Raw genomic sequence first — 66,621 nt, 5'->3', positions numbered from 1 at the left:
CGGCACCCCACTCCAGTACTCTTGCCTGGAGAGTCCTGTGGACGGAGGAGCCTGGTGGGCTGCAGGCAATGGGGTCGCTAAGAGTCAGCCCCGACTGAGCGACTTCACTTTCACTTTTCATTTTCATGCACTGGAGAAGGAAATGGCAACCCACTCCAGTGTTCTTGCCTGGAGAATCCCAGGGACAGGGGAGCCTGGTGGGCTGCCGTCTATGGGGTCGCACAGAGTCGGACACGACTGAAGCGACTTAGCAGCAGCAGCAGCAGCATGCTCTACAGTAGGCTCTTTTTATTTGTTTTATATATACTAGTGTGGATCTGTTAATCCCAAACTCCTAGTTTATCCCTCCCTACCAAGGACTCTTTATTTTTTTAAGGGTGTCTTATTCTAGTTTTATGGATAAAATGTTTTCTCAAAAGTCTTTGAGAGTATTAATGATAGTTCATTTATGAAGCATTCTTCTCACTGCTTTGTAATGAATTCAGAGTTAATTGAAATATATAACAGTGGTTGAGTTAATGTCATTAATCTATAGAATATGATATTATAATGATTATATCTAAGATGTCATGAGACATCTTAGAGCAAAAAGAGCAAGTTAAACAGTACCACAGTATTATATAGTCTTTTCCCCATACTTTATATATTATTATAAAAATTTTTATTGTGAAAAATACCAAAAGTTGAAAGAATTTTATGATGAACACTACTTCAATTCTAACACTAACATTTTAGTATACTTGCTTCATTGTTTTTCTATCCATCTATGCCACCCTCTATCCATCCATCAGTCTACCTCATTTTTCGATGCATTTCAAAGTAAATTACACACGCCAGTATTGTTGTCGTTGTTCGGTCACTAAATCAGGTCCATCTCTGTGCAGCCCCATGGACTGCAGCATGCCAGGCTCCTCCGTCCTTCACCGTCTCCCGGAGTTTGCTCAGATTCATGTCCATTGAGTCAGTGATGCCATCTGACCATCTCATCCTCTGCTGCCCCCTTCTCCATACCGGTATACTCTCCCCTAAATACTTTAGCATGAACATCATTAACCATATTTCAATATTTGCTTCCAGTGCTTATTCATCTAAAATAAAATTTACATATAATGAAATACATAGACCTTAAAAATGTAAAATTTTCAGACTTTAGACAAACTAACATATCTGTGTCAAGTCAAATACCTACCAAGGTGTAAACATTATTCATTACACCAGAAAGTACCCTCATACCCTTCTTAATCAATGTCTGTCCCCAGGGGGAATCACTGCTTTGATTTTTTTTTCTACCTTAGGTTGTTTTGCCTGTTATTTCAGTTTTAAAAAGAGAAGAGAAAAAGAAAATTATGCAATAGTCATGTTGTTTTACCATACGGCTGGCATGTGCCAGCGCTTAGTCTAAGTGCTTTAGAAATAGGAACTCACCTACCCATGTCAGCACTTGGAGCAAGGTAGTATTCTTTTCTCCATTTTACAGCTAAAGAAACCGAGATGTAAAGTAGCCAGATAGCTTAATCAATGCCTCGTTACGGAGGAGCAGGGCTTGGACCCCACAGTTGCACTGTTAACCACACATCAGCCTCTGTGTGAACATCTTTCAGACCTACAGCAACTTCAAAATGCCGACAGCGGTTCTCTTGGGTGGCAGGGTTGCGGGTGGCTTTTGTTTCCTTCCTTTTGCTCACCTGTATTTTCTGAGCCCTGAATAATCTTTGGAGGGACTCATGCTGAAGTGGAAGCTCCAATATTTTGGTCAACTGATGCGAACTCACTGGAAAAGACCCTAATACTGGGAAAGATTGAGGGCAGGAGAAGAGGGTATCAGAGGATGAGATGGCTAGATGGCATCATTGATGCAACGGACATGAACTTGGGCAAACTTCAGGACAGAGTGAGGGTCAGGGAGGTTTGGCGTGCTACAGTCCATGGCGTTACTGAATCAGAATCAGTGTCGCTGAATAAGAATCAGAAATGACTGGGCAACTGAACAACAACATTTTCTAAGATTTCTTCAATGAACGTATATTACATCAAACAGACTGGTGAAGAAATTACTGAGAAGTTACTGTAATTCCAAGACACAGATGCCTTTGAAGAGAACAAAAGCTTTTACATCATTTAAATAGGAAAGAAAAAAACTATGAATTTATAGTTTAAAATTGTATACCTGTTTACACTGAATTTCAAATAAAGGGACTTTGTTATTTTTCCTTGAGGGCTGCAACATATACATACATATAAATATTTGTTTTTAAATAAAAGTAATCCTTGATGTGTTAAAAAAATAAAATATTCTCGACATGTCCCAACACTACTCTTTTCTAAGTCATGACACCCCCTCACCTGATCTCTCTTCACACTCACAGCCAAACCCTTGAATATCGACAGGCTAAAGTATGGTTACTTTCTGCACCAGTGTGTCTTCCCAACGTTCACTTATTTGATCATTTCAACCAAAGAACAAGCAGACACCTGGTGTCACATAAGAACTACGTCTATTAGTTGACATGTGAACGAGAGACAGGAAGTGACTCATTCAGCAAGGTTTCGGAGTTTGCTCTTCTTGAAATTAAGCGCAGAGTTTCAATAGATGTGCTCAGCATCTTGGAATCAGTAGAGTCCGCTTATATTTCTGAAATCTCCATTTAATCGTCAGCATCTATTTGCTGTCCTCCCAGCAGTACAAGCGCTACATCTGAGAGGAGAGAGCCTGCTGTTCACTGTGCGACGAGATGCCATTCAGACTGACGAAGCAGGAGGTGCATTCCATACAGCTCCTCTTTAATGGTTAATGATTATTCTCTTAATGATTATAATCATTCTATTAATGATTCTCCCCCTTCTCAGGGCATTCCTGGCTGATTGGAAACAAGGCAGCAAATTGTGACTTTCCCACCACGTTCAGCAGCATCAGCAACGTACAAGTCCACACAGGCTTTGACTGCACAGCAAGCTTCGAAAAATGTTTGTCACCAGAGCAAGCTAACTCTTCCAGCTCGTGACAACAAGAGGTTAGTTCGATGAAAACATTGCAGCTGTTGAAAAAATTGATTTTTTTGAAATTTCTGGTTGAGAAAAAATGTTTTTTACTGCATCATGATTATTTTTCCTTGGCTTCCTTGATGTACCACCCATAGCCCAAACCAAGTATTTTATTTAAGATCCAAATGTTTATTTAGACACCTCCCTGGTTTCAGTGATTAAGACTCCTTGCTTCCAATGCAGGAGGCCTGGGCTCAATCCCTGGTCAGGGAGCTATGCCCCACAAGCCATATCTAAGATCCAGCGCAGCCAAATAAATTAGTAAATAAATTAAAAAATAAATGTTTATTTGCTTATCTAATTCTTAGCCATAGACTCAATTTCTACATCATCCTGGTCAGGATTCTGTGTGGATCCTAGGCATGTTTCCTGTAAATTATCCCCAACTTCCAAAAAGCCTATAAAAACACAAAGATACCTATCCAAACAATCTCCTATTCTTCATAGCTGGAACACCCGGGATAATGAATAAATGTGTCATTCATTTATTCCATTCATTCATTCCAAGACACAGCTGTTGCAAAACCAGCATAGAACTAAGCTTAATTTTAGTCTTTGCCCTCAAGAGTCCCAGAATTTCATTAGTGACACCAACAACTTAGTGGGTCTTCTCTAGGTATCCACCTGCCAATGCAGGAGACGCAAGAGACTCAGGTCTGATCCGTGGGTCAGGAAGATCCCCTGGAGAAGGAAATAGCAACCCACTCAAGTATTATTGTCTGGAAAATTCCATGCACAGAGGAGCCTGGTGGACTGCCGTCCGTGGAGTCACAGAGTCTGACACGACTGAGCACACAGACACACTGCTGCTGCTGCTGCTGCTGAGTCGCTTCAGTCGTGTCCGACTCTGTGTGACCCCAGAGACAGCAGCCCACCAGGCTCCCCCCAGAGACAGCAGCCCACCAGGCTCCCCATCCCTGGGATTCTCCAGGCAAGAACACTGGCGTGAGTTGCCATTTCCTTTTCCAATGCATGAAAGTGAAAAGTGAAAGTGAAGTTGCTCAATCGTGTCCGACTCTTAGTGACGCCATGGACTGCAGCCCACCAGGCTCCTCCGTCCACGGGATTTTCCTGGCAAGAGTACTGGAGTGGGGTGCCATTGCCTTCTCCAATGCGTGAAAGTGAAGTCTCTCAGTCTATCCGACTCCTAGCGACCCCATGGACTGCAGCCCACCAGGCTCCTCCGTCCACGGGATTTTCTTGGCAAGAGTACTGGAGTGGGGTGCCATTCACACACACGCACACGACTAAGCAAGGTGCAGCTTTCTGTGGTAAGTACCATGTTTTGCAATGTGAATATGGATGACAGATACCAACACCCAGGAGGGGTGGGTGGCTACTCCCTGAGCAAGGCGCTCTACATAATATGGGGTTATTTAATCCTCAGGTTGTAGCCACGCGTTCCAGGAAACAAACTCACTCAGAAGGACAGTGCAGATAGTGGAGTGCAGTCTGTTATGCCAGCGCGCCCAAGGCAGTCTCCTCTTAGCCCAGGACCCCGACCAGTTTTTGTGAAAACCTTATATACCCTAAGCGTACGTGCCCAAACCCACCTCCCCAAATTCCCTGAAACTAGTCTGAGCAAAGGAAAAAGAAAGATACAATCAAAGTTAACCCGTGATTCATATGCCTTAAGCCTAGGTAGTTAACAGTGGACAATTATCAATAGGCTTGTGGTCATACCCCAATAAGCATAATAGGATGTATGATTCTATTTGGTTACACAGATAATTAGGGTATTCTTTGAGGCAATAGAGAGTCCTGGGGCTCTTCCTTGCGGGGGCCTGGTTTTCCAGTTGGTATGTTGTTTCCATAGTTACTGGGCATATAGCTCAAAGTCCACAGTCCGGCCCAAGATGGAGTCCTGCTTCCAAGATAGAGCCTGTTCTGTTTCCTCCTTAGCTCACACTAATCTCAAGAGAAAGGGAGTTTTATCATCGTGTTTATCAGATGAGGAAGCTGGGGCTCTGGGAGGGTCGGAACTTTTCAGGCCTCAGACGACAGGCAGCAAGACAGGGCTCCGAGTCTTGGTGCTGTTCCTTTTCTCCTGCCACGCCAATCTGCGTCCATGGGGGAAGAAGGGATCATGCCCAGTGTCAGGCACTCGGTCCTGTCTGACTTTTTGAGACCCTTTAGGCTGTAGCCCACCAGGCTCCTCCGTCCACAGAATTCTCCAGGCAAGAATACTGGGCTGGGGGTGATGGGTGGGCTGGGGCTGGGGTGGGCTGGAGTTCCAGGAAAGTGCCAACATTCCCCTCGCAACAGTACTCTGCTCATAAGTGCAACTCTGGGAAGTTCCGTCTCCGACGTTCATTTACAGGCTCACACCTCGGGGCGGGGAGGATGGGGGGTGGGGTTGCGAGCTTCTCTCAACCACGCGCCCCAGGCACTGTGTGCCCCTATACTCTCCCGAGGTGACCTCAGCGTGCTGACGAGCAGACTCCGCGGAGAGAGTGTAGAGGTGGGGGGATGGCTCCTGGGAGAGTGCAGGAGCCACTGGGGGCACAGTTGGCAGTGAAGGGCTGAAGGGAGAGTGCTCGTGGAGCCCCAACACTGACCCAGAGGAGGAAGCCCCTTCCTGAGTCTCCGGAACCAAGCAGACAAATCAAGCCCAGGGTTACACGGGCCAATGTGGGTGCACCTGTTTCTTTCAGTTCAGTTCAGTCCCTCAGTCATGTCCGACGCTTTGTGACCCCATGGACTGCAGCACACCAGGCCTCCCAGTCCATCACCAACTCCCGGAGCTTACTCAAACTCAAGTCCATCTAGTCGGTGATGCCATCTAACCATCTCATCCTCTGTCGCCCCCTTCTGCTCCAGCCTTCAGTCTTTCCCAGCATCAGGGTCTTTTCCAATGAGTCAGTTCTTCTCACGAGGTGGCCAAAGTATTGGAGTTTCAGCTTCAGCATCACTCCTTCCAATGAACATCCAGGACTAATCTCCTTTAGGATGGACTGGTTGGAACTCCTTGCAGTCCAAGGGACTCTCAAGAGTCTTCTCCAACACCACAGTTCAAAAGCATCAATTCTTTGGCGCTCAGCTTTCTTTACAGTCCAACTATCACATCCATACACAACTACTGGAAAAACCATAGCTTTGACTAGACAGACCTTTGTTGGTAAAGTATTGTCTCTCCGCTTTTTAATATGTTGTCTAGGTTGGTCATAACTTTTCTTCCAAGGAGCAAGCATCTTTTAATTTCATGGCTGCAGTCACCACCTGCAGTAATTTTGGAGCCCCCCAAAATAAAGGCTGTCACTGTTTCCACTGTTTTCCCATCTAGAAAATTCATTTTGAGCTCCATCCAACCAAGACACACCACCCCATTTTTTATGATTTTTTTTCCATGTTAATATAGATTTACATTCTATTTTTCATATATGCAGTATTTTTCTATGTTTTTAATAGGCATATTGTGTGATGATCAAAGCATAAGATTTATGTAGTGAATTAATTTTGGTAAACAATATTTCAGATACATGGGTTCATGACAAGACCTTTTTACAAAAACTTTATCATTTAAAAAAATCTTCACAGATCTGTGGCTGAGCTTATCCCAGTGATCACAATTATCTTTTCATGCATAATCTGCCGTTCACTCTAGCTGTGGGAGTCTTTGCGTGGCCTCTTGGCACTTTCTCTAACGTTATCTGAGACAGTCTACTGACGGCTCCCTCACTTTTAAAGATCAGCAAGATGTTCAGGGCTTGCCCCACCTTTTTGGATACCCTGACAAACTGTGCTGTTGCCCTCCAAAGAATTCTGACTCTTTTTAGAGAAGAACAGCAGCACACTGGGCTTCCCTGGTGGCTCAGCGGTGAAGAATCTGCCTGCAATGCACGAGACCCAGGTTCGATCCCTGGGTCAGGAAGATCCCCTGGAGGAGTGCATGGCAACCCACTCCAGTATTCTTGCCTAGAGAATCCTACGGACAGAGGACCCTGGCAGTCTGCAGACCGTAGCACACGACTGAAGTGACTGAGCAGCAGCAGCAGGACGGTGAACCCAAACCTGGTCTTAAACATATGGATTCAGGGACTTCCTTGGTGGTCCAGTAGTTAAGTCTCTGTGTTTCCGATCTAGGGGCTGTGGGTTCAATTCCTGGTCAGGGAACTAAAATCCCACATACTGCATAGCACAGCGAAAAAAAAAAAAAAATCGTGGATTCAAACGTGTTTGTGTAACAGAGTAAGTGGGCTTGTTGCCCACTGCACATGAAAGCCCAAATATCATATTGGGCAATTTTTCTTTTTTGCTGAAAGAAAAAGGCTTTATTGCAGGGCAGCCCAGGATGGGAAATCAGTCCATCCTAAAGGAAATCAACCTTGAATATTCATTGGAAGGACTGATGCTGAAGCTGAAGCTCCAGTACTTTGGACACCTGATGGGAAGAGCCAACTCACTGGGAAAGCCTTTAATGCTGGGAAATATCGAAAGCAAAAGAAGAGGGCGACAGAGGATGAGACAGTTAGATAGCATCATCAACTCAATGGACATGAGTTTCAGCAAACTCTGGGAAGTAGTGAAGGACAGGGAAGCGTGGCATTCTGTAGTCCACGGGGTTGCAAAGTGTTGAACACGCTTAGTGACTGAACAACAACAAGCAGGGAGACAGGAGGCAAAGTCCAGGTCTGTCTCTCCCATGCCTTGTGACTGGGATGTTTATTCTGAAAGTGGCAACTTATAAAGGGAGGGGGCTGGGAAACGACTGGTGGAAAGTACGTTTAACTTTCTACGTAAATTTCAAGAGTTCTCTACGGGGACATCCCTGGTGGTCCAGTGGTTAAGACTTCACCTTCCAATGCAGGGGGTACGGCTGGATCCCTGGTCAGGGAGCTCAGATCCCACGTGCCTCATAGCCAAAAAGCCAAAACATAAAAAACAGAAACAATATTGTAATAAATTCAATACAGACTTTTAAAATGGTCCATATAAAAAAATCTTTAAAGAACAGTTCTCTATGCAGGTCCTTTAAGCCTCTTCACAGATTGCATGTGCAGCTTGCGGGGAGCACTTCCTGCGTAACACGCGGTGGATTTTTGGCCTGTGACCCCCCACGTTCACTAGCAGTCATTCTAGGCCCTCAGCTCATCCGCGCGGTGCTCAGTCAGGAGGAGCTGTCAGCAAGCTGTTTGCTTAGCTTTCTCTGTGTGCTGTCACTTCAGTCGTGTCCAGCTCTTTGTGACCCTACGGACCGTAGCCCACCGGGCAACTCTGTCCATGGGATTGTCGAGGCAAGGATACTGGAGTGGGTGGCCATGCCCTTCTCCAGGGGATCTTCCCAACCCAGGTATCGAACCCAGGTCTCTTACACTACCTGAGTTGGCAGGTGGGTCCTTTGCCACTGGCGCCACCTGGGAAGCTGGTACTCTGCAAAACAAGCTTGGTGCTCCTGGGGCATCATCTTGTTTCTATCTTGTTGCCACCTTAAGCTACAGGGTGTAGGGTGTGGTTTCATTCGCCTGTATGTGGCTGAGGTGGCGGGTTGCTGTGTGAATTCACAGACTGGCGCTTGTTTGGGACAAACTTGGGTGCCTTTGGCAGTGACGTGCGTCTTCTCTGTCTGCCCCTGCCCACCCTCTCTCACCTTTCTCTCCCAGCTCTGTGCCCTGGGGAGCTGGCCCTGAAGGATTAAATCAGAGACTCGCCTGTCCACTGGCTTCCAACTGGTTTTGGCCAGTAGGAAGCATCAGTCAGAAATCAGTCTTGAGAGAACTCAGCTCTTTTCCTATGGGGTCCCAGAGGTACAGTTTCATCCTCTCAACTGAAGGCCACATTTATTTTTTTTTAAATCAGATTTTCTCCAAGTAACTACTCTTCTCAAGTTCTAGTAACAAATCACTGCACCCTCCTAACCCTTACCCAGAGCTGGGCTGGCTCCAGGAACAATAGCCATCCCTTGCACGCATGCATGCTAAGTCACTTTAGTCATCCATGACTGTGTTCAACCCTATGGACTGTGGCCTGCCAGGCTCTTCTGTTCATGGGATTCTCCAGGCAAGAATACTTGAGTGTGTTGCCATGCCCTCCTCCAGGGGATCTTCCCGACCCAGGCATCAACTCCAAGTCTCTTAGGTTTCCTGTATTGGCAGGCAGGTTCTTTACCACTAGCACCACCTGGGAAGCCTGTTATCCCGTGCAGCTTTCCCCAAATCCCCACCCTTTTTGTTCCTTTCTTAAATTCTTCTCAATTACCCAGCATGAGGATACCATCAAATCCCGCTGGGAACCCTGACACCACAGCTTCAGGACTTACTTTTTAAAAAAACAACTGATGTTTTAAAACTTTTCTATATTTCCCAAGCTTTTCAAAATTATCATGGTTTGCACTTATGAGTTGTTAAAATATTATCCAGAAACATCATACACATTCTCTTTTGAGGGTCATCTTGAGCAACTGGAGTTCCAAAGGGCACAGTTTTGGAAATATTAGCACAAATCACTTCTAGAAGGTACTTCCAAAATCTCTAACACTTATCTCTGGGTCAGAGGGTGTGAGAGTAGCTTCTTTATTCTATTCTTCCTGTATATATTTACAACGAGCATGTGTTATTTTTACAAAAAGATAAAAACTTGAAAAATTTCTAGGGAAATGTGTATATTTTGATGCTTAAAAGCGAAAGTGAGTTAACTTTTTCTGTAAATGACCAGGTGGTAAATGTTTTAGTGTTGCTAGCCAAGAGGCAAAATGGAGAATATTATCTAAGTGCTTACATAATCAGAGAGAAAATAAATTTCTACGAAATTTTCTATAAAGTTCATAATAAAAAATAATCAAGTGCATTGTTTTTGGTAATATGGGCCTACTAATGGAAGAATTATGCCATAATTATACAGTGGAAGTGACAACTAGATTCAAGGGGTTAGATCCGATAGATACCTGAAGAACTATGGATGGAGGTTCGTAACATTGTACAGGAAGCAGTGATCAAGACCATCCCCAAGAAAAAGAAATGCAAAAAGGCAAAATGGTTGTCTGAGGAGGCCTTACAAATAGCTGAGAAAAGAAGAAAAGCTAAAGGCAAAGGAGAAAAGGAAAGATATGACCATTTGAATGCAGAGTTCCAAAGAATAGCAAGGAGAGATGAGAAAGCCTTCCTCAGTGATCAGTGCAAAGAAATAAAGGAAAACAATAGAATGGAAAAGACTAGAGATCCCTTCAAGAAAATTAGAGATACCAAGGGAACATTTCATACAAAGATGGGCTCGATAAAGGACAGAAATGGTATGGACCTAACAGAAGCAGAAGATATTAAGAAAAGGTGGCAAGAATACACAGAAGAACTATACAAAAAAGATCTTCACGACCCAGATAACCATGATGGTGTAATCACTCACCTAGAGCCAGACATCCTGGAATGTGAAGTCAAGTGGGCCTTAGGAAGCATCACCATGAACAAAGCTAGTGGAGGTGATGGAATTCCAGTTGAGCTATTTCAAATCCTAAAAGATGATGCTGTGAAAGTGCTGCACTCAATATGCCAGCAAATTTCGAAAACTTAGCAGTGACCACAGGACTGGAAAGTCAGTTTTCATTTCAATCCCAAAGAAGGGCAATGCCAAAGAATGTTCAAATTACCACTCAATTGCACTCATCTCACATGCTAGCAAAGTAATGCTCAAAGTTCTCCGAGAGGACTCAACAGTACATGAACTGTGAACTTCCAGATGTTCAAGCTGGATTTAGAAAAAGGCAGAGGAATCGGAGATCAAATTGCCAACATCTGTTGGACCACAGAAAAAGCAAGAGAGTTCCAGAAAAACTCTACTTCTGTTGTGTTGATTACACCAAAGCCTTTGACTGTTTGGATCACAACAAACTGTGGAAAATTCTTCAAGAGATGGGAATTCCAGACCACTTTATCTGCTTCCTGAGAAACCTGTATACAGGTCAAGAAGCAACAGTTAGAACTGGACAGGAAACAATAGACTGGTTCCAAATCAGGAAAGGAGTACGTCAAGGCTGTATCTTGTCACCCTGCTTATTTAACTTGTATGCAGAGTACATCATGCGAGATGCCAAGCTGAATGAAGCATAAGTTGGAATCAAGATTCCCAGGAGAAATAATAACTTTAGATATGCAGATAATATCATCCTTATGGCAGAAAGTAAAGAGGAACTAAAGAGCCTCTTGATGAAAGTGAAAGAGGAATGTGAAAAGGCTGGCTTAAAACTCAACATTTATAAAACTAAGATCATGGCATCTTGTCCCACCACTTCATGGGAAATAGATGGGGAAACAATGGAAACAGTGACAGATTTTATTTTCTTGGCTTCCAAAATCACTGCAGATGGGGACTGCAGCCATGAAATTAAAAGATACTTGCTCCTTGGAAGAAAAGCTATGACCAACCTAGACAGCATACTAAAAAGCAGAGACATTACTTTGCCGACAAAGGTCCATCTAGTTAAAGCTACGGTTTTTCCAGTAGTCGTGTATGGATCTGAGAGTTGGACTATAAAGAAAGCTGAGCATTGAAGAATTTATGTTTTTGAACTGTGGTGTTGGAGAAGACTCTTGAGAGTCCCTTGGACTGGAAGGAGATCCAACCAGTCCATCCTAAAGGAAATCAGTCCTGAATATTCATTGGAAGGACTGATGCTGAAGCTGAAACTCCAATACTTTGGCCACCTGATGCGAAGAACTGACTCATTGGAAAAGACCCTGATGCTGGGAAAGACTGAAGGCAGGAGGAGAAGGGGACAACAGAGGATGAAACAGATAGCATCACTGACTCGATGGACATGAGTGAGCAAGCTCCAGGAGTTGGTGATGGACAGGGAAGACTTGTGTGCTGCAGTCCATGAGGTCGCAAAGAGTCAGACTCGACTGAGCAACTGAACTGAATGGAATAATGGAATTTAAAATAAAAAACATGTCAATGAGCTGGGGCTCAAAGTTAGTGTTCCCTATCATCCAAATTGATTGCAAATTTCATCTGTAAGTGCTAATCTGTAATGAAATATTACATATTGCTTCTTTTTCTGTTGAGGTGTGGTTGATGTACAATATTATATGTTTCAGGTGTATGATACAGTGATTCAGTTCTAAAGGTAACATTTCATTTACAGTTATTATAAAATATTAGCTATATTCCCTGTGTTGTACATAGTAATTCTTTGAAAATATTTTTCAATACAGATAAAGATTGCTAATTGATATTAATCCACAATTTATTATTTTAATTAAGCATATTTATTTTTATATGGAGAAGGAAATGGCAACCCACTCCAGTATTCTTGCCTAGAGAATTCCGTGGACAGAGGAGCCTGGTGGGCTGCTGTCCATGGGGTCACACAGAGTCAGACACGACTGAAGTGACTCAGCAGCAGCAGCAGCAGCATTCTTATATAATTAGATTTATCTCGATATTTGACTTTTAGTATGTCATTACACTGCAGATTAATCACTCGTTAGAGATTACCTGGAAGATCCTCAAGTAAAAGTTAACAACAAAGTTAAATGGATTTTGAACTATGGAACTGTTCTTTCCACTTGCACCAGTATCTGGCAAACTGCTGGAACTGCAGTTCAGAAATAACTCAGAAGATACATCTACTGCAGATTTGTGTGGGAATGGACATCCTGCTTCTTGCTTTATCTTTTGACAGTATGGGAAGTGTATTGAGCGGCTTGCTATTACTTGTGATTCAGTTTGTTGAAATGACTTTACCACAGAATAAATTTCACATGTGCCATTCTGCCTTGTAATTTTAGGTTGACCTCACTATGAAACAATATCAAGTCTGCAACAAAAACTAATTTCCAAAGCCACTCAGTGTTTGAACCACCCAAATTATGTCTCATTGTTCCATTCCTTACATTTGCCCTGCACTCAGCTGAATTCCTCAGTGGCTTAGCAGGTAAAGAATCTGCCTGCAATGCAGGAGACGCAATAGATGCAGGTTTGACCCCTGGGTCAGAAAGATCCCCTGGAGGAGGAAATGGCAACCCACTCCAGTATTCTTGCCTGGGAAATCCCATGGACAAAGCCTGCCGAGCTACAGTTCACAGGGTCACAAAGAATCGCACATAACTGAGCAGGCGCCCACGCAGCTGAATCGAGCTCTTAACACTTGGGACTTGCCTCCGTCTTTCTGCCTTTGTGCTGTTGCTTTCTCTGTGTCTCCCTGAAATCTTTCCCACTCCCTGTCTCTACTGAAATCCTGGTGGGCATTTTTACATCACAACTGCAAAGCCTCTGCTGCTGCTGCTGCTAAGTCGCTTCAGTCGTGTCCGACTCTGTGCGACCCCATAGACGGCAGCCCACCAGACTCCCTGGTCCCTGGGATACAAAGCCTCACTGACTCCTAAATCAGAAGTGAGCGCTGACTGTCCAGCGCCCCCTTGTGGCACTGACTGCATTCTGCTTTTTATTTGCAGTTCCTCAGGTTTTATTTTTCCTGTAAGACTGGTTCTCAAGGTTTCTAGTTGTATCTCATTTTTCTCTGTGTACCCACAAATGCTCATGAAGTTTAGTGCACATATACATATTTCAGAGGTAACTAAATGAGGTGACAGGTCTTACGGTGCAGAAATACAGGGCCTAGGAGCCTGAGTAACCCTATGTCTGGTTTCGGACTTAAGAAGTAGTGAATCCTGAAGGTCATCTTTGGAGAGAGGTCACACAATGGGGCCCACACAAACTGAAATGAGGCTAGAGCTGAGCCAACTTGCTAACTAATGTCCCCTCAACGGTGTGTGCCTTTCAGAGTGCTTCCAGGTCCTTCAGCTTCCTGGGAATAATTCTGTTTTTAAATTTTTTCAAAAAAATCTTTATTTTTCAAATAAATTTAAAATTTATTTTAAATTTTTCAAAACAACTTTCATTCCCTGGTCAGGGAACTAAGATCACACATGGCACATGGTGTGGCCAAAAAAATAAAAGTGCACTAATCATCACAGTTGCATTTTAGAATATTTTTATCACAACAAGAAACTGTTTTCCCATTAGCAGTTACCCACCATGCATCCTCTCCTACACCGCACCTATCTCCCTCACTCTATTCCCACCTTATCGACAACCATTCATTTATTGGGTTGGCCAAAAAGTTCGCTCAGGAGCCACTCCATGATCCAATATGCGAGTTTCCAAATGGCTGTCTTAGTTGCGGCATGTGGGATATTTTTTTTTTTAGTTATGGCATTCAAACTCTTAGTGATCCAGTTCCCTGTCCAGGGATCGAACCTGGGCCCACTGCATCAGGAGGGCAGAGTCTTAGCCATTGGACCACCAGGGAAGGCCCTTGCCTGAATTTTAAGGATGACAAAATGACACTCACCTAAAGAGACAAGGGAGCTACAAGTCACACAGCTGCTGAGGAGCAGAGCTGTCACAGGATCTGACTGTCCCTTGGAAGGCCTAGTTAGATATACCAAAACACAGTCAGGGCTGCAAATTCCTTGCCTCCGGGGGCCAGGCAGCTAACAGCAAGGAGTGAGGGATTCAGGAGAAAGAAAACAGGTTCTGTGAGTGACGCATGTGCACCTACTAAGGGTGGCAGCTGCTGGATGTGGGTCTCATGTGGCTGGTATTCTGACTCTTTTCTGGATCCCATCCACATGGTGTGAACTATCGCAATTTTTAAATAAGGCACCAATATTGAAGTCAAAATATCTCCATAGGTCCAATTTTGGCCCAGCAGATGGCCATTCAGGATGAATTCCTTAAGACTCCTTTAATTCATTTTTCAAAAGCAAACAGGCAATTCCTGTCTGGGTACAAGCTCCGCACTGCCCTGCACACAGTGGGATGGCATCAGGCCCCGGGGCAAGCTGAGCAGGTCTACGAAACTAAACGTGATAGCAGCACACTTGAGGCAAGAATTGGAAGGAGCAGGAGACAGTGAGGATAGGCCCAGAAAAATAACCAAGGGGAAAAAAAATCTCATCATGGCAAATATCCACCAGGGAAACGGAGAAATGGAGCAGCCTGTGCGGAACGGAAAGGAAGGCCACCCTTTGGGAGAGGGTGAAGGCCACGAACCAGAAAGAAATCACACATGGGGACAGGCTTGCAGACTTGCCTCTAATTCCCAATGTGCGAGCATGCTAAGTCATGTCCGACTCTTTGCAACCCTGTGGACCATAGCCTGCCAGGCTCCTCTGTCCATGGGATTCTCCAGGCAAGAACACTGCAGTGGCTTGCCATGCTCTCCTCCAGGGGATCTTCCTGACCCAAGGATCGAACTCATGTCCCTTATGTCTCCTGAATTGGCAGGAGGGTTCTTTACCACTAGTGCCACCTGGGCAGCCTGATGGGCCGTACCCAACACGCAGGTCAACAATGGGATGGGTGGAGATGGAGATGATATGGAAGTGTTCATGGAAGAGATGAGAGAAATCAGGAGAAAACTTTGGGAGCTGCAATTCAGGAATAGTCTGCATATGCTCCTGGGGGTGCTCTCTAATCGCCGTGACCATCATGATGAATTTTGCCTTCTGCCCTGGCTCCTGCCATTTCCATGAGATTATTACTGTGATTCCCACTGTTGTTCTCTTTCCTTGCATTATCCTGATAATGCCTTTACTGATCTGTTTTCTGTGACCCTTATGTAATTTCCATGTGTCAGGTGGGTTTTGTGTTACCGGCTTCTAACTGGAGATTGCCTTGGCACACAATCTAAGTATCTGTCAACAGTGAAGTTTCACCCATTTGCATGGAAAAATGTAGTTAATAAAGCAATTAAAAAGAAAGCAAACAGGCTATAAGTAACCATTCAGCTCTTCATCACCATTCCACGTAAGTGTTATTGTTCAGTCTTTAATTGTTCTTATTCAGTCTTCTTCGTGTCTGACTCTTTGTGATCCCATGGACAGCAGCGTGCCAGGCTTCCCTATCCTTCATGTTAGGTAAAAGACGACCAGGACCCTGAAAAGAGTGTCTAACAGGCTTTTTAATGGCGAAGCGCTCCTGGGCAGGGTTCCCGGACCGGAAGGAGGCAGGTCGAGGAAGCCCGCGCCCGACCGTGTTGCGGGTGGCTTCTGTACGCTAGTTGCGAGGGATGGTCAGGCTAGATGGATGGGGGTATGGATAGGTCGCCAGGGCGAGGCGTCGCGGGCTGACAGGTCCTTCTACGTGGCTGGGGTGGGGCGGCTTTAGCCGGCGAAGTGTGCTGTCATTGGTCCCCGGGATCCGGGAGGCGCCCTCCCTTCGGGACTTCCCCCCCGGCGGGGGAGAGGAGGGGCGGCTCATCACGGCAACCAGCGAGGTGTGCTGTCATTGGTCCCCGGGGTCTGGGAGGATCCTCCGTTAGGGACCTCGCTGGCGGGAGGGAGAGGAGGGGCGGCCCATCATGGCCCCCGGGGTCCGACCTTACACTTCAGTGTGTCCCTGAGTTTGCGCAAACTCATGTCCGTTGAGTTGGTGATGCCCGTCGAACCATCTCATCCTGTGTAGCTAACCCTTCTCCTCCTGCCCTCAATCCTTCCCAGCATCAGGGGCTTTTTTACAGAGTAGAACTGGTTGACTAGCGGTAGGAGGGCAGAGGTGCCTCTTGCCCCTCTCCATGGCGGGGGATGGAGCTGGGGGGCGCTTCACTGTTGGAGAAGAAATTAAGTCACTGTCTTCAACGAGCTGGCCCCGGCGGGAGGGCAGCTGCTTCCTTCACTGATGTTCCTGGGGCCTTGGAAAGGGCCCTCTTGCAGAACGTGACAAGCGTTTGGGGGCAAAGGGGAGTCGCCTGGGTGCCCAGAACGAAGGTCGCGGAAGCATGGGTTCTAGGTGGGGGTAGGTGAGGAACAGAGCTTTGTTATCAATTGTTTAATACAGAGGAAAAACCGAAAGGAAGATAACACACATACGCGCGCACACGCACACACACACACACACACGGTTCAGTCTCTTGCAAGGTGCGAGTTTCCTCAGCCAGAAATCCGGCTCATTAGCCTGCATAGCTCGTAGGACTGTTACCAGAGGAAGAAGGGGTTAGAAAAGCACTTGGGACAGGATAGGGTGCTAAGCAGGCATACGTTTCGCTTGATGTGGGAAGTCTTTGGGAGCCGAAGGCCAGAGCCCAGGAGAGTACGGGCCGTGGTTCCGGAACCATGGTTCGAGGGTACCAGGATTCGCCGGTCCCAAACCGGAGCGCAGGCGCCCGGTCTATTTCCCGCCTGCACTTCCGGCGTCCGACCCGAAAGCGGAAAGGAAACCATCTTGCTCTCTGTCTTTCGGCCGAAGTCCGTCCCTCCTGCTTCGTTCCGGCCCCGTTCGTTAGCGTGTGGTCCGGGGAGCCGAGCTCTGAGACTCTTGAGCAGCCGAGGCCATGGCGGATGTAACCGCCCGTAGCCTGCAGTACGAGTACAAAGCGGTGCGTATGGGCTCGGCAGAGGGCTCCGGGCGGGGGAGTCTGATAGGGAGCGGGAGGCTGAGGAAGGGGGTTTTCAGTCTAAAGGTATACGCGAGAACCGCGAAAGCAGAGGAGAAATCAGAACCTGGCGAAGGTGGGGGTACACGGCGATGTGAATGACCCCACTGGTGATTGGGGCTCAGCTCTTACCGGCATGGGCCAAGAGCTCTGCGAGGAGTGTTTCTTCCCGCCCCCTTCCGTGTATCATCCCCGACGTGCCCGACACTTTTCCCACGTGGGAGTTATTACGAGCAGTATTAGAAGCAGTGATTGTTATATTGATTTGTTTGCCCTTTGCTCATGCGCGATCATACGATGCGCTTCTCAAGGAAGACATCTTTTTATTTAGACTAGCGATTATCGACACTTAGTCGCTCAGATTCTTCCTTTGCTGTCAGCTGGCATCCCTGTGATATAGTTGAGTCCTGCTTACCTCAGAGCTTCAATAATACTGTGGTCTTTTCAGAACTCGAATCTTGTCCTCCAAGCTGATCGCTCTCTCATTGACCGGACCCGCCGGGATGAACCCACAGGAGAAGTGCTGTCCCTGGTGGGGAAGCTGGAGGGCACCCGGATGGGAGATAAGGCTCAACGAACCAAACCACAGATGCAAGAGGAAAGAAGAGCTAAGTGAGTATCAAAGGGAAAAAATGATTTTCTTCAGATGGAGAATCCATTTTCCCTTGGTATTTGAGCAGTGGTTTTGCTGAATTGCTTGGTGCAGGGTGAGACATCAGTGGCATTAAGACAACTCGGTGAAGGTAACAACATAAGACTTGAAAGATTCTTTGGCCTTAACAAGTGTACCTGAAGTGGAAAACAGCTTTTAGACCCTTTTCCAGCATGTGTTTCTCATCCATCAGTCGCTCAGTCGTGTCCGACTCTTTGCGACCCCATGAATTGCAGCACGCCAGGCCTCCCTGTCCATCACCATCTCCTGGAGTTCACTCAGACTCACGTCCATCGAGTCAGTGATGCCATCCAGCCATCTCATCCTGGGTCGTCCCCTTCTCCTCCTGCCCCCAATCCCTCCCAGCATTAGAGTCTTTTCCAATGAGTCAACTCTTCATGAGGTCCCAAAGTACTGGAGTTTCAGCTTGAGCATCATTCCTTCCAAAGAAATCCCAGGGTTGATCTCCTGCAGAATGGACTGGTTGGATCTCCTTGCGGTCCAAGGGACTCTCAAGAGTCTTCTCCAACACCACAGTTCAAAAGCATCAGTTCTTCGGCGCTCAGCCTTCACAGTCCAACTCTCAGATCCATACATGACCACAGGAAAAACCATAGCCTTGACTAGACGGACCTTGGTCGGCAAAGTAATGTCTCTGCTTTTGAATATGCTATCTAGGTTGGTCATAACATCCATAGAGAGATCTTAATTTTCTTCATGGTATTTTCAAGACTCTTGGTAAACTCTTGTCAGAGTAACTCTTTCTTTCTATTAGACTTTCCGCTACTTCTTTGGCTTGCTGTTGCCTGCTTTTTCTTTTGTTGTTATAAACTACCATTTGAGCGTGAAAGGCCGGTGTTTTGTTTTGCTTTTTAGTTGGTTTTTTACCTTGGGGAAGGGGGATATTTTTCCAGACTTTAAAGAATCATTGAACTTTCTCTCATGATTATCCTTTGAACCTGATCATCATCTGTCCCATGATGAAGTCTCAAAAATTCATAGGTCCAGTTTTGATTAAAGCAGTTACATTTGCGATGAGTTACATAGCATTGGTCCTCCATTTTGCAGAGTATGAGTTCTTTTCCAGGAATCAATGGCAGTAGATTCCTTTGGAGCTTCAGTTCTCTGGCAGGGAAAGGGAGATGTGTCTGAGGGATGAAAACTAGTCAAATCCGATCATATAATGTTGTGATACAAAGTAGAAAGGGTTGTCTTTTTAAATGAACGGGGAGGATGTCTCATAGCACGCAGTGCATCTAGTGAGAGGATGACGGGATTCCCTTGCTCTTACTGTGTTCCCGTAGAGATACTGCTGCAAGTGACTGAGGCCCGATGGGCATCATTTGCTGAGGCCCACATTTGTGGTTTTAAATACTACCTGTGAATCATGAAGCTGAGAAGAGGAGGGTGGGCTTGCCTTAGTCTTACCATTAACAGGGAAGGTTCTACCTGTTGAGTGTCATACTGTGTGTTTGTTAGGCGAAGAAAGCGTGATGAGGACCGGCACGACATCAACAAGATGAAGGGTTACACTCTGCTCTCAGAGGGCATCGATGAGATGGTGGGCATCATCTATAAGCCCAAGACCAAGGAGACCCGGGAGACCTATGAAGTGCTGCTGAGTTTCATCCAGGCTGCCCTTGGGGACCAGGTGAGGCAGCCAGAGGGTGAAGCACACGTTTTTGGAGAGGGAGGAAGTCATAGCTAGGAGGCCCCAGAGGAACCTTGTTTGTGGATTTTTCCTGTGTGGGCCATACCAATATGCAGAAGTGGCTGGTGTTCACTTTACATGACGTAGCACTTTATGTGTGTTCTCTCTTTCAGTCTTGTTAACTCTGTGACCAGGTGCTATTAATATTCGTTTTTTTATTTTGCAGGAGAGATGTGAGGCAAAGGATGCTTAAGTAACTTTCCCAAGTCATGGAAGTAGTGTTTGGCAGAGCTAGGGTATGAGCCCAGGTAGTCTGTATTCGGAATCTGTGCTCTTAAGATTGTCCGTGATTAGATTAAGGCCCTCTGTGAGTCTCTGAGAGACTCTGGTGAGGTGGTTGCTAGAGGAGGTGAGGAGAAAGGATTACCAAAAGCTCGGTGGGCCAGGGCGGGACTGCCAAGTGCCTCTGTCATCTAGAGGAATGTGGCAGATGGCTGTGCAAGCTCTGTCTTTTTTAAAAAAAAAATTATTTATTTTTTTTGCTACATTGTACGGCTTGTGGGATCTTAGTTCCCCAGGGGTTGAACCCTTTCTTCTTGCTGTGGAAGTGTGGAGTCCCAACCACTCGACCACCAGGAAGTCCCCCTTCTTTTTTTGAATGTAATCTTTTTTTGAAGCAGAGGGGTCTCCCTTCAATTGTGTGACCCTTGGTGGCATTTTTACATTAACTTCAGTGAAAATCAGAACCTGGTATGCAGGCTTTAAGAGACATATGGCTCTCCACATCCTGTTGTTGTGTAAAGCCCATCAGTGATGTTCCTCGTCTTGGTCTCGGCTAAGTTGTTTTTTTTGCCTCCAGCCACGTGATATTCTTTGTGGGGCAGCAGATGAAGTTCTCGCTGTTTTAAAGAATGAAAAGCTTCGGGACAAGGAAAGGAGAAAGGAGATTGATCTGCTGCTCGGTCAGACAGATGATACCAGATACCATGTGCTAGTAAATTTGGGCAAAAAGATCACAGACTATGGTGGAGACAAGGAGATCCAGAATATGGGTAAGGAGCTCTTGGTGTCCAGACCGTGTTACCTGGCTGCTTGTTGACCCCTCAACATGATCTTCTAGCCTCAGTCTTTAAAGCAGCTGAAAGATGCCTTAAAAGGGTCCCATATCCTATTCGGTGTTTTTGGAGGAGTTATGATTGGTGGAGACCAGAATCCCTAGATTCCAGCCCCCATTTCTTACTCTGAAACCCTTTTATTGTATGGGATGTGGGAGAAAACTTGGGTAGCGCCTGGATGGGGGTGGGCTGCACGTGGCTGAGGAGGCAGAGCTGTGTCTAAAGCTGGCAGGTTGGAGCAAGCCTCAGGGTGGCAGCGCAGAAGACCCTCTGTTGTTGATCATTTGTGAGTCTTTAGACCTTAGGTCTGTCCTGAGGGGAGGCACGTCAGGCAGTTAGGGGGGAAATTAGCTCCCAAGTGCGTCATTTCACTAACTGTTCCTTGTCGTCTTTTTCTAATCCCTCACTATTTCAGATGACAACATTGATGAGACATATGGTGTGAATGTACAGTTTGAGTCTGATGAGGAGGTAAGTGATCAACAAACTCAGACTAGTCTTTTTTAAATTGTTATGGTGAGGGGACCACTTCTAGTGTGAAGAAGCTACCTAACTTAAGCCAGATAAGTTTTATGGTGGTGTATGGATGTCAGACTTGGGCATCAGTAGTATTTTACTGAGAAATTGTTGTGGTTATCTTTTGATACTGTAAAGCAATTTGAACTTATATTAATTGTATGATAATTGATGACAAACCAAGTGGATCAGCAAAAAGAAAAAAGTACCGTGTATATTTCATTGCGGAATATGCTGTCACGTTTTAGTGCTTTTTCACCGTATTGTGCTAATTTTCTTCTTTTTAGCACTACTGCCCGTTTCAAAAGAATGCACGTTGCCCAAAAACGTGCCTGTATTTTGTGCGTGGTTGTTTCAGTAACAGTTGTGGCAGCGACTGAGGTTTACCATCTAATTAGGATTTCTTGCTATAAGTAAAAATAGGAACCAGTGGAACACTTGACAAAAATGTGCGGAGTTGCATTTGAATTCTCAGCAGTGCGTTTGGCTCCTGATCATTAATGCTGACTTTGCAGTATCATAAACCAGGACAGGTTGAAGGGATTGCACAGGAGAGTCAGGAAAGAGCATTGACCTGGGAGCCAAGAGGGCTGAGTTTTGATCTTGTATCTCAGGGAGGTCATTTTGCTTCAGTGTCTCCATCTATCAGATGAGATGATTGAAACAAGACTGCTAAGCCCCCTCCTGCAGTAGTTAGTAGGATTTTATGATTTCAAGTAGCAACAAATTGAAAGAATGCTTTGCTGAGAGCATTTATTCATAGAGTAAATGCTTCTTATCAAGGACTTGCTTTGAACATGACCCTGTGCTCAGTACACAGTACAGCGTGAGTAAAGCCATAGTGAGCACGTGAAGTGTGGTCTCCACACTCCTGGTCACTGTGTGGTTTCCCGTGCGGTGCGTGCTTCTGTGTTATCCTTCCATTAAATGTGCTCTGAGGTGAGGCTGACCCTGCTTCCGGTAAGCTTGGTTTCACCGCAGACGCCTTTGCTGTAACCCTGGAGTGCACTTTTAAGTGAGACGCAGGGGAGAGGTTCTCTGGGGATGCCGGGATCAGCTTCAGATCATGCGCTGGGGTTGGGGCTCTTTCCACAGGAAGGTGATGAAGATGTGTACGGGGAGGTTCGTGAAGAGGCATCTGATGACGACATGGAAGGGGATGAGGCCGTGGTGCGCTGCACCCTCTCAGCTAATGTGAGTGTAGATTACGCTTGCCTGTTGCCGCCGTGCAGGAGAATTCTGGGTGTAGCACTCTCTCCCGTGCCTTAGTCCTCTTATGTAGTGTTATTGAGCTACCCTTTTATAGGGTGAGCTGTAATAAAGGTGTAGTGTCTTGATTTTCGTAAGATTTCAGTCACTCCCCCCCGCCATGTAAGTGGTTTATTTATTTTAATTGGAAGATAATCGGTTTACAATGTTGTATTCGTTTCTGCTATACAGTAGCGTGAATCAGCTACACGTGTACATATGTCCCCTCCCTTGAGCCTTGCTCCCACCCTGCATCCCATCCCACCCCCTCTAGGTCATCACAGAGCACAGAGCTGAACTCCCTGTGCTCGGCAGCAACGTCCCACTAGCTGTCTGTTTTACCCACGTATTGTATATGTGTCGATGCAGCCTCCTTCTGAAAGGCATGTGTTGATGAAATCTTGGGTTGGTGTGCTTCTGAATTCAATATAGCAGAGTTCCCCCCCCATCCCATGCTTCTCATCAGAAAGCCCTCAGAAGAGGGTAGGCTGTGGGTAGGCTGCAGAGCTTTATTGCAGGACGGTGAGAAAGTGCTTGGGGCAGAGGGCAACAGGATGAGCCCAGTGCCTGGTTCCTTCGTAGCTTGTGGCCTCAGGGGAACTGATGAGTTCCAAGAAGAAGGATCTGCACCCTCGGGACATTGATGCCTTTTGGCTTCAGCGGCAGCTCAGTCGCTTCTACGATGATGCTATTGTGTCCCAGAAGAAAGCAGATGAGGTGCTGGAGATTTTGAAGGTACGGCCAGGATTCCATTTTTGTGTCCCATGTAGCTTAGGAGATGGGGCAGTGTAGGAAGCGGGAGGCTGTGGCCTTAATCGTGGTGTTACCTTCTCTCTGCAGACGGCCAGCGACGACCGGGAGTGTGAGAACCAGCTGGTTCTGCTCCTCGGTTTCAACACTTTTGATTTTATCAAGGTGTTGCGGCAGCACAGGATGATGAGTGAGTAGATGGTGGACCCTTCTGCCTGTGTGTGTGTGAGAGAGAGAGAGAGATGGAGGGGGGGTGTGTGTGTGTGAGAGAGGGAGAGATGGAGGTTGTGTTGCTTTCACAGCCCACTTGGTCATTTTCCTTTCTACCCCGAGGTTGAAGGTTGTTTTTATATCTCATCTTCCTTTTTCCCTCTTGTTGTCGGCAGTTTTGTACTGTACCTTGCTGGCCAGTGCACAGAGTGAAGCTGAAAAGGAGAGGATCATGGGAAAGATGGAGGCTGACCCAGAGCTGTCCAAGTTCCTCTACCAGCTGCATGAAACGGAGAAAGAGGATCTGATCCGAGTAAGGGCTGGGTTGTTTGTCTCTCCAGTTGCTGAGCTAGAGTGTTCGCTTTGGAAAAGAGACACCAGTTAGAAGATTATAGCATAAAGCCAAATTCCTATTAAAGGAGGAAGGTGAAGAAGTGACGTATTTCTCCAGATGCTCTGAGTGTGGTCATCGGTGCAGAATGGAACCAGTGACTTACGCTGGTGTGGTTGAGAGACCGCTGACCGGTTGCTGTCATCACCAGCACCTGGGTCTTCCTCTTTTTGTTCACACAATAAGTCGTGTCTGCGATAGCACAGTAACACAACACGTGTTTGCTGAACACAGAACCCACACTCTGCCCCTCACGGGTAGCCCTTGGTGCTGGATGTTGAATGTTGACTTTTGAGACCTCTAGACTATGTATAGTCCCTTGAAAGTGGTTTGATATCATCATTCTGGTGGTCCCCATGGCAGGTGTCTGAACATAAAGGGCCATCTGTCTGTTTTAGGACTTGCTAGTCAGTACCTGTGAGTCAAGTTCAGCTAAGGGACTGAAAAGGACAAGAAGCTGGGGTGGTGATGAACTGTTGCTATTGTTTCTGTCTTCCCCACCCCAGGAGGAACGGTCCCGCAGAGAGCGGGTGCGTCAGTCCCGGATGGACACTGACCTGGAAACCATGGATCTGGACCAGGGCGGAGAGGTAGGGACCAGGGTCATGTCCAGGGCCGTGGAGGGTGGAGACTCGTTTGCGCAGCTTGCTCACTTCCTGTGTGTTCTTGTTTTTCGCATACTCCCAGGCACTGGCTCCACGGCAGGTTCTGGACTTGGAGGACCTTGTATTTACCCAGGGGAGCCACTTTATGGCCAACAAACGCTGCCAGCTTCCTGACGGGTCCTTCCGGCGCCAGCGCAAGGGCTATGAAGAGGTGCACGTGCCTGCCCTGAAGCCCAAGCCCTTCGGCTCTGAAGAAGTGAGGGAATTGCTTTTCTCAGTTTTTTGCTCACTTGGCCTCCCTTATAGTTTGTATTTCAACCCATTCCGCGTAGCCTTGTCTTGTAGATTTTACTTGTCTTGTAGGTTTTACTTGTCTTGTAGGTTTATTTCAGAGGTGGAAGCTGCTGCCGGGTTTCCCATTTTGATTTTGAGCCCAGGGGACAGTATTGGTCTCTCTGGTCTGGCCTTCAGAGGAGAGTTACACACACAGCTTTCCAGGAAGTGTAATCTTGCAAAGCCACGGTCTGCTCAGAAATGTTGCTAATATGATGCACACAACCTTTCTTTTTTCTAGCAACTTCTTCCAGTGGAGAAGCTGCCCAAGTATGCCCAGGCTGGCTTTGAGGGCTTCAAAACGCTGAATCGGATCCAGAGTAAGCTCTACCGTGCCGCCCTGGAGACGGATGAAAATCTGCTGCTCTGCGCTCCTACAGTAAGCACTGCCCTGCCTGCCTTTTTCTTGTGGAGAGCGATATATATTTTAGGTTCTTCATCCTTACTCCTTAATTTTGTATCCTTTGGCGGAAGAGGTGTTAAATGGGAAGATAAAATTCCCCGGACACACTCTGTTTTGGTGATAAGCCCTTGGAAGTTGGGGCAGTGAGTATACTAGGTACCAGGCCTTCTGGTCCCTATCTCTAGGGTGCCGGGAAGACCAACGTGGCCCTGATGTGTATGCTCCGAGAGATAGGGAAGCACATTAACATGGACGGCACCATCAACGTGGACGACTTCAAGATCATCTACATCGCCCCCATGCGGTCTCTGGTGCAGGAGATGGTGGGCAGTTTTGGAAAGGTAAGAGGGCAGAACTTCCCTCCAGGTGTTGGGTGCAGCTCTCAAAGTCCTGGGGACAGCTCTGGTGCTTCTCTGCTTCTCGCCTTACATTCTTGTTGCATTTCCAGAACACCTCACGTGGTATTTCTTTCTTCCTCCAAAGGTGGAGCTTGACCCGTATAGAGTGTTTATGAAGTAAGAAAGTCTTGGGTCTATTTTGGGCTTTAACAAGGGTTTACTATTTTTTTACTCTTCCTCTTAGCCATTTTCTGCAGCTGGATTCATTTGCATTATTGGAATATTTATGAAACGCTCACGAGTGCTTGGTAACAGACCTGATGTTACTCCAGGTCTGTTTCCTGTAAGCTTCCATTTCCCCCTCTTGTGTGTAGAGCTCCCAGATAATCTTTATTTAATGTTACTAATTTTTATCTTTTGGCCATGCTGTGTGGTATGTGGGATCTTAGTTCCCCAACCAGGATCAAACCTAGCCCCCCTGCAGTGGAACCACAGAGTCAAAACCACTGGACCACTAGGGAAGTCCAGATTTGTTTTAGAAATGAGCGTTCATATCACTGATCTCATACACTTGATACTTCTCTGGAGGGCCGATGCCTGCCTCTAACACCTGGCACTCAGACCTCACAGAGACTGTGGAGTCCGGCCCCCACCCTGCCCCCCAGCATTCTTGCCTGACGTGCCTTTCCTTCACCCAGCGCCTGGCCACATATGGCATCACCGTTGCAGAGCTGACTGGCGACCACCAGCTGTGTAAGGAGGAGATCAGCGCCACCCAGATCATCGTCTGCACCCCCGAGAAGTGGGACATCATTACCCGCAAGGGCGGGGAACGCACCTACACCCAGCTCGTGCGGCTCGTCATCCTGGTGAGCAGGGCGCCCTGGTGCGGCTGTGGAGACCGCCCAGCAAGGAGGGCTTGCCGGGCTCTCACGCTGTGTTCCTCAGGGCCTGTCCCCAGTCACTGGCCTTGTAGCGGCAGCTGCTGTCAGCGTTGCTCTTTCTGCTGAGTGAGGGTCTGCACGAAGTGGAAACACTTCCCAGCAGGGGCATGATGTCTGCCGTATCGTTTGTGGCTTTTTATGTCTGAAATATTTTGAAATAAATGTAAACAGACAATTTAGAAAGTTGCTTCCATATTCCCAGAACTAAAAGGGCTTTATAAGTAATCCCTTCTCAGAGGGAATGAGGAGGAGTCAGAATACGGTGTTCTGCATACTCAGAAGCCCCCAGGGAGGAGCGACAGTCTGAGAGTAGTTTCTTTAGGTTTTTCCGGGAAGCAGGAAGGAGACCTTACATGTTGACTCTGACCTTTAAGAAAAAGTTGGCCAGCCCCTGCTTAGAGCCTGCTACTCAAAGTCTTGTTAGAAATTCAGAGTCCCTTGCCGTGCTCCCACCTACTGAAATACAGTCTGCATTTCAGTAAGGTCTCCGTATGCTTTGAATGCCTGCTGAGATTCGGATGCACCGCCTTTATTCTTTATTTGATACATCATATTGTTTGCTCTTGGTAAAGATAACTGCCTAGAGGTGAAACTTAATTTGATACAAATCTGGTCTCCTCAGAAGCTTCATCTTCAGTAAAGAAATCTGTCTTTGAGGTGAGCTAGGAATTCATTTACCCAAGTGTCAGATTTCTCTGACCGTAACGCATTGTTCACTGAACTGGAGCAAAGCCGCTCATGCTCAGAGCACGTGTGCTGGGATGTTTCACGGTGAATACTGTCTCCTCCTTTGAGGTTCCCTGGCTTGGGATCCCTTTTCTTGTCCTCTTCATTTGCAATGGTAGTTATGTACTTGGAAAACGGGACTACTCTCAGGAAAGGGGCCCTCATTTCTCTGGTCCCAAAGGTAATTTGCCGCCCTCCCTTCCCTCAGGATGAGATCCATCTTCTCCACGATGACAGAGGCCCTGTCCTAGAAGCGCTGGTGGCCAGGGCCATCCGGAACATCGAGATGACCCAGGAGGACGTCCGCCTCATTGGCCTCAGCGCCACCCTCCCCAACTATGAAGACGTGGCCACCTTTCTGCGTGTAGACCCTGCCAAGGGCCTCTTCTACTTTGACAACAGGTGAAAGAGGAGGCGGGAGGAAGTTTAGGCAGGGCAACCTTCCTGATGTCTTGCTTCTTTGCCAAGGAGCTTGTCAGATTTGAGTTTTAGAATGGCCCTGGTTTTGATGTGGCACAAATCCTAAAAGAGGCCTGTCGCTCCCTGGCAGTGAAAAGGACTTTTTATTCAGTGCTTTGTGCCAAAGTCTTATTGATTTGACTGTTCAACTTCTAGCTTCCGTCCAGTGCCTCTAGAACAGACATATGTGGGCATCACGGAGAAGAAAGCCATCAAGCGTTTCCAAATCATGAATGAAATTGTCTATGAGAAGATCATGGAACATGCTGGAAAAAATCAGGTCTGTCATGGTTTCTTGTCTCTCCTGACCTCTTTGAATTTTTGACTTACTGATAATTGGGCAGCACTGATAGAGACAAAGAAAAAACCAAAGCAAATCACCAGTACCAGAAATGCAATGGGATATTACTACAGAATCCCTTACCTTTGAATTTGAAAGGCTGTTAAAGGAATACTGTGAACAGCCTTACACTTAAATTTGACAACCTTAAAGAAGTGAGCTAGTCTCAGAAACTACCAATTAGCAAAACAGCCTTGAAGAAATAGATAAAACATGAATAGTCCCATAACCATTAAACTGAATCTGTAATTATAAAACGCCCAGAAAAGGAATCCCCATGCACAGATAAGCAGTCTGTCTGTCTAGATTATCAGGGGTTCTTCCATGAAAGGTTTGAGTGGCTTACACTAAAAATAAAGATAAAATGGAAACTTAGTGAAAGGGCATTTTGCTGGATAGTGTGATGTAATTTTTTAGTTGAACACTGTGTATTTTGTGTCATAAAAAGAAGCATAAGGATTTAGAGGCAGAGACAAATCTTTCCTTGGCAAGAAAGACTTGGACGGCTTTTATTTCCTGCAAATGGTGCTAGTTTTCTGCTAAGTCCACTTATATAGGCCAGTGCCTGTTATGTTTCTTAACTGTTTAGAATCTCATCAGATACCTGAACACAAATTTTTAATTGAGACTCCTGAATTCTCATCTATAGTATATTTAAACTTGCTATTAAAGACAAAGTGTTAGGAGTTAGTTGGGTTTCCTAGCAACAGGACCCTCGTCCTCGTCATGAGCCAGATTTGTTTGCTTAGGGTCTTGAGGGTTCCGTTAGGCTTCCATGTGCTCCTACCATCTCCCCGCTTCCAGACCTCAGTCTCTGGCCTGCTAGTGGTGCAGCCTCTGCTCCCTGCTGCCGACTCCCGGGGCCGGAGGGGTGGCTTTTGGAGCGGTGCCCCTTGACTGTGGCCCCTCTGCAGGTGCTGGTGTTTGTGCACTCCCGGAAGGAGACTGGGAAGACGGCCAGGGCCATCCGGGACATGTGCCTGGAGAAGGACACGCTGGGTCTCTTTCTGAGAGAGGGCTCGGCCTCCACAGAGGTCCTCCGGACAGAAGCTGAGCAGTGCAAGGTGAGGGGGTTAGGCCCTGGCCCCTCGCTCCTCCCCGGTCGCTGACTCAGTCCGCGTCGGCCGGGCCGTCCTCCAGGGCTGCCTGGCGGTGCTGCTTCACGGGGCAGAGTGTGACTGCCTGTGTCTCTGTGGACTGGGCGAGGGGCAGCGTCTTGGCTGAGGAGGTTTGCTTCCTCTCCAGGAGAGTCCCCTCTGGCAGGCTCACTTCCTCACCTGTTCTTTCTCTGCTGCCCAGAACCTGGAGCTGAAGGACCTGCTGCCCTATGGCTTTGCTATCCATCACGCGGGCATGACCAGAGTTGACCGGACACTTGTCGAGGATCTCTTCGCTGATAAACACATCCAGGTGAGGGTGGGCAGAGCTCAGGCGAGGAGACTGGAAACGTTGGGCACTGGGCCGTGTGCTCGTGCCTGGCGCTTTGTTGTTTCTGGCCCGGGTGGCCCAGGTTAGAGGGCTGTGGTGGGTAGAGTCAGTGGAGCTTCACACCGCCTCTCCCAGCTCTTCCCATCATACGTGAGGGAAGCTGAGGAAGTTTAGGAAAGCGCCTGAGAAGCACAGCACAGCCAGGGTGTGGGTGACTCCAGATACTGTCACACAAGGCCCATGAAGTCAGGACCTGTTCGTTCCTTCTCTCAGGAGGGTCTGTAGTTTTAATTGTCCAGTAACCTTGATTTGGGCTTCCCTGGTGGCTCAGAATCCACCCACAATGTGGGAGACCTGGGTTCAGTCCCTGAGCTGGGAAGATCCCCTGGTGGAGGGCATGGCAACCCACTTCAGTATTCTTGCCTGGAGAAACCCATGGACAGAGGAGCCTGGCGGGCTGCAGGAATTGGATACGACTGAGTGACTAAGCACAACCTTGATTCAGACAGGTCTGCATTACGGCCTCTTTAAGTGTCTCTAGAGCCTTGAAATGTTGATTCTGGAAGAGATAAGGAACCCAAAGACTCTTTTCCTCTTTATTCCGATGTTTCATTGACAAGTATGGGACCAACCTCAGTCCTACTAGACGCCCTGAGTCCAGGTGCCTAGAGAAGTTGAGGATAGGTACCCTTGGTGGCAAGGTCTGATTTTCTTATTGCCTTGCCTTGGGTCTGTAGGTTTTAGTTTCCACAGCAACCCTGGCTTGGGGTGTGAATCTCCCTGCCCACACCGTCATCATCAAAGGCACCCAGGTGTACAGTCCCGAGAAGGGCCGCTGGACTGAACTAGGAGCGCTGGACATCCTGCAAGTATGGAGCTTCTGAGTTTATTCTTATGGGAAAAGCATGCTGTGTATAAGCTGCCAGCATACCCCAAAGGTGGCAGGTGGAGGGTGAGGTTTGTGGTGTAGGAGCCTGGAGTCAGGAGCCGGAAGCTCTGAGCCGTGGCCCTCTGGTTGCTGTCTCCACCCAGATGCTGGGACGAGCAGGCCGGCCGCAGTACGACACCAAGGGCGAAGGCATCCTCATCACCTCCCATGGGGAGCTGCAGTACTACCTGTCGCTGCTCAACCAGCAGCTTCCCATTGAGAGCCAGATGGTGTCCAAGCTGCCCGACATGCTCAACGCCGAGGTCGTGCTGGGGAATGTGCAGAACGCAAAGGTGGGCAGCCTCTGCGCTCAGCGCCTCTGGCCTTTTCCAGAGGAGCCGGGGCATTGGCACCCGGCCCTCCAGCCCTGGGCGCCACATTCTCCGTGTAAGCGTGCTTTCAGGCTTCTCGGGTCTGCGACAGTTTCCCCTTGTCCCCAAAATCTCAGTAAGGACTGTGTTCTTAAAGAACGAAATATCATGAACATTCATGAGGCAGCGTAAGACGTAGTTTCATAGTTGGGAATTAATTCTGAAGTCCTCCACGGGAGCTTTTCATGTGGACATCAGTTCTGCATGCAGAGACCCGCGTTCTGTCTCTGATAGGACGCAGTGAACTGGCTGGGCTACGCCTACCTGTACATCCGAATGCTCCGGTCCCCGACCCTCTATGGCATCTCTCACGACGACCTCAAGGGAGACCCACTGCTAGACCAGCGCCGACTGGATCTGGTTCACACTGCTGCCTTGATGCTGGATAAGAACAACCTGGTCAAGTATGACAAGAAGACGGGCAACTTCCAGGTGAGTGGGCCCCGGGAGGGAGGCACAGATGCCCACGAAAGTTGCAGCCCCTGGAGACAGCCTTTCAGACGGCTTCCTTTTTTGATTGGAGGCCTGCCTGTCTACTTACCCTTTGCTTGGAAGGGCGGAAAAACAGGCAGTATTGGACTGTGCTCTTTGAACTTAGGAGCTTCTAAAGTGGTGTACAACCTGCTGGTGCCTCCTTTCTACATCTTGAGCTGTGGTGGGTGATTCTGCTCTCTTTTCTCGGTGGGCATCAGGTCACTGTAGGTCAGCTTATTGGGCCATCTTTCTTTAAAAATAAATACATGTATTTGGCTGTGCCAGGTCTTAGCTGCAGCACGCAAGATCTGTGCTCTTCATTGCAGCATGTAGCGTCTTTTCAGTTGTGGCACGGGGGATCTTTTAGCTGGGGTATGCAGGATCTAGTTCCCTGACCAGGGACTGAACCCAGTCCCCCTGCATTGGGAGCTCAGCGTCTTAGCCACTGGACCACCAGGGAAATCCCTGTGCCGTCTTTCTTCTCACACACGAGCCAGGCACTTGTATTGCTCTGAGTTCATTCTCTTGTCCACAGTGAGAGGTTACTGTTTGTTAATGATCGGCCTTGAATTGAGTCTTCCTTCTTCTTAGGTGACAGAACTGGGCCGTATAGCCAGCCACTACTACATCACCAATGATACGGTGCAGACTTACAACCAGCTTCTAAAGCCGACCCTGAGCGAGATTGAGCTCTTCAGAGTCTTCTCGTTGTCTTCAGAGTTCAAGAACATCACTGTGAGAGAGGTGAGTCCACCCAGCATGTGGAAACGGGAAGCTGGTGCTCACCACCAGGTTGCCGGATGGTTCTCTCCTTGACCTCTGGGCTTTTCCTTAACCTGCGTCCTGCTTGTGGCAGGAGGAGAAACTGGAGCTGCAGAAGTTGCTGGAGAGGGTGCCCATCCCCGTTAAGGAGAGCATTGAGGAGCCCAGTGCAAAGGTGAGCCCAGCTCCTCTCTGCTCGGGACAGAGTCAGGTGATTCTCCTCATCTTCTAAAAGATGAGCCTGGAACTTGGGCTTGGGCTTCGTAACTTGCTCCCTTCTCCCAGCCTCTGCATCTTCCTCACGTGTTCTTTTCGCATGGAATGTCAGTTACTCAGTGTCTGTAGATGAAGAGCTTTAGATCTTACCTGGCATGGAGGCCCGGAGCAGCAGCATTACTCACCTTGGATGGTTCAGTGATTGCCCTCCTTCTTGCTTTTTTCCAGATCAACGTGCTTCTCCAGGCTTTCATCTCGCAGCTGAAGCTGGAGGGCTTTGCACTGATGGCTGACATGGTCTACGTTACTCAGGTGAGGGTGGGGTTGCACTGCCCTGATACGTTACGATCCCCCGTGTGCTGTGTGTGTCTGGTAGAAAGGAGGCCGATACTGGCGAGGGAGGAGAAGGCTGAGTTGTGCCTCAGCTGGCTTGTTGGCTGCTGTGTGTGTGGTGTGGATACTCTGCTTTGCTCATCTTGAGCTCTTGGGAAGGTGAGGCCATCAGAGAGATCTGGGAGGCTCCACATGTCTGCTGCTCTGCAGAGAAGCACTTCCCACTGTAACTGCTGGGCTCCTAAATAAACCTAGAAATGGCCAAAGGCTTTGTTAGCTACTCTGTCTTTTCCTCAGGGCAAGTCACTAGCATCTTCACACTTGCCAGGATCCTAAATGCTAAATGGGCCAAAAACTGTAAAGTCACTCAGTGAACAGTACATTAGATACTGGGCTGTGAGCTCGAGCCCCATTTCTGTCGTGTCCCCGAGCATCTCTGGGGGACTTGGTTTTTGAGTTGATGTGTCTGATTACATCAAAGCTCGAGGTGATTACACTGTGTGTAGAGCGGCTTCATTAGGTCTGGGGACAGTGGATACTTAACAGGGGAGATGCTTCCTCTTTCCCCAGTCGGCTGGCCGTTTGATGCGGGCCATCTTTGAAATTGTCCTGAACCGAGGCTGGGCGCAGCTTACAGATAAGACCCTGAACCTCTGCAAGATGATCGACAAACGCATGTGAGTCCCAGCGGGCTGAGAGCTGGTCCTGGGTTGGGGTCCTCAGGCTGAGGGCCTGCTGGGAGAGCCTTAGAGCAACCCTGATGTGTGATGTGGGCACCAGGGTAGAAGTTGAGACCAAGAAGGTCCCGTTTCCTTCCTGGACAGGTGGCAGTCCATGTGCCCTCTGCGCCAGTTCCGGAAACTCCCTGAGGAGGTTGTGAAGAAGATTGAGAAGAAGAACTTCCCCTTTGAGCGTCTGTACGACCTGAATCACAATGAGATAGGTGTGCGGGGAGCCGCCTTTCCCTCCTCGTCTGCACAGCTCGGATGTCTCCCTGCACCCGCTTCCCTGCTCCTGGCCCCAAGCCCTACGCTTGCGTGTCTTGTGCCATTAGTGCTGGGCTCCTTGCCCCTGGTCTCAGAGTTTTGAATCCGCTGAGCCCCACTGAGTGGAGGGAAGAGCCCGTGCCTGGAGTGGAACCCCCCCATTTCCTTCAGGGCTGGGTTTGCCAGACCGGCCATGCGGCTGGGCTGCAGCTGTGTGCGCCCTCGTGTCCTCGCAGGCGAGCTCATCCGCATGCCCAAGATGGGGAAGACCATCCACAAGTACGTCCACCTCTTCCCCAAGCTGGAGCTGTCGGTGCACCTGCAGCCGATCACGCGCTCCACCCTGAAGGTGGAGCTGACCGTCACGCCCGACTTCCAGTGGGACGAGAAGGTCCGGCCGGGAGCGCCAGGGGGCAGGCCTCGGGCCTGGCAGCAAGCGGGGCGGGAGGCTGAGTCCCCCTTGCCCACCCCTCAGCTCATGTTCCCGTCCCTCGTGCTTGGGTGGGCAGGTCCACGGTTCGTCGGAGGCCTTCTGGATTCTTGTGGAAGACGTGGACAGTGAGGTGATCCTGCACCACGAGTACTTCCTGCTCAAGGCCAAGTACGCCCAGGACGAGCACCTCATCACGTTCTTCGTGCCCGTCTTTGAGCCGCTGCCCCCTCAGTACTTCATCCGGGTGGTGTCTGACCGCTGGCTTTGTGAGTACGCCTGCTCCACGGGACCCGTGGGGTCCCCAGGGCCAGGTTCCCCCTGGGGCTCTTAGAGGAGATCTAGCCCCTTGTGCCGGGCTGGCCTTAGCTGGGGAGAGTGACACACGAGCTGCCTTGGGGTTTCCAGCGCACTCACAGCCCTTTCCGTTTCTCTCCTGGCAGCTTGTGAGACCCAGCTGCCCGTCTCTTTCCGGCACCTGATCCTGCCAGAAAAGTACCCGCCCCCAACTGAGCTGCTAGACCTTCAGCCCTTGCCTGTGTCTGCCCTGAGAAACAGTGCCTTTGAGAGCCTCTACCAGGATAAATTTCCTTTCTTCAACCCCATCCAGACCCAGGGTAGGTGTTTGCATTTCCAGGCGGGCAGTTCCTTTGGGGACACTTAAAGGTCCCCTGGAGACAGGTAGGTTCTGCAGGAAGAGAGGGAGGGGGCGCCCAGGGGCTTGGCAGGTGTGGGAGCTCAGCGTCAACCGTTTTCTGTCCTCAGCCAGCCTTGGTGACTTAGATTTGCTTCACGTCATCGTACGTCTCCCTGCGGAGGGTTGGTTGAGCAGGTCTTAACGGTGCACGGCTGTTTCTCAGGCTTGGGAGGTTCCAGTATTGAACCAGAGTGGGAAGGCTTTGAGGCCACCTCCGCTTCACTGCTTGAAATGACAGCTGTGTTCCCAGAGCACGCCCCGTGTTCAGGTTCTCTGGGCTGGGTGCAGCCCGAGTGGTTCCCTGCTCCCACCGATGCTATGCATGGTTCTCCTTTGGAGACCCTGCTGTCTCGGTCCTGTTCTGTGAGTGAGGAATGGAGAACAAGAGAGGTGCCCCAGTGGAGACCCTAGTGAACAGTGGGATCGGGCTTTATTCAGTGTGAGGGCTGGGGTTAGATGTTCAGCTTCGCTCTGTATTAGCCGCTTCCCAGGAGGCGTGGGCAGGGCTCGGAGGGCCAGAGGTGGGGAGCCGGGCCCCTCTAATTTGGCACCCTGGTCACTGAGAAGACCTAATGGAGAAGCGAGGAGGGAGCCCCGGCCTCCTTCGCTCCTGCGTCCTCTGGCAGACCTCCAGGAGACCTGAGCTCCTTACCGGGGTCTCTTTCCTCCTCGTGTTGGGAGAGGCAGGTGAGAGGGAGAGAAGGTGCAGGCCTGCCTGCAGCGGGGGCGCCATTCCCTCGCCCCTGCTGGCTGCCTCTGGACCCATGGGCAGAGTTTCCCCACATGGCCTCCGTCGAGCCTCCCTCGGGGTCTCACTGCCTTTCTGTCGGTTCTCAGTGTTCAATACAGTGTACAACAGCGATGACAACGTGTTTGTGGGGGCCCCCACGGGCAGCGGGAAGACCATCTGTGCGGAGTTTGCCATCCTGCGGATGCTGCTGCAGAACTCGGAGGGCCGCTGTGTCTACATCACCCCCATGGAGGCCCTGGCCGAACAGGTGCGTCCTGTGTGCGTTTTCCTAGAGGCCGTCCTCATCTCGAGTCCAGACTGAGGTCTTTCAGAGCCCTAAAATTTGCAGTGCTACCTGCGGCCAGGCTTTACCTGCTGGGGGCCGTCTTCCTCGGTTTGCACTCTAAAGGAAAGCTCTCCGGTCACTTGGTGTAGTCGGTTGAGATCTAAAGGGCGACAGGTCTCTGTGTTCGGCCTCTCGGGTTTTTCTCCAAATGAATGAGCTGATGCTGAAGCCCTGACGTCTTTCTGCCAGGTGTATATGGACTGGTACGAGAAGTTCCAGGACAGGCTCAGCAAGAAGGTGGTGCTGCTGACGGGGGAGACCAGCACGGACCTGAAGCTCCTGGGCAAAGGCAACATCATCATCAGCACGCCCGAGAAGTGGGACATCCTCTCCCGGCGGTGGAAGCAGCGCAAGAACGTGCAGAACATCAACCTCTTCGTGGTGGACGAGGTCCACCTCATCGGGGGCGAGAACGGGGTACGGCCGACCTCGCCGTAGCCCTGGCGCTTGGGCCTCATGTGTACGCCGCAGATGGGGGCTGCTTCTGCTTGTCCCCTTGTCTCAAAAGGAGGACCTGAGATTTTTTAGTAGGTGCTTTTGAGACCAGCATAGCCTAGTGGAGATTGGCTGGGGAGAGGTGCCCCCAGAGACGGGAGAGCCCGGATCAGAAGGGGGAGTTAGGAGGTCCTCTCGAGGACGTGGGGCTGCCCACGGAGGCGCTCGGGGCTGGGGCCGGAGCACCCAGGCCTGCAGTGATCAGCCGCCCCCTCCGCAGCCTGTCCTGGAGGTCATCTGTTCCCGGATGCGGTACATCTCCTCCCAGATCGAGCGGCCCATCCGCATCGTGGCTCTCAGCTCCTCGCTCTCCAACGCGAAGGATGTGGCCCACTGGCTGGGCTGCAGCGCCACCTCCACCTTCAACTTCCACCCGAACGTGCGCCCCGTGCCCTTGGAGCTGCACATCCAGGTGGGGCCCACGCTTCCGGCTCCCGCGCGGCCCCACCGCCCAGCTTCCCCGGGCTCCTAACCTCTCCCTCCCCGGCCTCAGGGCTTCAACATCAGCCACACGCAGACTCGCCTGCTGTCCATGGCCAAGCCCGTGTACCACGCCATCACCAAGCACTCCCCCAAGAAGCCCGTCATCGTCTTCGTGCCCTCCCGCAAGCAGACGCGCCTCACCGCCATCGACATCCTCACCACATGTGCAGCCGACATCCAGCGCCAGAGGTGGGCGGCCCACTGCCAGGTGCCGTGTATGCGGTGGGGCAGCCCCCGCCTGGCTGGGTCCTGAGCGAGCACCCCCGGGAGGGGCTCTGGGGGGGTGGCCCTGCTCCGGGCTGAGTCAGCGCTCCTGCCACCCAGATTCCTGCACTGCACCGAGAAGGACCTGATCCCATACCTGGAGAAGCTGAGTGACAGCACGCTCAAGGAGACGCTGCTGAACGGGGTGGGCTACCTGCACGAGGGGCTGAGCCCCCTGGAGCGGCGCCTGGTGGAGCAGCTCTTCAGCTCAGGTAGAGAGCAGGCCTTGAGGAGCAGAGTGAGACCGGCTCCAGGGGTCAGCGGGGTGTGGAGCACACTTTCCCGTGTGGGTGATGTTTCTCGGCAGCAGGCACACCCGTCATTCTCATAATGCTTCTCATCTTTTATTTGAACTTAATGTCCTTGAGATGAAGGTGGAACCACCTACTTGGCAGAGGAGAAAGCAGGCGGGCACGTGAAGTCGTGCTCCTTTAGAACCTGGGCTTTTAGACCTGGACCTTTGGCCTCTAGACCTAACTTTCCGTGGCTGCAGACTCAGCAGGGTAGTTGGGCTTTAGAGGTGGAGCCCATTCTGTGTCTCCCTGGGGTGGCCGTGTGCTTGTGAGTCTCGTTGACGTTAGGCGTTTCGTGCAGAGCAGTATTTTGACGGGCAGGGAGCCGCAGTGGCAGTGCTCCTGCCAGAATCACTTGCTGTCACTCTGAGGCCTGAATCTGCCTCGTGTGGGGCACCCTCAGAGCCCGATCTGCTGCCGTGGACTGGCCAGCCTGTGGCTGAGTTGGTGGAAGCATGTTCCAGTCGGCACAGCCTGCCTGGCAGGCAGGAGTGTGAGCCTGACTTTCTCTGGGCTCGGGGGTCTGTTCCAGGGTGACCTCGTTTCCTGCAGGGTAGCCCCCCAGCAGAGCAGCAGAGACAGGCAGACCCTCCTGTAGTACCGCGTTAGCCTCTTAGTCCTGAAACCTTGTCCCCGCCCAGCGTTGCACTGTGTTCCGAAGTGTAGAGCAGGGTGCGCTACTGCTTGCCCCAGAGGCAGCGGGTCCTGCCCCACTCGGGGGGCCCTGTGCTCAGTCTGCTCCTCCCCTCTGCCGCTCAGGGGCCATCCAGGTGGTGGTCGCTTCTCGGAGTCTCTGCTGGGGCATGAACGTGGCCGCCCACCTGGTGATCATCATGGACACCCAGTACTACAACGGCAAGATCCACGCGTGAGTCCAGTGTGCTGTGCGTTAACGGGCCCCTCTCTCCTAAGATGAGTGTAACCTCTGCAGATCCAGAAGGTCACTATTGTGAAGAAAAGGTGTTAGGGAGATAAATAGCTAGCTGAGATTCCACCCCAGCTAGGGTTTTATTTGTGTAGACTTATTTTTGATGCTTGAACCTGCTTCTAGGTTTGGATTTGAGTGGGGTGGACTTGATCACTCATGAACTATATGGCTGTGAGGTTTGGGAGCCCGCCTTGCATATAAAATGCTTTAATATGGAGTTATCTGGCTATTGCCATTAGATGGGTTGACTTCCCAGGTGGCGCAATGAAGAACCCACCTGCCAGTGCAGAAGACACAGGTTCGATCCTGGGTCGGGAAGATCCCCTGGAAGAGGAAATGTTAGCCCTCTCCAGTATTCTTGCCTGGAAAATTTCATGGACAGAGGGGCCTGGTGGGCTGTAGTCCATGGGGTTGCAAGGAGATGGACATGAGGGAACAGACACACACACATTAGATGGATTAACACCTTTGGTTTACAGACCCTGAGCAACAAAGCCCTGACTCTTAACACTTGAAAACTAAACTGATGTATAGATAACCTGTGACACTAGGGCCTGAGCACACTCACAGAGGGTTGCTGGGATTCTCCACGTCTCCCTGTATCTGCATTTTATTCTTCGACTTTCAGGGAGGCAGCGTCCTGAGTCCTCTTCTCCCTCTGTCTCCAGGTACGTGGATTACCCCATCTACGACGTTCTGCAGATGGTGGGCCATGCCAACCGCCCTCTGCAGGATGACGAGGGCCGCTGCGTCATCATGTGCCAGGGCTCCAAGAAGGTCAGCCCCGGCCTCCGGCGCGGGCTTCCGAGCCTGGGCCTCGGAACAGATTCTTTAATCTCTCTCTCCGTAGGCGTCTTTACTTACTTCCTTATGTTCTCTCTGTCTTCTTTCCTTTTCCACATTGCTTTTGTAACAAGCCTTTCCCTGCGTAGAATTTTGTAGCCTTTGATTTTTGTTGCTGCTGTTGACTCTGTGTATTGAGATCTTAACCCTCTGGCTGGGTCTGTCTTCCTCATGCCTTGCTCAGCCCTTGGGGCTCGGTGTACCTTCCTCCATAGTAGAAATAACCAGTGATGCCAGGGGAAACCGGCATACATACCCAGCTCTCCAGGTCCAGACCCAGCTCACCTTGTCTGTGCGGCTGGTTTCTTCCGTTCCGTATGAGCCGTGCCTGGTGCGCAGCGGCCATATTTGCCCTTGGCCTTTCTCTGTGCCTGTACCGTCATTGACTGTGTACTGTAACGTCACTGACATTCTCTCCCATAGGATTTCTTCAAGAAGTTCTTGTATGAGCCTTTGCCGGTGGAGTCTCACCTGGACCACTGTATGCACGACCACTTCAATGCCGAGATCGTCACCAAGACCATTGAGAACAAGCAGGATGCTGTGGACTACCTCACCTGGACCTTCCTGTACCGCCGCATGACGCAGAACCCCAATTACTACAACCTGCAGGGTCGGTGGCGGCGCTGCACGCCTCGTCCTCTGGCGGTTGGCACAGCCCTCATTCACCGTCTCCTCGGGACACCCCTGCTTACCTGTCACCTTCACAGGCATCTCCCATCGCCACCTGTCAGACCACCTGTCAGAGCTCGTGGAGCAGACCCTGAGTGACCTGGAGCAGTCCAAGTGCATCAGCGTCGAGGACGAGATGGACGTGGCGCCCCTGAACCTGGGCATGATCGCCGCCTACTATTACATCAATTACACCACCATCGGTGAGGGCCGGCAGGGCCTGCAGCCATGGGGACGACATGACGAGGCTTCCAGGGCCTCGTGTGCTTGTCAGAGGGACGCGTTGCAGGGTGGAGCCGGGCCTGCCCAGCGGTTAACTCTGCTCCTCCTCTGCCTGCTTTGACTCCTCCAAATGTCCTTTCTTTCCCCTCTCAGAGCTCTTCAGTATGTCCCTGAACGCCAAGACCAAGGTGCGAGGGCTCATCGAGATCATCTCCAACGCGGCCGAGTATGAGAACATCCCCATCCGGCACCACGAGGACAACCTCCTGCGGCAGGTGAGCGTGTCTCGGCTTCTGGAGCGCGTCTTCCGAGCCGTGTGAAACTCGGCCCCCGTACCCAGAGCACAGGATCCCGCTCTCGGGTCAGGAAAACACCCACTCCCCCACCCCGAGCTCCCTCACACACTCCACACACATCTCAACCCCCACCACCCACAGCCGTCGTCTCCCCCTTAGTGTGGAATGGTTGTGGGCCTGGGGCAGCTGGTGCTTTGGGCCTGAGTGCGGGTCTCTCCACCAACCGCTCTTTCCTCCGCTTTCCAGCTGGCCCAGAAGGTCCCCCACAAGCTGAATAACCCTAAGTTCAACGACCCGCACGTCAAGACCAACCTGCTTCTGCAGGCTCACCTGTCCCGAATGCAGCTGAGTGCTGAGCTGCAGTCGGATACAGAGGAGATCCTCAGCAAGGTATGGAGGCAGGGCGCCGCGGGCATGGAGGCCTGGGCGGCCCGTGCGGCAGCAGTGCCCATGCCTGCTCTTGCTCTCTGGGCCCCCTGCAGGCCATCCGGCTCATCCAGGCCTGTGTGGACGTCCTCTCCAGCAACGGGTGGCTCAGTCCGGCCCTGGCGGCCATGGAGCTGGCCCAGATGGCCACCCAAGCCATGTGGTCCAAGGACTCCTACCTGAAACAGCTGCCGCACTTCACCTCCGAGCACATCAAACGTTGCACAGACAAGGTGAGCTGGGCCTGCATCGCAGTGTTAAGTCTGGAGGCCAGGCATCCTGCGCTGGGGTTGGTTGTGGGAGGGGAGGTGTCTTGTTTTGGCTTCTCAGAGGTGTTACCCAAGAAGGCGCCAGGGAGCCTGACTGTTGTGAGCTGTGTTCTTCGGATGATCTGATAGCATGGGAATAAAAATGGCCACGCTGTGGAGCCAGTGGACTCGCTCCATTGGCTGGAGTCTGGCCTGGAGTCACTGGGGAGGGAAGTTTAGAGTACTCACGGAGTCACCTGGCCGAGGATGAGTCGCCGGAGCGTTTCCTCTGCGGTCTTCTGCCTTCTCCTTCCCTGACCTCTCTGATGCCCACCCAGGGGGTGGAGAGTGTTTTCGACATCATGGAAATGGAGGACGAAGAGCGCAACGCCTTGCTGCAGCTGTCGGACAGCCAGATCGCGGACGTGGCCCGCTTCTGTAACCGCTACCCCAACATCGAGCTGTCCTACGAGGTGGTGGACAAGGATGCCCTCCGCAGGTGAGCCGCACGGGCCAGGTGCGCCGCCCCAGGTGCACCCCGGCGGGCACAGCTGTGACGGGCCGGGTGTCTCCCCACAGTGGCGGGCCGGTTGTCGTGCTGGTGCAGCTGGAGCGGGAGGAGGAAGTCACAGGCCCTGTGATCGCGCCTCTCTTCCCGCAGGTACGTGCTGGGACTGGCCAGGGGTCCCCTCGAGGCCCTGCCGCTGGCTAGGGTCTGTGCCGCGTGGGCACCTAGGCGTCCGCGTGGGGAGGTCTAGAGCAGTGATGATGCCACAAGGCTGGGGGTTGATTTGGGGCTGTGAGTGCTTTTTGTGGAAGTCTGTAGTCTTCTTGCTTTAAAGCAATTTAGGTGACTGGCTCCTGAGGGAAGTCCTGGCACAAGGCCTACTTTGGATCCACTCTGCTGGCAGGCTCACCTCATGTTGACATGTTCTTGTCCTCTGACATGGCTGCCTTTTACCTAAAAGGGTCTCTGAGGAACTCACAGCTGCCAGCCTCAAAGACTAGATGTCTGATAGTGGGGTCTTGGACCTAGTGTCGGGCACTAAGCGGGAGGAGGCACTCTGGGACAAGGGAGTGAGCCAGAACCAACACATGAGTTCACTTGTCTACTTAAAACTTGAGTCCACATGAGAAGCCTTAGTTTAAAACCCTGTATCCAGTTGTCTTTTGGTACGAAAATTCTGGAAGCTTGCTTTTTGGTTTCCTGTAACTTTTTGCCTGGTGTCACAGCCATCAGGTTTTACACACTGACTTTGTTGGGTTTTGGTCACTACAGAAACGTGAAGAGGGCTGGTGGGTGGTGATCGGAGACGCCAAGTCCAACAGTCTCATCTCCATCAAGAGGCTGACCCTGCAGCAGAAGGCCAAGGTGAGTGTGTCCGCTGGCCCCAGCGGGTTGCGAGAGGGGGCAGGTATCTGAGCGGGCCCTGAGTTGTGCTTGCTCTCTCCAGGTGAAACTCGACTTCGTGGCCCCAGCCACTGGCGCCCACAACTACACCCTGTATTTCATGAGTGACGCTTACATGGGGTGTGACCAGGAGTACAAATTCAGCGTGGATGTGAAAGAAGCAGAGACAGACAGTGACTCAGATTGAGTCCAGAGGCATTCCCTCTTGCACAGAGAGGAGCGCTGAGCCTGAGTTAGGGGCGTGTGCAGCGTATGGGACCTCAGTGGTGGAGATCTGGGCCCACCCCGCCCTCCTGCTTTCCCCCAGCTCCCTTGCCATCCACACCCTGGCTCTAGTGTCTGTAGGTGTCGAGCACAAACCCTGTACAGCATTTTGAGGCATGTTCTTTGTAGTTCCTTTTGAGTCACATGTTCTAATAAAATGACTTGGAGAAACCATGTGTCTTTGCAGTGATTCCAAATTTAAAGTGTCCTTTCCCCAATCGAAGGATTGGTTTTTTAGCCTGTGAGCTTGCTTAAGAGTGAACGCCAGTTCGAGGCCGAGGCTGCTCTTCAGTTGGGCTGCACCCGTTCAGCCAGCAGAGGGCAGTGTTGGTGCCCTGTGCTGTCAGGACTATGCCTGTGGGCCCTTCTGTGCCAGCATTGCTGCAGAGCTAACCCTGAACTTTGGTGGAAACCAACAGGTTAGCGCTTTCTCAAGATTGGCAGTGTCCCCTCCCATAAGAAGGCAGTGCTGGCTGGGTGCTTAAAGCAGTTGCAAGATTCAGATCTATAAATTTTCTTCTCAGATTCTTGCCTTCTGTTGTTTTCTGGGAATATTGTTTTGTGTGTGTTAAGTCATGTCTGACTCCTTGTGACCCCATGGACTGTAGCTCTCCAGGCTCCTCTGTCCATGAAATTCTCCAGGCAAGAATACTGGAGTGGGTAACCATTTCCTGGAGAAGGCAAAGGCACCCCACTCCAGTATTCTTGCTTGGAGAATCCCACGGACGGAGGAGCCTGGTGGGCTGCAGTCCATGGGGTCGCTAAGAGTCGGACACAACTGAGCGACTTCACTTTCACTTTTCACTTTCATGCACTGGAGAAGGAAATGGCAACCCACTCCAGTGTTCTTGCCTGGAGAATCCCAGGGACGGGGGAGCCTGGTGGGCTGCCGTCTATGGGGTCGCAGAGTCGGACACGACTGAAGTGACATAGCAGCAGCAGCAGCCATTTCCTCCCCCAACCCAGGGGTCAAACCCACAATTCCTGCATTGGCCGGTGTATTCTTTGCCACTGAGCCATCTGAAAAGCCCCTTTTTAGGAATAAATGTGCATAAAACTGGAAGATGATTCTGATGGGTAATTTCCCTAGGTTGGCAATTTTCTAGTCTTAGGACCCCTCTACACTACAAAAATGAACCAAACAGCTTTTATCATTTGGGTTATAGCCACTGATGTTTATTTACTAGAGTAAACGCATCTTAAAATAACAGTAACTTAATTATGTTAACATTTTATGAACAACAACTTCGAAAACAAATTCAGGGAGAACAGCATTTTAAATTTTTGTAAGTCTCTTTCATGTCCAGCTTAATAAGACAGTTGGATTCTCACAGCTGTTTCCAAAACCTGTTGTGTGAATTGTAAAGCTGACTTCACACAGGTAGGAAGTTGGAAGAAGTTTCTAAATAGGCTTCTCAGGTAATAGGGGCTATGAGATAACTACGTCACTACACAGGTGGTAGTTTCTTAAAGGTGATGTGGGTATGAAACCTTATCAATGAGCATACTTATCAAGAGCAACACTCTTGCATTAAAACCCACTTGCCTCTCTTACACTTTTAAGGAGTCTTGCCCATGAGTGTCTTTGTAACATGCCTTAGTCATTTGGAAAATGCTCATTCACAAAATTATGCAAATCTTTCAAATGTTAATACACTTCATCATAAATCATGTGTTCCTATCACCACCAATCCCCGCAGAAAAGCCTAAGCATCGAGAAGATATCAAGCTCCTGATGTCAACACGAGTTTTCACAAATTTGAATTTTTGCTGGAAAGCTTGTTTTATCATTGGCAACACAATCAGTTTCCCTTGAAGTGACAGGCTCATTCCATTCATCTCCCAGAAAATGTCTCCCAAATAGCCAAGTCTAAACACTGCAGTTTGCTACTTCTTCCAAGTAGAAATGGTTACGCCGTGGACACGGCTGATGGAGCACGCAACTGCACAACTGCTTTTCCTCAGGACAGCCTCTCCACGTGCAGCACGGCTGCTGCACGCCGGCTTCCGAGAGTGCTGTATGCCCAAGGGTGGGGATCTAATGCAATTTATTTGTACTGGTTCTACTGAGGAGGCTTCTCAGTGGAGTCGGCAGTATTCTCACTGAGGGCAAGGGGTGGAGACGTGACTGCAGGTATCTGATGCCATCCCCTTGCTCCGGAGGTGCTGAGCTCTCTGCCTGCCCTGAAGCACTCTAGGGAAGCCCAGTGGCAGGCACATCTCGAGAACCACAGCTCTAGATACTGCCCCAGCTGTCTTCAAAATCTAAGGTCATGATTTCTGTGGTATGAAGCTGAACTGAAGGCCATGGCCTTGAGGATGGTCCTCAAGTCAAACCCATTTGGCCGTGCCTGTCCAAGGACAGCCTGAGACCCCAGTGCCCCCGGCCTGTGCCCGTGTTTCTCTACCTCTCTTCAGCATTATTTCCCTAAGGGGCTGCTGCTTACCACTCACCCCCACTATGGAAATCTAACAGGACAGACCACAGAGTATTTAGGTACTGTGGTTCTTGAGAGGGCACATACTGTCCCTTTAGGATTTTTTTGCCCCTCACCCAAGACCCAACTTTCACCCCCACTAAGAATGTATGACCTGTGGCCAACAGTAACTCCCTGCTAGGGTTGACATTCTCTCCATTTATTTCTCAGCACTCCCTCGCTGTCATCACAGCACCTGGCACAGAAGGTATGCAAGGGTTTCTAAGGGAAAGCAGAGGGGTCTCTTATTCTAACAAACCTACATTAAGGAATTAATTTCAGTACTGACTGCATGCCTTAAGTTCAAGGATTTACCCAGAAAATGGGAAGACAGGGCCTACCTCAGAGAAGGGCTCACCATGAAATCCTTCTAAACTGTGAGTGTCCCTATAACATAAAATAGAACTTGGGACTCGGATAATTTTATAAAGCTTATAGTCTCAGAAAGGGCTGAGCTACATCCCTCCTACATAAAGATATGATGATTATAAATAGTATGCTTAACCTCTGCTCTCAAATTGAACACTGCCCTAAAGCAAAACCTGAAGTGCAACGCACAGACGCTCTGCAGCTCTTTACAAGGGGCTCCGTGTGAAGGAGGGGGAAGAGTGAGTGGTCCGGTGGCCCTAAGCCTCTCCCCAAGTCTGAACGCAGGAGGGCCAAATAAAGGAAGGTCAAGGATGCTCCTCCGGGTCCTCTCGGGGGCTGGGGAAGTCTGAGGAAGTTCTCTGGGGAAGCACAATTCTGTCCAAAGCCAAAGTGGCTCAGATGCCTTCAGACGGCTGATACTTCCAGAAGGCCAACTCTCCATCGTCACTGCAGGAGGCCAGAAGCCCCCGTTCCTTGGGGTTCCAGGCCACGCAGTTGACATCCTGGGAGTGGGCCTGAGGCACGTGGGCTGTCAGGGAGAAGGTGGGCTGCTGCGGGTCTGAGCCGGGATCCTCCTCAAACACTCGGATGGCGTCATCCCCACAGGCGGTAGCCAGGGCCCCTGTCAGCTGACACCTGGGGGGGGGGGAACAGGTGCGGCCGTGAGCGTGCAGGTGGCTCCTCCTTCCCCACCTGGCAAGTCAGGGGCGAGGGGCTAGTTCTAGTCCCAAACTCGCGGACGCAGCTTCAAGTCTCAGCCTAGAGCCTCTCTAACAAACATGTAGCTGCAAACATCACCCCAAGCTTCAAGTGCTGCCATCTAGGTTTCTTTCCACGTCATTAACCTAAAAACCTACATAGAACTGAACTGTACTTTTCTCACTTGGCACAAGCAGTTGCCCTGAAATCAAGTGTTCCTGACCGTTTTTTTAAACTGATACAACAGGTCACTTAATTTTACCATACTTTTACTTGAGTCCATTTTTGCTATTTCCAAATGTTTGGTAGTATAAGTAAAACTTAGATGCACGTCAACTTTTTCAGTTATTTAGGGTTATTTCCTGAGGACAGATTCTCAGGGCGAGAACTGCCCTCTGACCGACTTTCCTATGTGAACGGTCTGGCTTTCCTAGACTCCCTAAGGTAGAAGCTGTGTTACCAAACCATAAAACCCCAGCCATGAAGCCACAGTTTCAAGAATACATATTTCTGGATGGTTTGATGCTGTGGATGGTATGGAGCTACCCTCAGCCTGGGTCTAAGTCTGTCCCCTGCTCCTGTGAACCCTGGGCCAGCCAGTGCTAAACCAGCATGGAGACAGTCTAGCCTGATCTGATGACATGAGGGTGGCTGCTCTATATCCCCATGTATTCCCAAAGATGAAAGAGCGCCCTGACTTCTCGAAAATCTCTAGAATGGTTGGGTAGGGTGGAGGTCTTACCAAGCGACGTCATAAATGGTCCTGGAGTGGAAGCCTGACAAGGTGCAGACACACTTCCAGCTGGCCTCGGAGCCGCTGCACGCCACCCCTGTGTGACAGACTTCTCTTGAGCCTTGGGCGTATCCATGCCCTGGGCACCTCAGGCAGAACCTGCCCCACCGCAGCGGAGACCCTAACTTGCCCTCCCCCATCCACACATCTGAGGGCTCATGCTCACGCCTCTGTCCCCATCCGCCCTGATCTGCCTTAGACACTGCAGCCAGACTGGCATTTTCACAGCAGGATTCTGAGAAGGAGACGTCCTGCTCCTCAAAATCCCTTTTGCTACAGACTATGTCTGACAACTTATCCTGCCTTTTTGGAGAAGACTCTTGAGAGTCCTTTGGATAGCAAGGAGATCTAACCAGTCAATCCTAAAGGAAATCAACTCTGAATGGTCATTGGAAAGACTGATGCTGAAGGTGAAGCTCCAGTATTTTGGCCACCTGAGGCGAAGAACTGACTCGCTGGAAAAGACCTGACACTGGGAAAGACTGAGGGCAGGAGGAGAAGGGGATGACAGAGGATGAGATGGCTGGATGGCATCACTGACTCAGTGGACATGAGTTTCAGCAAGCTCTGGGAGATGGTGAAGGACAGGGAAGTCTCATGTGCTACAGTTCATTGAGTTGCAAAGAGTCGGACACAACTTAGTGACTAAACATCAGCTACCCAGCCCAACCTACCTTATTTCTCTCCAAACTCCTTATGCCCTATGCTCCATCTACCCTAAGAAAATCCCTGTTCCTGGTGTAAACCTAGGCCGCGTTTACTTTCAATGCCTTTGCTCACGTGGTCCTCTTTGCATCTAGAATTTCCGTTTTTTCTTTTGTGGCTGTGTCTGGGAGCTTAGTTCTCTGACCAGGGATCAAACCAGTGCCCCCTGCATTGGAAGCATGGAGTCTTAACCAGCGGAAGTCACAGAAGTCTCTTCTTATGTTAAAAACTCCTTTCAGTCTGGATGAAACGGCCCCGCTTCCCCAGAGCCTCCCTGGACTCTCCCAGCACTCTCCCTGGAGCCCTCCCATTGCACATTTATGAAAGGCCCAGCTCTCTGTGACTCATCCATGTGTCTCAGCCCCTCAGCAGAGATGGGTCTTCAGCTCCTAGGCTGGGCCCTCACCTTGCTCGTTGCCTGGAAGATACTGGCGCCAGATGCGCACGGTGCGGTCATCACTGCAAGACGCCAGGCGCTGGCCACTGGGGTCAAAGGCCAAGCTCCACACGGTGGACTCGTGGCCTTCGAGGGTGGCGCAGCACACCCAGTCATCCTCTTCCTCCCGGTAGAGCTTCACTGTGTCGTCATAGCTGGCGGAGGCCAGCAGCTGTGGGGGAGGCCAAGAACAGCACAGTATGTGTGTGTAGGGCCCGGGAGTGTCTTCGGTTCCAAGACTTCTCCCTCCTGGGACAGGACAGTCCCAGAGATGTGCTTTTATAAAGGGACTCACTGACATCTTCTGGTCACAGACAGAGATTCCTGGGAAAGCCAGGTTGAGGCTGAAGAGCAGAAGGCGGCTGGGTACAACCCTCCACATCACATTACTTCCCACCAAGATACCCGGCTCTTACCTCCTGGCTCGGGTGCCAAACCACATGCTTGACATCCTGTGTGTGGGAGTTGAGGACACTGACACACTCATACTCATCCTCTTCATCAACTGTGGAGGAGAAAAGAAGGGGGCACACAAGCTGACCGTCAGGGACACAGGGTGGGGCGCAGAGATCGGGTGGCAGGCTCTCCAGTGCACCTGGAGGGATCTGGACTCACCTTCCCAGACCCACACACTCTTGTCTCGGCTGCAGGTGGCAAGGAGGTTGCCAGACGGAGCCCAGGCCACTGATTTGACCTCATTTTCATGGCCCTCCAGAGTGGTTACACACTGTGACAGTGAAGAGGGACAGGAATCAGTGCCAGCTAAGACCCCTGTGGTCCTTGCAAGTCCAGTCCCACTGACCCAGGCTGGCTCAGGTTCCTAAGCCAGGAACATCCCTGGTGGTCCGGTGGTTAAGAATCAAACTGCCAGTGCAACGCACACAGGTTCCAACACTGGTCCCCAGGAAGACTCCGCACGCCCTGGAGCCACTAAGCCCGTCCACCACAGCTACTGAAGCCCAGGAGCTCTGCAGCCTTCACTCCAGAACAAGAGAAGCCACCACAGGAAGCCCATGCACCGCAACAAGGAGTAGCCCGCACTTGCCACAACTGGAGAAAGCCCACGCAAAGCAGCGGAGACTCAGCACAGCCAAAAATAAACACTAGAATAAAAAAAGTTCCTAAACCAGCCCTGGGGATCAAACAGGCAACAATCCTGGTCCCATCTATTTACCTCAAAGTCATCCTCATTCTTCTTCCAAATGCAAGTGGTGGCATCAAAGCTGGCCGAGGCCAGGTAATTTCCGCATGGAGACCAGGCCACCTTCCGCACGGTGCGCTGGTGACCTTCACAAAGGACAGATCTGCAGACCCAGCTGTCACCTAAAAACAGAGGACAGGTCAGGTTCTGGAGCGGGGCCCACAAGAATGTACTGAAGCAGGAGCCATGCCATTGGGTAATAGGGTCCAGCATCAGAGCCCGGCTGGGGGGCGGAGCTCAGTAAAGTTACAGAAAGCTGGAGGCATCCTTCTGAAACAAATCTGAGGAATCACCCTCCTGATTTAAGATTGTTAAGAGCACCTACATGCATGTGTGTGTGCGTGTGCACGCGACCGCCCTAAGTCACTTCAGTCACCTCGCACTCTTTGCGACCCCATGGACCATAGCCTGCCAGGCTCCTCTGTCCATGGCATTTTCCAGGCAAGAATACTGGAGTGGGTAGCCATTCCCGCCTTCAAGGGATCTTCCTGACCCAGGGATCCAACTGGCCTCTCTTGTGTTGGCAGTCGCCACCTGGTAAATGCCCTTGGGATAAAATTTAAACTTCTTCAACTGTTGCAAATTATTTTGAAGCCTACTTTCTTCCTTCTCTTCTCATTTTCCTGCCTCAGCAACTATCACAATTTCCCTAACAGTTTCAGTCTCTCTATTGACTCTCTCTATTGGAGAAGGAAATGGCAATCCACTCCAGCACTCTTGCCTGGAAAATCCCATGGACAGAGGAGCCTGGTAGGCTACAGTCCATGGGGTCGCAAAGAGTCGGACACGACTGAGCGACTTCACTTCACTCACTATTGACATTTTAGCTTCTAGTAGTTGCTGACTCCTTCACCGGAAAACCCATTCTCAAAGTGGCTAAGGTTCAACTCGAAGAGAACCCCTCCATCCTCTCCCTCGGCCCGTGACCCTCGTCCAGGGTCTGCCTGCCCCGCAGGCTGCGTACTCCCCGAGACTGGCACCCACATCAAGCGCAAGGAGACCCCTTGGCGGCAGGGGTCGTGCAGCCGGATCGGGGCTTACCCTCCCTGCCCCAGATTCGGACGCTGCGGTCGCCACCGCACGAGGCCAGCAAGGTTCCCGCGGGGTTCCAGGCCAGGAACCAGCAGCGGGAGTCCGGGTGCGCCAGGATACGGCTAAGCAGCACCAGCGAGTCCTTCATGGCTGCCCGGCGCAGGAGGAGACAAAAATGAGCAGAGCCAGCCGCTCCGACTGCGGTTCTCACAGAGCAAACCCCCTCGCGCCCGACTGCCAGGGTCCACCCTGGAAACGAAGCGCCCGCTGCTTCGGCTGCGCTGCCTTCTGGGAGTTGTAGTCGTCCTTTCCCCACCCCACTCCCCCAACCACGGCCCCACCTCCAACGAAAAGCATCGCGGCACGGCCTGGAACTACCAGTCCCATGAGGCCTTGCGCAGGGAGCCGGCGGCGCGCCCGGGCTGTGTCGCGCGCTGGGAACGGGGCGGGGAGCCGGAGGAGGCGGGGTCAGAGGTGGAGGAAGCCGGAAGTGGATCGGGCCGGGGTCTGTCCGGGCGTTGCGGGTTTGGGCCCTGAGATCGCTCGGGTCGGGGTAACGGAGGAGCCCGTGACCGGGACGGAGCGACGCCATACCGGCACTGAAGCCTGCTGACTGGTGAGGATCAGAAGTCGCTGAGGGGTGGGTCCTATCTGGGCAGAGATCGCACCGCAGAGCGCCGTTCCCAGATCCTGGTTCCCCGATCCTTGCGGCCCAGCTTGGCCCTCCGCCCCTGGGCACCTTCTGGCCAGGACCCCGAGTCCGGCTCTTTCTTCCACCAGTAACGGACACCTCCGCCCGAGCCCCTCTCCCTACTGTATTCTGCCGAGGTCCAGCGGGCCGCCAGCCCTCTCCGGGTCTTCGTCCCGCACCTCCGCAGCTCCACTCCGGGGACCCCGTCCCCGCCCCCCGAACCTCTGCAGCTCTCCAGTCTCTGCTCGGCCCTTGGTCCCACCCCCATCCCCTGGGGTCGGCCCTGACCGCCTTCCTCCAGCCTCACCTGCTACGAACCCAGTACGTTGCTCTCCTCCCCCCGGACAGGCAGGCTCTGTGCGCACCGCGGAGGTCGGCGGCTACCAGCAGCGACCGCGGAGCGACGGCGGGCGGCCCCGGACATGTACGCCCCCGGAGGCGCAGGGCTGCCCGGCGGGCGCCGGCGGAGGAGCCCGGGAGGCAGCGCTCTGCCCAAGCAGCCGGAGCGTAGTCTGGCCTCTGCCCTGCCGGGTGCCCTGTCCATCACCGCGCTGTGCACCGCGCTCGCCGAGCCTGCCTGGCTGCACATCCACGGTGGCACCTGTTCCCGCCAAGAGCTGGGGGTCTCCGACGTCCTAGGCTACGTGCACCCGGACCTGCTGAAAGGTGAGGGCGCTGCGCGCCAGCCCTCTTCTTTCTAGGCGCCCGGGCCTCCTTGGCAGGGTGCGGACTGGGGCTGAGATAGCCTGGGGTAGGCACCTGGTTGAAGGAAACAGCCCATTGCTGCCTGATGTACTTGCCCACCAGGTGGCTCTGTTTGGGGTCCGGCCCCTTATTAATTCTGATGTTATTCAGCCAAGCACCCACTCCTCAACGCCATGGTAATCTGGACTGCTATTTTCGGCTTCTGCTGGGGGAAGGGCGCAGTATATCAGAGAGAAGATAAGGGTGCTAGGCATCACAGTTACCTGTCTCCTTCTAAGGAGCCCGAGATACAGGAAGATTTTTTTTGTTGTTTTTTTGTCGGGGGGTGGGGTGGTCAGCTTGAGAAAAAGGAACTTTAAAATACGGCCAGATTTTAAAAGATGTTTGTGAGTTCTGCAGTCTTTGGATTGTTGGTTAGAGAAAAGGGGAGTCTACGGTATTTTCAATAACCAGAAGTCAGTTCCATTGCCACCCTCAGTAAAACAATAGGAATTTGGCCCGTGGAACCCTCGCAAGTGTGAGGGAATGAGGTAAGGTTACTTGGTTCGTTATGGTGCTTCCCGGGCAGGGAAGCAGAAGAAAGGGGAACCAGACCATCGTCTTTACTGGATGCAGGGAGGTCTGTAGCCCATCCTTCCCAGCCCTCCTCTCCGGTGATGGAGGTACAGACTGTGTGGTGTGGGGGCAGTATTGCACTGCCTGGTTTTCACAGGGAAAATGGTCAGTGGATTGCAAACAACCCTGGTTAACAGCAGAGTTCATTGCCCCCAAGGCCTTTTGAACCATTCCTGAAGGTTTTCTCCGTGTGCCACTCCTGGCTGTAATTCATTCCAGATGTGTGTTGCCCCATTGTCTGTCTAAGGATTCATGTTGCCTGGGGTTTGGTGAAAAGGTCAAGTTCTCTTTGAGTGCCTTGGATCATACACCACTTGTGCAGGTCGAGGCTGAAAAACCCTGTCCTGTGGCCTAATGTTATCTTTCTCTGAGAGTTCTCTCGCTGGTTTGCATTTCTCTTGAGTTTTCAAAGCTTTCAGATGATTTTGTAGAGAACAGGATGGGGGCTTCTGATTTGTTTCCAGATATCACTGTGATGATAACTTTCACTGTGTTGGCTCACTAAGACCTATGGGCTTCCCTGGTGGCTCAGATGGTAAAGAATCCACCTGCAATCCAGGAGACCCTGGTTCGATTCCTGGATGGGGAACATCCCCTGGAGAGGGAAAGGGCAGCCCGCTCCAGTATTCCTGCCTGGGAAATACCATGGACAGAGAAGCCTCACAGGCTACAGTTCCTGGGGTCACAGAGAGACACGACTTAGCAACTAACACTAACACTTACCCACTGGATGGAGACCACGTGCTATGCAGCTTTCTCTGTGGCAAAAAGCCCATCAAGCTTGAGTCGAGTCAGGGTGACTTTTCTGTTAGCATGCTCCTCAGAACTTGCCTTCTTTGAGGCACAGCTGCCACTTTGCGCTGCTTCATCCAGACCTTGGCAGCTGATGCCCTTGGTGGTCAGTATTTCAAGTGCTTGATGTCGTATCAAAACCGGGAGTGTGCGTGCATGCTCAGTTTTGTCCTACTCTTTGTAACCCCACGGACTGTAGCCTGCCAGGCTCCTCAAGAATACTGGGGTGGGTTGCCATTTCCTTCTCTAGGGAATCTTCCCGACCCAGGGATCGAACCCGAATCTCCTGCGTCTTCTCCAGTGGCAGGCGGACTCTTTACCGCTAGCTTCCTGGAAAGCCCCCAAGCTGAAAGGGAATTCATGATGCCGCTCTATTTCAGGTCATTCCTAGGAAGGCTTCTAAAATTCCTGCAGTGGAGGGAGGGGCCCATCTGATTCCATGTCTTTATTCCAAAGGTCCAGGAAACTGTGTCTCGGAGAAGTGAAATGACCTCTGCAGGGGCACACAGCAGGGAACGGCAGAGTTGAGTGCACCTCACTTTTGGCACCAGTATAGTGATGCCGTCTCATTTATGTTTGCTTGCCTCCAGCTGTCATAAGCAACGACCTCACGATGGCTTATCCCACTTTGGCCCACATCCTTGTCAAAGGCACATCAGAAATAAATTCTTGGTTCTGTTCTCCTTTGTTCACACACGTATCTACCTTTTCGGAGAAATTATCCAAGCTGGATTTTGTCTTTTATAAGGCAGGTCACCTTCACCTTCACATGGTGCCTGCCTGTCCATGTGTTTAGGGCTCTCAGCCCACGAATGGTTTCAGCCTGGTCTTCCCTGGTCTCGTCCGCCATTGCAAGCTGGGAGCGCTTGGTGTCCTGTAACAAAGCTGACAGTGCTGCCTCGTGAGCTGTCACAGAAGGTGGTAAAGGATCTGAAGGCCCCTGATTGCTTCTCTTCTTCTTCTTTGTCCGTGCTTAGTTGCTCAGTCGTGTCCGACTCTTTTGTGACCCCATGGACTGTAACCCACCAGGCTCCTCCGTCCCTGGGATTCTCCAGGCAAGAATACTGGAGTGGGTTGCCATTTCCTTCTCCAGGGGATCTTGCCAACCCAGGGATTGAACCCAGGGCTCCTGCATTGCAGGTGGAGTCTTTACCTTCTGGTCCACCAGGGAAGCCCCCTTCTTCTCTGTACCAGTTGGCTTTTGGGTACCTGCTGGGCCTTCAGTCATTTGCTACTCTGTAGGGCTGTGCCAAGCCTCAGGGTCTAGCAGGTATCCTAGTGTGGAAGCCTGGCTATTCCCCATCTCAGGAGAGGGCAGAGCTGTGGGGTACAGGCCTCGTGCCTGTAGGCGCTTCCAGAGGGAGGGCAGACCCTGCCAGGCCTCTGCAGGTGATGGGGAGTGGAGCGGGCCAACAGGCTTTGGCATGATGCCTTCCCATTTCTTGGCCCCTTGCCTGAGTACCGGGCATCGCGCTAAGCACCCTTCATGCCTGGCTGTGGTGTCACCTAGACGACTTCTTTACTTGGTAGGTAACTGTCCTCACCCCCGCCATACGCACACACACTCGCAGGTCTTGGGCCCAGGCTGCTCTCTTGCTAAGGGGCACCCAGCTGCTCCGAGTGGCACGGACTCCACCCTCACCGCTGCGCCTCAGTGCACACTAGACTGTTCCTCCATCCGAGCTGTCCCGGCCCTCTTACTTCCCCATTCTGGCCGAGTTTTTCCTCACAAGCCCAGCAAAACTACGGTTTTTATTCCTCTTCCCCTCTCATTGCCGGGCTGAGTCAAAGCTCATCATCCTTTCTCATTCCCAGAGCCCTGAAGGCTTTTACAAAAGCTGTGGCTCAAAAGATCCTGTTGGGAATTCCTCTGCTCCCCAGGGCTGCCCCCTTCTCACACAGCTCTTCAGCCTGGGCCAGGGGGCCCCCAGCAGGGGAGCCCAGATAGCCATTCCTTCTGAGCCTGAACCCTCTCTGCCCCTCAATGCGCCTAGCAAGGGGGCAGCAGGGACCACAGGCTCAGGAAGCGCCTCTGGAGAATAAGGGAGTGTGGGATGTGAAGTCGAGGGAATCACGATTGACAGCAAGCCGTGGGAGGGTCAAGGGCCTTCTGGGAAGGGCCGGCGTGTCTGAAGGGTGGCGGCCAATGCAGCTGGCGTTTCCAGATCCTGTAGGGGCTTCCAGATCCTATAGGGGCGCGTCCTTGCAGGCAGCTTGGCCAGGATCCTTGGGATCTGTGGGACGACCCGGCCTGGCGCTGGAGGGCCCTCTTGGAGTCTTGTGTCAGAAGTCTTATCTGGAAGCTAAAAAGTCAAGAGTAGGGTGCAGCTGTATAAAGTGGGTGGATGAATGCTGGAAAGACTGACTCAAGGACTCCAGTGAGGGGGGAGTAGGGGAAGGAACAGACGGGAACTGGCGGGACGCCACTAGCAGCTTCCTGCCTGCTGCCGCTCTGGGTCGGGAGGGGACGAGAGCCGTGGGCAGGTAGACAGGAAGAGCAGGGGCCGTCCAAACAAATCCAGCCCAGTGACTCACCAGTGACCTTGGGCAAAGTCAGGTCTGTGGGATCCTATTACACAGCAGCTGCCTTCTTCCCCGGTCGCTGGAGGGGACAGGCAAGCAATGGTTACCGAAGTAAACAGGCCACAGCGCAACTGGAGCACAGGGTGCGTTCGGTCTGACCAGGGTGTAGTGCGTGCAGCGCTGGTGGAATTTAAATTCAGCCCCACCTGCCATTTCTCTTCACAAATAAAACAACATACACACAGCATTTGAGGATGGGCTTCTCTTAGGCAGCCCTCTCAACAAAGCAGATATTCATTGCAGGGGAGGAGAGAAAGAGACATTGAGATCCCGACCCCAGGAGAGCCTGAGCAGGGTTCTAAGCAGGGCTGGCGTAACGCTGCCTGTCCCTGCTGTGTGCTCTGAGACCCTCTGATGAGAGCACACCGGGGACGTAGGGCAGGGTTCTCGGATATCTGTCAGCATTACTCCAAGGGAAGTTCCCATTTGGCTTTCCCCCTTGACCCAGAAGGTTTGCTCAGAACTTTGGAGTGGAGAAAGGCATAAGGCAGTCAGGTGAAAACAAAACCTATTTGAGCGGTGGGTGCAAAGCCCCTTCTCTGGGCCGTGTCATCACCCCTGTGGCGCTGATCCTCCAGCCCCCACTGGCTGAGGAGCGTGGATGGGGCAGTTCCTGGTGTTGGCAGGAAAGGCAGCCGAGGAAGGCACTGCTGTGGCCGCCCAGCACAGAGGGAGTGGGGCTGCTCCTTCCTGGCACTGTGGGGTCTGGCTGCCCTCAAGGGCCCCTGTGCGGGTGGCGCAGGTGTCATTGCTTCCACTGACAGGGGAGCAGGCAGATGTGAAGGGCAACTTGCTCGAGGTGCTGCGTAACCTGTGGTGGGACTGAGACTGGGTGCCCAGTTTATATGTCTTCTGCTTTTTTTATATATATATATATATTTCTTTATTTGGCTGCACCAGGTCTTAGTTGCAGCATGCGAGTCTTTTAAGTCGTGGCATGTGGGATCTAGTTCCCTGACCAGGAACTGAACCCAGGCCCCCTGTGGTGGGAGCTCGAGGTCTTAGCCACTGGGCCACCAAGGAAGTCCCCTGCCTTCTGCTTGTAAGAGTCAAGACTCTGGCCTTCCCTGATGGCCCAGTGGAAAAGAATCCACCTGATCCCTGATCCGGGAAGATCCCACCTGCCATGCGCCACAACTACTGAGCCTGCGCTCTGGAGCCCGGGAGCTGCAGCTGCTGAAGCCCAAGGCCTTAGGCCTGTGCCCTGCAACATGAGAAGGCTCCGCAATGAGAAAAGCCCAGGCGCCACAACTCAAGTAGCCCCTGCTTGCTACAAGCAGAGAAAAGCCCACACATGGCAATGAAGACCCAGAGCAACCAAAAATAAATATATAAAATTACACAGTATATGTATTTTTTAAATTAAAATACCAGCTCTGATGGTTGCTGAAGCTTAGATCACACCCAACAGATTTGGCCCAATAATTCCCAGGAGGAGCTCCATTTATCGCTTAACAACCCGAACCTTTTTGGCCTACAAGAGATTTCACGCTCCAGCTGTTTCCGTAGTGAGCTCAGCGGCCACTGGTGCTGACGGGTCTCTGCCAGCATCCATGGTCCCTTTTGACTTCTCACTCAAATCCAGCTCTTCAGGATTTGATCGATTAGCTCCATCGGGGAAATGTAAAGCGGCTGACTCTGGTGCTTGGTGATGGTGAGCATCACAGTGCAAGGCAGCCTGACACTGGTTTGGAGCCTAGCTCTGTGCTGTGTGTGACCTGCAGGAAGTCACAACCTCCTGGGGCCTCTGAGTCCTCATCTGAACCGGATGATGAATCCCCTGGAGTGGAGTGAGGCTTAACTAAGATAACATTCGCCGCACCTATGTGCGCAGGCAGGCATACCTGGAGGGAAACGCAAGAAACTGCCAACAAGGCTGTTTCTCAGAGCTTCCCTGGAGGTCCAGGGCTTAAGACGCTGCACTTCCACTGGAGGGCGCTTGGATTCAATCCCTGGTTGGGGAACTAAGATCCTGCATGCCATGTGGTGTGGCCAAAATAAAATTAAATTTAAAAAAAAGATGTTTATCTCTTGGGAGGGGCATCTGTGGAAGTCTTCCTTGTGACTGAAATAAGGATATTCTGAAACATATGACCCCTGGACGTGTGTAAAGGATCCTTGACATTGTAAAAGGATGCTAATATATGGACCTCCTGTAGTCACTGTGCCACCAAAGAAAGGATCTCTGAAGCCTTGGGTGTTCCATTTTTCAGTTAAAACTAGTTGTTAAATTAAAACCGAGTAGCACAATTAAAGCATCGCTCAGAGGGCCTGGCCGTGTTGAGTAATGTGGGAGGAATCTGAACTCAGCCTGCTGCAGAGCAGAGTGTGATGAAAACCCTTCCACCCTGCCGCTCAGAAGCTATTCTTGGAGGCACTAGAAGAATACTTGGTCCGGCCGGGCCCCTGCCGTGTGCTACGTGGGCCCCAGAACTGTGGCATAGAGCTCGCAGCAACGTTCACAGTGTAGCCAGGACACAGCCTGTCTCTGGGAGCTTTTGTTTCAGAGAGGCCCTGTGGGCTTCTAGACTCCTTCAGGCCCTCAGGGCCAGATTACATGAAGGCTGGACCTTGCTGCTGGCAGAGCTTAGGCACAGGCCGCCTCCTGGCAGCAGGCGATCACCCAGGCTGGATGCGTGGGCTCCAAACAGGTGGTCAGCTGACATGAGAGTGACAGATAGCTCTGAGGGCAGCTTGGCAGGTGACCTGAAGCCAGATCAAGGCATATGAGTCACGTGGGCTCGGCCAACATCTGCCTGGTGAATTTTGTGCCCGAGGCAGAAGTGTGCGCTGTCACAAAGGCCCAGGGCCCCTGGGTGTCTGGTCTGGTTCTTCCGTGTGGGAGGCCAGGCCTCAGTCCAGGTGACCCCATGAGGCTAGTCAGCGGCTGGTGATTCGAGGCAGCTTGACTGAGCTCAGGTGCCTTCCCCAGCTTTTGAGCTCTTCCTTTGGATCCAGTGTTTCCTGGAGTGTAAGGCTCAAGCCGCCTGTGCCGCTTGTGGCATTTCAGATTCCCAGGCCCTGCTCCAAACCAAGAGCTCAGATCCTCTGCAGCTTGGGCACATGCTCTCAGCCAGCACTCTGCTGTTTCTCTGTGCACCTAAGTGGGATAACCACCATCCCACAGCCTGTTGGCCTGAGATCCAAACTCAGGAAAGGAGTGGACAGTGTAAATCTCGTCAGCCCTTTTCAAAATTTTCCAAATCCATTTTGGTGATCCAAGGTCTAAATAAAAGAAGAGCTTGCTGGTGGCTGAATAGGGGAAGTTAAGGCCCATTTTCTCCTTTTTATCAAAGCTTAAAATGATTTCTTTTCAGATCAGCCTTTATCCAGTCTGTGTCTCTAGAACTACGGCAAGTTGCATAGATATCAAAGGGAGCTGACAGTGCAGTCTGGATGGAATAAAAAAGAATTTTTTTAAAGAAAGCAAGAACGCTATTAAAGTCCCAGAAGAACATGTAGGTTGCTCGCTGTGTCTGGTGTGCGGTTGTCGTCCTGGGGTCTCTCGCCAGGACCCCGGGGGCTCCTTACTCTTTGAATGTTGGATCTCCTGTTCTAGCATCTTTTTCTTGGTCCCTTCCCTCGTTTTTGCTAGAGCGAGCAGCCCCCAAAGGCTTTGCCCTCATTTTAGAAGGTATTTGGTGCTGTCAGTTTCTGAACCTTTCATGCTTTTGTGGTATAAATCTGATTGCTTCTTAGCTTTTCCCATTTCTGGGTTATATAAAAGGAGGTCCAGTCTACCAGCTTTCCCCGCGTATTTAGTTCTCGCTTGTAATTCTTTGGTTCTCTAAACTGCTTCAGCTTCTTTTTTATTTATGTACTTGTTTTGGCCACACTGTGTGGCATGTGGGATCTTAGTTCCCTAACTAGGGATCAAACCCCTGCCCCCTGCATTGGAAGCACAGAGTCTTAACTGCTAGACAGACAGGGAAGTCCCTTCAGTGTCTTTTTGAGTGAAAAGGGGGACGAATGAGTGACTGGATAGAGAATGGACTCAAATGGGACTCTGGCCCTGTCCCTTTGGCTGTCTCAGCTCAGAAGTCAAGGGGCTTCTCCTGCCAGCTGGAAGCATGCTTTAGCAGAATGGGTTAGTGTGTCACATTAATTCTCAGGGTCTTTAAAGATGATTAGAAGAGCGTGGCAAGTACAGTTAACCCTGAACAACAGTGGGGTTAGGGATGGTGACCCTCCCAGCAGTTGAAAATTGTGTATGATTTATGTAATTTATAGTTGGCCTCTGGATCCGTGATTCCACATCTCAGATTTAACCAACTCTGATCGTATAGTACTCTTGAGAAACAATCCACATATGAGTGGACCCTCGTATTGCTCAAGGGTCCACTCTCCACTGAAGTGGGGTGCTGCGCTTGGACTGGTCCCGATGGGGAGGGGGGAGGACTTGAGGCTCGTGGGAGCAGTGACCCAGGGGTCCTGTCTGCTAATAGAGGGTCCGCCCCCTTCTCTGCAGACCCCCGGGTCCTCTCCTAACTATCCTGGACTGTGGTGTGGGGAGAACTCCTCCCAGGTGGGGACTTCCTGCCCCAGGGTGTTCCTGGGAGCCCTGAGGATTTGGTTCTTCCCCTGTAGACTTCTGCATGAATCCCCAGACAGTCCTGCTCCTGCGGGTCATTGCTGCCTTCTGCTTCCTGGGCATCCTGTGCAGCCTCTCTGCGTTCCTTCTGGATGTCTTCGGGCCCAAGCATCCCGCCCTGAAAATCACCCGTCGCTATGCCTTCGCCCACATCCTCACGGGTAAGCCCAGGCCACTTCCAGTGCGGGAGCGACTGCCACGGGGCCGGGGCATCCTGTCTGGAGTTGCAAGTGGGGACCGAGGGCTTTCCGCGCGCAGACAGTTCCTGTTGCTCGTTCCAGCTCTGGCCTTTCACAGAGCACTGGGGCGGCAGGGCAGACCCACTCGGCCGAGCTGGAGGGAGCAAATGTTGCTAGAACTTCTAAGAACTGTCATCGCTCTCCAAGAACGGGATCTGAAACTTGTTGGCTGGGCTCATGGGGCCCAGAAGGAGCCATGGTCTTAGATTCCCTCTCCTCCCCATTCCTGTAGACCAGGCTGCTCTGCTGGTAAAAGGCTTCTCTCGTCTCTCGTGACGGGGCTGCTGTGTTGATTTGACTTGGGTTAGTACTGACTCCGGATACCTATTCCTCTTAGGCATCCAGTGACCTCCAGCAGGCCTAGTAGCCCAATTCCAAATTCTTAAGACAGAGAGAATCTAACCAGCCTGGGCAGGGTCAGGCCTCTGTCCCCCACCTGGCCATATAAGCTCCCCTGCACAGGGTGTGGAGCCAGGCAGGTTCTCTGAGAATTGGGTTTGGGTGGGAAGGCTGCAGCTGGTTCCTCAAGCATCCAGGCTGCGGGGTGCCTGCTAACCCTCTTTTCCCCTTGTCCCCCCAGTCCTGCAGTGTGCCACAGTCATTGGCTTCTCTTACTGGGCTTCCGAACTCATCCTGGCCCAGCAGCAGCAACATAAGAAGTACCACGGGTCCCAGGTTTACGTCACCTTTGCTGTTAGCTTCTACCTGGTGGCTGGCGCTGGCGGGGCCTCCATCCTGGCCACAGCGGCCAATCTCCTGCGCCACTACCCCACAGAGGAGGAGGAGCAAGCGCTGGAGCTGCTCTCGGAGATGGAGGAGAACGAGCCCTACCCGGCAGAGTACGAGGTCATCAACCAGTTCCAGCCGCCCCCGGCCTATACACCCTAGTGCCCGCCGTGGGCTTTGGTCCTGGGCCGCCCTCCCCACTCGACAGCGCCGCCCCCACCCAGAGGTGCTCCTTTTCCCAGCAGGTCTCACTGGTAGGATCCTGACCACCGCCACCAACCTTCCCCGGGAGAAGCTCTACTTTAGGGCTGTTCCTGGATCCGCGCTCTCAAAACCTGGGGTTCACTGACTTTAGATAACACACTCTTTTCCCTCTTGAACCTGCCTCTCCCTCCACGGTCACTGGTCATTACCAACCAGGGACAGTCATACACGTTCCCCTCTTTGTGGGCCTGATCTCTGAGGCTGAGGTTTTCCCTGGGCTGCTGTTGACAGTGGACAGTCCCTGATGGAAGAAGCATCCCTGGAGCCCAAGGGAAAGGGGACCATGCCCCGCAGGCTCGCCTCATAGCTGTCCCCATATGTCCCCCAGCGGTAACTCTGGACTGAGCCCCTCTCCTGCCCCTTCTGGGAAAACCCAGCACGGGGCCGCCCGCTCTGTGGATTTCTCTGCACTTTAGTCTTTGGACTGCCCGTCACATGGGTCCTGTATTTGCGGGAAGAAGGGGTGGCCTCCAGGAAGCAGAGCACGTGCCCGCCCCGCCCCATCCCTGGCTGGTGCCCCGAGACCCGGTGGAGACAGTGGGTCTCCTGAGGCCCGGAAAGGACCAGTGTGACGAGGGCCGCATCTCCCCAGCCCCATCACCTCTTAAAATGTGAGTGGTTTTAAAAGGGAAAAACAGCCAAGCAGCACCACCAATACTCTCTTTTTAAACTAGTGACGAGAACGTCGTCTGTTGATCCCATTCCTTCTGGCCCTGCAGTGTTTGGGGCCGCTGTCCCTTCCAGTCCCTGGCCGTTGCTCCCTGAATCTCTCCCGGCAGAATGCAGCCCTCCTCCGTCCCTCCCTCCCTCCCTCCCAGTGACCGTGGCTCCTGGGGGCCTTCCTGTGGGACCCAGAGCTGCACCGTTGCCCGGCGGCAGGCTGAGGACTGTGGCCTGGCTGGCTGGCCAGCGTGGTGCTCCTCAGAACTGCAGCGCTGAGACATAACCTGGCCTCCGTGTAGAAACAGGGGCTGCAGCAGGGCGGGAAGCCTGCTGCCCTCCACACAGGACCACAACCAGGGGACCCCTGCCGCCTGAGGCGCTGGAGCCGCCTCGCCAAGACGAGCAGACCTGCCTGTGTCCTTCAGGCTCGGCGGGTCCCCTGGACTGTGACTCGGGGCGGCGGCTTGCTGCACACCCCTCTCCCCTTCTTGAATGTACTCTGGTCTCATAGTGCGCTACCAGCTCTTTCTTGCCTGGCCGTCACCGGCTGTCCTGTTTGCCACACATGGCCCTGGATCAGCTGAGTTTTCTGCCCTGAGACCTAGGGCATCAAGTGGGAGAAACCTGAGCGCTTCGGTGCGGATCCAGATGGCCACGCTTCTTGGGAATCAGTGTCCAGGGTTGAGCAGAAAAGCAAACAGATCTTCGTGTCCTTCACAGGCCATAGAGTAAGACTGGAGAACGGACACCATTGTTGACCTGTGGCTCGAAGGGACTGTCATGCCCCCTGTCCTTCCGTGGCCAGACTGCCCAAGGGGGTCTGGACAGATGTCCGTGTGGGCGGTGAAAGCCGTGCCTGTGCCTGAGCCAGCGGCCTCCTGGGGCTCAGTGTGATGCCAAAGCGTCCCATGGTGACTCTTCTGGACCCTTCTCAGGCAAGAATGTGTGATACCTAAGCACAGCCGTGCAGCTCAAATCAGTCTCATCTTGCTGTAACGTGCGAGTTTGTCTTTGGAAGATTTCCAGGGCGCGGACAGCTCTCTCTGACCCTGGGGGTCTGAGCTGGCAGACAGGAGACCGGGCACTGAACACGCATGCCAAAGTGACCGGTCATCTCACGAGGACCCACTCCCAGGACCCTGTGAGCCATTCCACGTGGTTCAGATTCCAGTTTTTATTCGCTCCCCAAGCCTCTAGCCTTTCTTTCTCTTTTCCCTTGCCCTCCTGACACTGATAGTTGTCATATAAATGCCCCTGGTTGTGTTCTCTTTTTTTTTTCCTAGAAAAAAATAATTAAAAAGCAAAACAAAACAAAAAAGCCAGAAACCACGAATAAGAATGCAGTTGCCAATGGCTTCCTGTCATTTTTCTGTCCCAGTTTCCCCAATTTGGTTTGCTCCCTGCCTGCTGGAGAAGCAGGAGAAATTGAAGAAGGGAGTTCCCTGGTGGTCCAGTGACTGGGACTCCATGCTTCCATGGCAGCTGGCACAAGTTCAGTCCCTGGTCAGGAGGCTAAGATCCTCTGGGGCATGGCCACACACACACACACACAAATTGAGGAAGTGTGCCACAGTGTTTAAAAGGTTAGAGGGAACTGGAACCTGCTTGCTCTGTGCGAGGCGTCCGCACCTAAACAGTCCTCTAACCCTGACAACTTCCACCCCGAGGTTCCAAGGCTGGGAACCAAGGATGCCTCCCCCCAGGTCTTGACTGCAGACCCTGAGCCCTTCCCTCTATATCCCGTGAGCTGCAGAAGAGCATGGCTTCAGAAGTCCAGCCCTTGTGTACACAGACTTCAGGGCCAGGACTTGCAGAAGAAGAAGCACGTTCTTTAGAAGCCATGGAAATCCCTGACACTTCCCCACGTTCCCTTTATCCATTCACAGTGACAGCTGGAACCCGGGCCCCAGTGTGCATCACAGTGACAGAGCTCAGGGCTCCCTGGAAGGAGCAGCCCACTCGGCCTTTTTATTATTATTATTATTACTGGGGAGAGTACACATGTCTCTCAGGAGCTGGGAATGTGTTCTTCTCTCATTGCATTTCAGACACTTAATGAAAGGTGCTTTGCATAAAAAGCACTGTTTAGTCTTCCGTGAGTGAAATATGATGACATTCAGAGGCCGTTCACCAAAGATTTTACATTCTTAGTCTAGGAGATGGACTCTCCGTGGAAAGAAGTAAGTGACTAATGGACAGCTGGGGAAGTGCCGGCCCAGAGGGGAGGCTGGATGAGGCAGGTTCGTGTGAGGGGGTGTTGGAAGTGGGGTGGGGGGACTGCTGCCGAGGGGAAGCACCGAGGAGCAACTGGCGGCCCGGATGTGGTGAGAAGAGGCCAGAAAGGCATGGGGGCCCATTGCAGGGGCCAGGAGCAGTGGGAGCCCTGGGAGGATTTTGTGAAGAGAAAGGAGGGTTTATCTGAATGACTGGTGACGGAAGGAGGGTCAGCCTGGCAAGTGGGAGAATCTGAGAGCATGTGGAGGCCGGGACCCTGAAAGGCAGGGCCCCCGGGGTAGGGAACATGGGAGCCCCAGTTCCTGCTGACCCATCACAGCTAGAAGGCTGTGTGTGTGAGGTGAAGGGCAGCAGGGAGAGGACCTGGGGACAAGAGGAAGAGGCTGTTGCATCTTGTGGGAGAGCAGTTTACTCAACTAGAAAGTCTTCCAGCTGACATCTTGCCCACAGGTGTCTCAGCCACTAAATGGGTCACAAGCTTCTGTTCCCACCAAGGCCCTCTTACCCAGCTGTCAGGAAGGCAGAAACCTGGCAAGGGGCACTGGATGCCCCTTGAGACTGTAGGCTCAGCCTTGAGACGGAAGCGCTTACAGAGACAGAGACACTTAACATGGTCCTTGAGGAATGGGTAGGCTTTCCTGAGAGAATGAGGTAGTCAGCAGAGAGCGACAGGGCTTTTAGGGAACAGCGAGCTGGTGTTCTGAGACGGCCACAGAGGGGGCTGGTTAGTGGCTGGACTCAGCCTGTGTGGGTCTGGAACGTTAACCTTATTGTCAGAACATGGTTCCAAGATACCAAACCCTTAACACAGAGCCATCATAATTAAATGGAATTTGTTGGTTCCATAACTGAAGGGTGACTTGGCTGGATGACTAGGTGGCTGGTGACTGTGTGTGTGTTAGTCGCTCAGTCGTGTCCGACTCTGCAACCCCACAGACTGTAGTCTGCCAGGGATCCTCCAGACAAGAGTACAGGAGTGGGTTGCCATTTCCTTCTCCAGGGGATCTTCCCGACCCAGGGATTGAACCTGGGTCTCCTGCACTGCAGGCGGGTTCTTTACCGTCTGAGCCAGCAGGGCTGGTGGCGAGGGGACTCAGACAATGACGTGGAAGTGTGATTGCTCTCCATGCCTCTGCTCCGTGCTCAGGCAGTCTCCCTCCAACGACAGTGAAGACGGCAGCCGCAGGTGCCCACTAACCTCTTGTTTAAAGACCAGGATGAGTCTCTCTTGCCCATCTGAGATCATGGCCCTTCCCCTCCAGTGTGGCTGAGGGTTTGGAGCTCTATCCAATGGTCGGATGGGGATGGTGACATTTGGGATCTTGGGTTCAGCAATGGCACCACAGTGTTGGTTGGCATGTATGAGGCCTACACCAGTGAAGAGACCCTTGCTGGCACCGGCCTACACAAGATGAAATGCCTGGAATCGCCCCCGCCCCCTGGCCTCCAGCCCTCCTGACTGGGACACTGCGACAGGTGGCCACCGGCCAGCTCTGCTCTCTTGCAGAAGTTCTGTGTGTCCCATCTTCGAACAGGGCTGAGCCTTGAAATCAGGCTGGCCCACACTCAAACAGACAAACGGCCTGGATCACCCCGGCTCTGTTCTCAGGAAGTTACTTTCCCTTCTCTCTGATGCTCTGCCCTGTTCTTTCAGCTCCACTCCTGGGTCCCCCTGGCTTCTGACTTTCCCAACTTTGTTCTTGTTACTTTGAGCTCAGTGCTCTGCTTGAGTAGTGCCTGGCACCCCTGAAGACACACACCGTCTGCCTGCGTGCATCCGGCTGTTTGGGGAACCACCTACCTCACCCCAGTCCCACCCCAGTGGGATGGGGAGGGAGCAGGCTCCAGGGCACAGGCAGGGAGCTGACACCATGCGCCACCGGGTTGTGTGCATTTCTGCATGAATAACTCAGAGGTCCTAAAATGCCATTCTGAAGGAATGATGCCTTCTTTGACACATGTTCAACAGCTAATACACATGTCTGTGTGGTGGGTTTCCATCCCCTAACCTGGGACCTACGTACTTCAGAAAGATGATGAGGAATTGGAGAGAGTCAAGGTAAGCACCCTACATGGATGAAAGACTGGGAGAAAAATAAACAGCTCTAGAAAAAAGGATGCAATAACAATCTGCAACCTGTGAGGAGATAGTTACCAAGGAGATGTGT

General features: G+C 51.4%; 3 protein-coding genes, 1 non-coding gene and 1 pseudogene across 4 annotated transcripts; 3 read left to right on the top strand and 2 right to left on the bottom strand.

The window, feature by feature from the left end:
- On the bottom strand, positions 14,212-14,284 carry TRNAR-CCU. Its single transcript has one exon. It is a non-coding gene; the product is annotated as a tRNA-Arg (tRNA).
- On the top strand, positions 14,937-15,512 carry LOC102174215 (annotated as a pseudogene).
- On the top strand, positions 17,191-42,811 carry SNRNP200 (small nuclear ribonucleoprotein U5 subunit 200). The gene is made up of 45 exons (XM_018054846.1): positions 17,191-17,353; positions 17,859-18,022; positions 19,542-19,713; positions 20,573-20,765; positions 21,244-21,299; positions 22,440-22,538; positions 23,175-23,327; positions 23,433-23,532; positions 23,729-23,865; positions 24,450-24,533; positions 24,631-24,804; positions 25,123-25,260; positions 25,470-25,625; positions 26,321-26,491; positions 27,501-27,694; positions 27,908-28,031; positions 29,006-29,155; positions 29,391-29,501; positions 30,257-30,388; positions 30,552-30,740; positions 31,053-31,250; positions 31,884-32,036; positions 32,149-32,229; positions 32,499-32,582; positions 33,174-33,280; positions 33,428-33,546; positions 33,826-33,980; positions 34,099-34,288; positions 34,463-34,636; positions 35,554-35,714; positions 35,982-36,209; positions 36,508-36,699; positions 36,781-36,959; positions 37,095-37,246; positions 38,087-38,195; positions 38,924-39,032; positions 39,522-39,711; positions 39,809-39,973; positions 40,146-40,267; positions 40,535-40,678; positions 40,771-40,947; positions 41,301-41,461; positions 41,542-41,623; positions 42,242-42,334; positions 42,417-42,811. Exons 1-45 carry the CDS (start codon positions 17,309-17,311, stop codon positions 42,558-42,560), a joined length of 6,411 nt encoding a protein of 2,136 aa, XP_017910335.1. The 5' UTR covers positions 17,191-17,308; the 3' UTR covers positions 42,561-42,811.
- On the bottom strand, positions 43,791-50,664 carry CIAO1 (cytosolic iron-sulfur assembly component 1). The gene is made up of 7 exons (XM_005686253.3): positions 50,359-50,664; positions 49,291-49,439; positions 48,732-48,843; positions 48,533-48,621; positions 48,087-48,288; positions 46,925-47,012; positions 43,791-46,119 (listed from the first exon to the last, which is right to left on the bottom strand). Exons 1-7 carry the CDS (start codon positions 50,495-50,497, stop codon positions 45,879-45,881), a joined length of 1,020 nt encoding a protein of 339 aa, XP_005686310.2. The 5' UTR covers positions 50,498-50,664; the 3' UTR covers positions 43,791-45,878.
- Positions 50,819-63,569, top strand: TMEM127 (transmembrane protein 127). The gene is made up of 4 exons (XM_018054845.1): positions 50,819-50,965; positions 51,389-51,706; positions 60,323-60,487; positions 61,146-63,569. The coding sequence occupies exons 2-4, from the start codon at positions 51,463-51,465 to the stop codon at positions 61,451-61,453; spliced, it is 717 nt and encodes a 238-aa protein (XP_017910334.1). The 5' UTR covers positions 50,819-50,965; positions 51,389-51,462; the 3' UTR covers positions 61,454-63,569.

This window comes from Capra hircus, chromosome 11, assembly GCF_001704415.2.
Source record: "Capra hircus breed San Clemente chromosome 11, ASM170441v1, whole genome shotgun sequence".
Lineage (NCBI taxonomy): Eukaryota > Metazoa > Chordata > Mammalia > Artiodactyla > Bovidae > Capra > Capra hircus.
This window is presented reverse-complemented; position numbering and strand designations above follow the sequence as displayed.

What these genes read in the sequence shown, in the direction of transcription:
- SNRNP200 (XM_018054846.1), top strand. Translation starts at nt 17,309, where the DNA reads ATGGCGGATGTAACCGCCCGTAGCCTGCAGTACGAGTACAAAGCG. An exon ending in CAGAAGCTGAGCAGTGCAAG is followed by an intron (nt 29,156 to 29,390) that starts GTGAGGGGGTTA and finishes TCTGCTGCCCAG; the next exon opens with AACCTGGAGCTGAAGGACCT. An exon ending in CAACCCCATCCAGACCCAGG is followed by an intron (nt 34,637 to 35,553) that starts GTAGGTGTTTGC and finishes GTCGGTTCTCAG; the next exon opens with TGTTCAATACAGTGTACAAC.
- CIAO1 (XM_005686253.3), bottom strand. Translation starts at nt 50,497, where the DNA reads ATGAAGGACTCGCTGGTGCTGCTTAGCCGTATCCTGGCGCACCCGGAC. An exon ending in TCTTCCAGGCAACGAGCAAG is followed by an intron (nt 47,013 to 48,086) that starts GTGAGGGCCCAG and finishes TCTGTCACACAG; the next exon opens with GGGTGGCGTGCAGCGGCTCC. An exon ending in ACCATTTATGACGTCGCTTG is followed by an intron (nt 46,120 to 46,924) that starts GTAAGACCTCCA and finishes CCCCCCCCCCAG; the next exon opens with GTGTCAGCTGACAGGGGCCC.
- TMEM127 (XM_018054845.1), top strand. Translation starts at nt 51,463, where the DNA reads ATGTACGCCCCCGGAGGCGCAGGGCTGCCCGGCGGGCGCCGGCGGAGG. An exon ending in GCACCCGGACCTGCTGAAAG is followed by an intron (nt 51,707 to 60,322) that starts GTGAGGGCGCTG and finishes CTTCCCCTGTAG; the next exon opens with ACTTCTGCATGAATCCCCAG. An exon ending in CTTCGCCCACATCCTCACGG is followed by an intron (nt 60,488 to 61,145) that starts GTAAGCCCAGGC and finishes TTGTCCCCCCAG; the next exon opens with TCCTGCAGTGTGCCACAGTC.